Source organism: Ursus americanus, chromosome 22, assembly GCF_024610735.1.
Source record: "Ursus americanus isolate L20-20 chromosome 22, mUrsAme1.1.p, whole genome shotgun sequence".
In the NCBI taxonomy this organism is placed as follows: domain Eukaryota; kingdom Metazoa; phylum Chordata; class Mammalia; order Carnivora; family Ursidae; genus Ursus; species Ursus americanus.
Genome location: NC_142148.1, coordinates 46,760,190 through 46,831,718, shown reverse-complemented (window position 1 = coordinate 46,831,718; position 71,529 = coordinate 46,760,190). Strand labels below are relative to the sequence as shown.

Genomic DNA, 71,529 nt, shown 5'->3' with positions numbered 1-71,529 from the left:
GAGGAGCCCTGCCCTTAAACACCGTTAACTTCATGGACCATCCTCTTGTGACGATAGCAGAAACAAAGTCCACTATGTTGCAAGAGTGTGGTGGGCAGTGGTGATACAAGTGAGGATGCATATCCACCAGCCACAAAAGTGGGAAGAGGACTGAGGAAGAAGTGAGGGTAGGAGAAAACTTTGCAGGAGAGAAGTTTACAGGCATCAGACCAGGCAAGAGGCATTCAGGTGCTTGTAAAAGAAACCTTGTGTGTTTCCTGAACCAGAGCTGGGTCACATGCCCACCCCCTATATTAATCATTGTTAGGGATAACATCATAGATATGATCACCAACACTCAGTCACACCTGTGGGTCAGGACTGCAGTATCATTGTAAAATGATGTTATCACTGGGGTCTGATTAAAGAAATGAAAGTTCACACATATGATAGAATAGTACAGCCATTAGGAAGAATTAGATAGCCATATATGTGTTAAACTGTGAAGAACTGTTAAACAATTTATTGAAAGGAAGGAGTATAGAATGTGTTACTATTATGTATCTGAGCAAATGCACTGGGGGAGGGGTGGTAAACTAGCATTTCTCATTTCCTGGAAAAAAGAAAATGGAATTATCAAAAGCACATGTATTTGAAGACAGGTAGAGTGGTAGAGGAATGAGTAGTAAGATTTTCTTTTTAAAAATTTTGCCCCATTTGGTCTTGTGTGAAATTTATAGCAATGCATATGTGTTTTTAATTCATCCATTGTGTTTGGGTGATGACATTATGTGTTATTGTTCATCTTATTCTTTGTATGTCTGTGTTTTACAAACCAACAAATGCTACAGCTGTATGTTTCATGGTTGATATGTTTAATGGTGTTTTTTTTTAAATTATGTTAGTCACCATATAGTATATCATTAGTTTATGATGTAGTGTTCCATGATTCATTGTTTGCATGTAAGTTTAATGGTGTCTTAAATTAACTAGAAACTAACCTGTGAGTTGGTTTTTAACATAAGGTGTCTACATATGCTCCTTGAATTATGGCATCCACTTAGTGTTCAATGCATCTCCCCTGGTTTTTAGTGGCACTGAATGTTTTAGGATATGTCCTTTTCAGGTGATACAGTGTGCCCCTGGGGGAAAGGGAGCCTGTTCACAATCCCCACATGGCCCATCTCAGCAAGGAGCACATCACTGCTGCTGGCTAAATGGCTGGGATTAGCAGGTGGCCTCTTGTGAGACTCCACGGTGCTCAATTTCATCCTCTTATTTTTATTCCTGTTGAATGTTAAAAGGAAATCACCTGCTGCCCAGAGCATTTGAAAATAAAGGATATAGATCTCCAGATGACGGTGTGCATTTAATTTCAGGGCAATCTCAAGGTGTTACACTTACATTTCAGTACTGCTACTTAAAAGTGGTCACAGTGTTGTCACTGACCCTATCAGAAAATCTGATGAAACCTATGGGACATCCTCTCTGGAAATATGTATGTGTGTGTGCATGTGTGTACGCCTGTGCATTCATGTGCATGTGTGCACTGTGTGTGCACGTATGGATGTGCACACACACACATTCAAAATTCTCAGAGCGCAATGGTGCTTCTAGATGCACTCTACGGACTCTGATACTGAGAAACTCTGATATGGAAACACGGCCAACAAGCCCCAATTTCTTCTCCCTGCCCATCCCCCAGTGCAAAAGCTGACAGTACCAGAAAATTGATTTCTAGCCTTCCTTACCCCTGGGGACCTAGGATCCAATTCGAGCCAATGACACCTAGGAAGTCTACTGGGGATCTTCTAGGAAAGTGTCTATTCTGGATAAAAAGAGAAAGGCCTTGGGGAAAGGTTTCTTTCTTCCCTCCTTCTGCCTCCCATGATTACCTTACTTATCCTGGCCTGTGGAAGCTACAGTGTGGACAGGATACTTAAGGGCTATGGTGGCGAACTTTCAGCCATGTGCATTGTGCCAGAGAGCAGAATGGAGAAGATGGAAGGAAACAGCCTGGACCCTGCTGACCACATTGTTCCATCTGCTGAACTCTGTGGCCACCACATCCTCATGGGTTGTTGGCCAATGGCCAGCATCCTCAGTGGGGAGGTTGGTTTTTCTGGGATTTCTGGCCCTGGCAGCCAGGATGTTCCTATTAGAGATGGAGGTGACACACCCGAGGTTACTGTCCCAGTGCCAGGGACTCCACTGAAGCTCACTGTGCAGTGGGGGAGGGGTGGCTTAAGTGAAAATGATAGGCCCTGCCTCAACCTCCCTTCCACTTATTTCCTCATGTATGAAAGGGGTTCAGGTACCAGCCCAGACTTCCTCATTACATGGATCAAAGGAGATTAGGTGAGTGAAAATGTCTCCAAAGTCCAATGCAGATGAAGCTTTCATTATTATTTTACAGAGGATATGAGAGGGGAAAACATCCAGGATGAGTGAAAGATTTTTGAAAATAGGTAGCTTCCCAGATGAGGCATTTTCCCTTGTGCAAGTCTCAGGTGTGAGAACATTTGAATCAACTTAAAAGGGTTGTGGGCCATGGTTTGGGTCCTGGAGACAGACTCTGGGGTGGAGATCCATGTGCAGGAGGCTGATGGCTGAGTGTGCTCCGGTTGCAGGGACACAGGGTTGCAGCTCCACAAAGGCCACAGCTAGCCTCATGGAGAGTCTGGAACTCTGAGGGACCGATTTGTTGCATGTGTAGGCAAAGGAGTCAGGCTTTGATCCCCCACATAGGCCATTCATTGGAGATAGGTAATGACAGGGCAGGGGCATGATCCTGGCAAAGCAGCTTTCTTCAGCTCAGATCAATGCCCACAGAAGGATTTAGCTGTAAGTAATCAGCAGCTATGCTTACCCCCAGCAGCTGAGAGAATGGAGACTGGCTGGTGAGAGGGAGACAGTGCCACACAGGGTCTACTGGGCAAGGCAAGTGATAACATCTCTCTGAGACTCTGTTAACTCATCTGTATAATGGGTAAAGTTATAACTATTACCGAATATTGTTATTTAAGAAATAAATGAAAGAATGTTTTTGAAAATGGAATTGAATACCAAAAGATATTATATAATTGTTAATTAAAAATGCTCATGAGAATTAATGATTGTGGATGAGTTATTGTGTGGTATCTTACGCTATTTGTGTAAGAAAACAAACCAACTACTGAATTAAAATGAAAGACTACAAATGTGCATCTAATCTCGGTTCCTCCTGAATCCCCAATAATGGAGAAAAATGCTTCCTACATACATTTTTTAAGGAATAAATCTACTAGGATGAGTGGAAGAGAAGATAGTATCAAGGGATTTTGGAAACTGGGAAGAAAGTGGATGAAAGTAATTGACTTCTGCAGGAAACAAAATTTTGGCTAGAAGTAGAAAAAGGTTAAAAAAGAACACAATTTTACAGCATGAACTGATCATGTCAGTTGCCTTGGGTGGGTGGATGGGTGAGGTGAGTAAAATACACTTGGTTGCAAGTTGAATGAGAAGCAATGAATCCACAGATCCTTGCCCCAAACTCAAGAGGTTTATTTTCTGGGGTATATAAGTCCAGAGGTGGACTGGGTTGTACTGAGGGCATGCAGATGGATGCGGAGAGACCCCAGCCCTCTCTACCTGGCCTTGAAGCCAGGCACCCTCTACAGGCAGAAAATTAGGAGACTCTTCCCTGAGAAACTTAACAGCTAAAAGGAAATCCTGAAGATGCTGAGCTGAAGATATTAATCCCAGAGGTTCCCCAACAGAAGAGCAACAGCCAGATCACTCTACAGTGAGCTCCCAATCATCTTTTCACTTCCTCTCCTAAAATAAACACACAACCAAAGTTACCAGATGTTAATAAAACTTCTACCCCAAAGCACAACCAAAGAAAGAGGGGAAAGAAGCCACCCTGGGAAATAAAAGCAATGAAACCAACATCTACCAGAAAGGCTGTAGTTACAAAGACTGGTGGCCTCAAACATGGAGCAACTGGAATCTCACACATCGTTCATGGGAGCGCAAGATGGTGCAATCCTTTAAGAAGAGTTTACTATACAACAAAACACACATCAGCCACATTGACTTTTGGTGTGGATGCATAAACATTTCTTATACTTTTCTCTATTTTTTTAAATTAAGACCAACAAAACATCTTAAAGGAAGCAGAGACTCAGGGTGCTTCAGTATTGAGTTTTTGTATTAAGCTCAGTATCAAGATCATATAAACATGGAGTAGAAGAGCCTGGTGCTTGGACCAGGGAAGGGGGTCTGAGAGATGCAAGATACTTGGAGCCTGGATCTGCTAAATACATGTGATAGCTAAGCATTACAACTTCAATTCTGCATCTGGCTGGTGATGATATCATCAAGTGAGATAATCTGTTCATTTGTGGATGTTTTGAACTTGATTTAAGCTTCAGATAGCTGGACAGAGATGTCCAACAGAGAGCAGGGAATACAGATTTGAAGTTTAGGAGTGGTTGGGGCATATTTATGTAGTTGTACCTAAAAGATACCTACAATAGAAAGAATACTAACATGCAAAAGCACTCTGAGTTGGAGCTAACAAAGAGTGAACTTTTGGTAAATTCATCTTTGCGTACAAAGATTATTGAACTGATTTGAGACCAATATAAATTTTTAGGTTACATTACAGAAAAATACTTTGAAGGTTGGAGAAGTTAATCACGTGCCCAGGTTCACAGCAGAATCATCACTCATAACTGAAAATTGGAACAGATTCATCCACCCTAAATCCCTTACATGTGTTATGGGTTCCACTCCAAATTCATATGTTGAGTCCCAATGCCAGTATCTCAGAATGTGACTGTTTTTGGAGATAGGGTCTTCACAGGGGTAATCACATTAAAATAGAGTCATTAACGTGACCCCTAATCAAGTATGAACGATGTCCTTATAAAAAGGAATAATTGAGACACAGAAGCAGACACACATAGAAGGAACATGACATGAAGAGGCACAGAAAGAAGAAGGCCATCTGCAAGCCAGGGAGAAAGGCCAGGTCTCCTTCACGGCCCTTGGAAGGAACCAGTAGTGCAGACACCTTGATCTTGACCTCCAGGCTTCAGAACCTTTAGACAACAGTGAAATTTGTGGTACTCAGTCTGCGGTACTTTGTATAGTAAACTAAAATATTTCCTTTTTTGCTCAGCCACACCAAACACTTCTCTGAGGTCTGTCATCACAGGAACATCAGTATTCAGTTTGTCAATGCAAGGAAAGGGGTGGGATTCATTCTCAGAAAAGCATCAGACACACCTGAAGAACAAAAGGACACTTGACTTCAGGTAGGTGAGTTGGTTTGCAGTCTGAGTGCAGCCAGACATTCTTGGGGCCTAGTTACATGGGACCAAAGTCTCCTTTTTCCTTGCGGAAGACCTTGCCTACAAAGTATGTTTCTGGGAGTTTTAAAGATATTAATTCAGTGTGTGTGTCAACACTTCAGAGAAGACATAAATATCTCTTCTGATTCTGTTAATGAATGTGGAGGGTCCCATGTTGCGAGTGGGGCAAGGTGATATGTGTCCTTTATATGACCTACCCATCACCAGAGAAATGTGGTTGGTGTGTTATAAGTCATCCTGAGTTTGTAGGAGCTCTAAACCAGACAAATACAGTCATTACAACCATTATAGGAGGAGAGTTGGCTTTTCAAAATGCTATAAAAATTCTTGTTTTTATATATAACCCAAAGGATCTTTTGGAAATACCTAGCAGGTATTTCCCAGGCCATTTCATTCAAATATAATAAAATATTCATGCTCTGGAGATTATTTTATTCTAGAGCTGAACTGATCTAACAAATTATGTCTCAATATTAATTAACTTTTATAAAGGATGTCCTTTACCTAATTAGTGAGAGATCTTTTTTTACAGTGAACAACAAAAACAAAAAAAGAGAGACAATTTTCAAGAAAGAGGCTTATGAAGATCCTGTGCTGTTGTTTGATTCCTATTCTTTTCCTTTCCCCCTTACTCATCCTTTCCTTCTTCTCCGTGTTCTTCTTTCTTCTTCTCCTGGTCTCAGTTAACAAAAAAACTTTCTTTCCTCAACTTGTCTAGATCCTGATTGTCAAAAGCACAAAGCGTAGACCGTATCAGGCAACTACAGGTTTTACCCAGTGTACAATCAGGAGAGTTCCTTAGTCTTTTTGAGGTCCATTTTCCACATTTTGAAACTGCCGCAGCAGTCAGGACAGTCTGGGTTATGCTGTGGTAACAAACAGCCCTAAATCTCAGTGACAAGGCAGCCAACAGTTAGGTGTCCTTCTTGTTCCTCAGATGCTCTATATGTTTGTTGGAGGCTCCACTCCATGCTGTACTCATTCTGCGTCAGGAGGGTGAACAAAACACCCTGGGAACAACACCAGGCACCAGCCAGTAAGCACCAGCTCTTAAAAGTGCCACTGGAAATAATACACTTCACTTCCTCTTCTGTTCTATTGGCCAAAGCAAGTTACACCTGACTCAAAGGAAGGGTAAGTATGACACTATCTTGTAGTCATGAGAAGAAACAGGAATATTTAGAGGATAATCCTAGTGGCTGCCACAAATGCCCACCTAAACACACCTGGTAGATGTCTGCAGCTTCTTCAGGAAGCACAGGCTGTACAGAGGCAGCCTCAGAATTCAAAGCCACTTTGTCCCTGCCTATCAATTCCTTTTTTCTGAACACCTTTGACACAGAGGCTCCAAAACCACATAATTTGAGTATGATGCAATTTAGGTTATTAAAAACTCCTTAAAGTATATGAACAAAAACATTTCACCACTTATTAATTTTATGTATCAACTCAACACAGCACACAAATGACCACTTAAATTTTACTATTTCTTTTTTTAATGTACCTTAAATTTTATTTATTTTTTAATAATTTTTTATCATGTTATGTTAGTCACCATACAGTACATCCCAAGTTTTTGATGTAAAGTTCCATGATTCATTATTTGCATATAACACCCATTGCACCACAATGCGTGCCCTCCTTAATACCCATCACCAGCCTATCCCATTTGCCCACCCACCTCCTCTCTGAAGCCCTCAGTTTCCCAGAGTCCCTAGTCTCTCATGGTTCAATTGCCCTTCTGTTTAACCCCCCTTCATTCTTCTCTTCCTTCTCCTACCGATCTTCCTATTTCTTATGTTCCATAAATGAGTGAAACCATATGATAATTGTGTTTCTCTACCTGACTTATTTCACTTAGCATAATCTCCTCCAGTCCCATCCATGTTGCTGCAAATGTTGTGTAATCGTTCTTTCTGATGGCTGAGTAATATTCCATTGTATATATGGACCACATCTTAATCCAGTCATCTGTTGAAGGGCATCTTGCCTCCTTCTACAATTTAGCTATTGTGGACAATGCTGCTATGAACTTTGGGGTGCATATGGCCCTTCTCTTCACTATGTCTGTATCTCTGGGGTAGATACCCAGTAGTGCAATTGCTGGATCATAGGGTAGCCCAATTATTAACTTTTTGAGAGACCTCCACACTGTTTTCCAAAGTGGCTGTAATAACTTGCATTCTCACCAACAGTGCAAGAGGGTTCCCCTTTCTCCACATCCTCTCCAACATTTGTTGTTTCCTGCCTTGTCCATTTTTGCCATTCTAACTGGCATAAGGTGGTATCTCAAGGTGGTTTTGATTTGAATTTCCCTGATGGCTAATGATTTTGAACATTTTTTCATGTGTCTGTTAGCCATTTGTATGTCTTCATTGGAAAAGTGTCTGTTCATATCTTCTGCCCATCTTTTGATTTGATTATTTGTTTCTCGTGTATTGAGTTTGAGAAGTTCTTTGTAGATCTTGGATACCAGTCTTTTATCTGTAGTCTCATTTGCAAATATCTTCTCCCATTCCGTGGGCTGCCTCTTAGTTTTTTGACTATTTCCTTGGCTGTGCAGAAACTTTTTATCTTGATGAAGTCCCACAAGTTCATTTTATCTTTTGTTTCTCTTGCCTTTGGAGATGTGTCATGAAAAAGTTGCTTTGGCCGATGTCGTAGAGGTTGCTGCCTATGTTCTCCTCTATGATTTTGTTGGATTCCTGTCTCACATCGAGGTCTTTCATCCATTTGGAGTTTATCTTTGTGTATGGTGTGAGAGAGTGGTCAAGTTTCATACTCTATATGGAAAACCCAAAAGAATCCAACCCCAAACTACTAGAACTTATAGAGCAATTCAGTAATGTGGCGGGATACAAAATCAATGCTCAGAAATCAGTTGCATTTCTATACACAAACAATGAGACTGAAGAAAGAGAAATCAGGGAATCCATTCCATTTACAATAGCACCAAAAATCATACGTTATCTCAGAATTAACTTAACCAGAGACATAAGGGATCTATATTCTAGAAACTACAGATCACTCTTGAAAGGCATTGAAGAAGACACAAAAAGACGGAAAAATATTCCATGCTCATGGATCAGAAGAATTAACATAGTTAAAATGTCTATGCTACCCAGAGCAATCTACACTTTCAGTGCCATCCCGATCAAAATACCATTGACATTTTTTAAAGAACTGGAACAAACAGCTCTTAAATTTGTGTGGGACCAGAAAAGGCCCTGAATCGCCAATGAATTGTTGAAAAGGAAAAAGAAAGCTGGAGGCATCACGTTGCCGGATTTCAAGCTGTACTACAAAGCTGTGATCACAAAGACAGCATGGTACCGGCACAAAAACAGACACATAGACCAATTGAACAGAATAGAGAACCCAGAAATGGACCCTCGGCTCTTTGGGCAACTAATCTTTGACAAAGCAGGAAAAAACATCCAGTGGAAAAAAGTCTCTTCAATAAATGGTGCTGGGAAAATTGGACAGCTATAACCACTGAAATTGTTCTTCCAGTTCAGCCTCCAAGTTCACCAAGATGCCATGACAACTGTTCTCCCCTGGGATGCCAACATTTTGTTTCTGGCTGGGTTTCTTGCTTGCTTTCTTTCTACTCAGAAGAGAATGAGCTTTAACCCACCTGTGATTTATTTTCACTTTTACCTCATTTTGCTTCTGAGCCTTATGGATGCTGATTATCTTTTCTTTCTCTTCCGTTTTCTTGTTATGATTCCAATTTTTTCTGGATGATTTTCTAAATTGTACAAAGCAATTTGTTCTTTGTTTCTGCAGCTTCCATAAAATATTTTTTCTTTTAATTATTCAAGTGTATTCCTCCATAAATTAAAGTTTCTGAATCAAGAGTTAGGAGATTTTTTTCAGATTTGTCGTAATATGGGCCTAATCTTGTCAGCCCTCGTATATTTATGAGCATAAGTTTGTGCCAGACACTAGGTTGTGTGCTAGAGAAATCAAGAAGGAAGAGCCTTTGACACTAAGTGAGTGTGGTACGGGAGTCTGGTATGGAAGGTGGAGTGCTAGACAAGCAAACAGATCAAAGAAGGCATAGGGCCATGGAGAGCCCAGGGCAGGGGTGCCAGCCCACCCAGAAGGCTGGGAGAGGAGAGGACATCATGGCAGCTGTGGTAGATGCTGCCCTTACCCCCCTTGGTCCTTCTAACCCAGTGCCTACTTATTCACCTACCAACTACCAACACCAGCATCGGATTACTTCCACTGCTGGCACAGAAAAGAGCTAGAGGACTAAGGCCCCTGGCAGTATCCCCACAGACTGACCAGTGCCCATTAACCTGTTCTCCATCATCTCCCCGAAGTTCCCAGTGAGACTGAGCCCCAGTTGCCCACAGCAGCTGCCTGACAATTCATACTTCCTGTATCACCCGCCTTCCCTTGCCTGTCACATTTCCCAACTCCCCCAAAAGTATTCCCTGGAACTCCCTACCGCCCAGGTAAATACTTGCAATTGCTGGCACCAGGGTCTGCTTCTGAGTGGCCCACACTAGACAGTCGCCTTCATGGAGATGTAATAGCGGCGGAATTACAACAAATGAAGAGGAGTCATTGAGGCAACATAAGGGAAAGGGAATTCCAGACAGAAAGAGAGTCTAGGCCAAGACACATGCGTGTGAATCAGTGTCAAGATCTGTGTGAGGGGGGCAACGACCTTGGAGTTTTAAAGGGCCCCATCCACTGAGCTCCAGCTCAAAAGTGGCTTAACCATGGACCAGCAGAGAATCTGTCAAATGTCCAAAGGATGTGAAGACTGCAAAAGTGGGGGGCATTTAACCTCAGCCTTTGAACAAAAACTATATGATTTAAAATCCTGGTTCTTCCACTTCTAAGCTGTGCACTTTGAGATACTTTCCTAACATCTCTGTGCCTCAATTTCTGTAAAACGAGGATAATAATATTGCCTACCAAATAGTTATTGTGAAGCTAAAAGGAATTAGTGAGTGTTGTGTTCCTTGTTCTCGGGCATTATCATTAGCTAGTTTTTGTTCATCAGTGGGTGACTATTCCCCTCTGGTGGTCATTGTGGTCAAGTGCAGGATGCAGGCCTAAGTCTTAGATTCTCTGCAAACCCCAAAATTTAGCAGGACTTAAAGGTCAGAGTGACTAAAGACCCTGGAATTGCCCTTAGCCTTGTGGCTCATGTGCCACCTTTAAGGATTCTCTTCTTGGTGTCTTCATCCTCACATCTGACACTTCAGCATAGCAACCTCCCCTTCGTTGTGGGTGGGGATTGCCCCTCTGTGGGCCTCTTCTCTTCCTAGTTCCCCCGCAGACACCCTCTGTCTCTCAGAGTCCTACAGGCCCCCTCCCTGCCAACTCTGACACAGTCCCAAGGTCCCTCTGATGTCTCACCCTTTACACTGTAGGCGGCAGCTTGTATTCATGTAATCAGGGCTTTTTTAAATTAACATTTGGTATGTTTTGTTTTTTCAAGTAAGAGCGTCAATGAAAATAAATCTATCACTATTTCGTTAAAAAAGACATTTTGAGGGGGTGCCTGGGTGGCTCAGTCAGTTAGTTGTCCAATTCTTGATTTTGGCTCAGGTCATGATCTCAGGTCGTGAGATTGAGCCCCTCATCAGGCTCCACACTGGGCATGGAGTCTTCTTAAGATTCTCTCTCTCCCTCTTCTTCTACCCCTCCACCCCTGCTCACATGTTTTCTCTCTCTCTCTCTCTGTTAGAAAAAAAGACATTTGGATACCATCCAAAATGAGGGTCATTATCAAACATGGGGTGACCTACTCTCTAATCTAAACTAATAAGAGCTGCCCCTTAGGCTGGAATCCACAGGCTGGCATTTAAGATCTACAATCCTACAGCCATGGCTCTCCCAGTGATCTCAGAACTGTTCTCTGTTCCTCCCCCACCCCAGAGCCCTGGCCATGAGCCCATTCTCAGGTCAGTTCAGGAACTGTCACTGCCATTCCTCCCCTACATCTACACCCAAGCCTTCAGCATGTTCACTTCTCGTGTGCATCTTGAGTCTTTCTTCTACTTCTATGTCCTTGCAGCTATAGTGGCCTAGGTCACAGTCCTCTCTTCCCTGGGTGCCTGCAATGTTCCCCTGACTGTTCTCCATGCTTCTATTCTTGCTCACTTAATACCCAGCCGCTCGTCATGGCCACACTCATGTTATGTCCCCATAAAACCTTTCAAAGGCTTCTCATTACTCTTTGAATAAAATACGAGGCAACTGGGTGGCTGTCAGTTAAGTGTCAGACTCCTGGTTTCAGTTCAAGTCATGACCTTAGGGTCCTGGGATCAAGGCCCCTTGGAGAGCTCTGCACTCAGCAGGGAGTCTGCTTGAGATTCTTTGCCCCTCCCTCTCGCTCTGCTCCTATCCCTGCTCACACACTCTCTCTCTAAAATAAAATACATTTTAAAAATCTTTATTTTTTTTACATTAACAATTTTTTTATTATGATATGTTAGTCACCATACATTACAATCTTTAAAAAAATACGAACTCTAAGGAGAGTGTGTTAAGTTTGGGATGAACTGATGTCTGCTCATCTGTCAGACCCAGTCTCCTTACCCTGCCCCTTCTGTCCCTGACACTTCATCCAAGAGCTTCCAGGGTTAAGACCTTTCCTGCCTCAGGGTCAGCTCGTGTGGTTGTTTCTACAAGTACCCTTCTCCTTGGCTTCTGAAGCTCACTCTTCTTTTCCTTCAGGTTTTAGCTCAAATGTCACCTCTTCAAATAATCTGTTCTGATTGTTTCTTCTAGGTAGGATGTTATTTAAAATAAGTTCCTTGGGGCGCTTGGGTGGCTCAGTCATTAAGCATCTGCCTTGGGCTCAGGGCGTGATCCCAGCGTTCTGGGATTAAGCGCGCATCGGGCTCCCTGCTCAGCGGGAAGCCTGCTTCTTCCTCTCCCACTCCTCCTGCTTGTGTTCCTGCTCTCGCTGCCTCTCTCTCGGCCAAATAAATGAAATCTTAAAAAAATAAATGAATAAAATAAGTTCCTTGAAGGCAATACTATATTTCTCTCATTCTCTATAATGTGTCTATGCCAAGTATAGACCCTCAATCCACATATTGGATGAATATATAGTTATGGGCACATCAAAGGCGTTCCCAGTGTGGATAAGGTTTTCCGGGTGGACATCTTGCCGGCAGTACCTGGGAGGTTGCAATGACTTTAAGGTTATTTGTTAGAATGCCTATTTTCAATTGCCAGAGCCTAGGTAATCCTTGCATCTTTTTGAAAAATAGCAAAGGCTTGGGAAGAAATACCAAATTGCCAAATTGGGGAGGGATGACAATATGATCCAGGGAAGGGTGGTAGAAGCACAGGTGTTCCAGAGGTTGAGTCATTCATCATCAACATTTGGGACCCTCTCTCCAGTGCTTCCTTGTGCAATTTGTGGAAGAACAGACCCATGTCATCATTTTCTCTTCATCACCTCCAAATAGGCAGCTCTACACTCTCTGATGAGAAAATCATTCCCGACTTACAGTAGGCACAACATAAACTGCTTTGACTGACTGAATAAATGGATTCAATTTCCACCTTAAAGAGGGACCTCATTGGAGAGTGCCAACACCCCAGGCAGTGCCACTGATAAGATTACAGCTGTGGGTGTGATGGGCCTGCATACAAATTCTACACTAACACACTTTCTTGCAGGTACTGCACCCTTGTGGGAGGATTCATTCATTCAGTAAGTCACTTACTGAGCCCTGTGCGAGGGGCTGAGACTGCCAGTCAGCAAGGAGACAGTGTGCCAGATAAGGCCCAAGGGCACCACCTACAGGTGCACGGGAGACAGTGGATGAGCACCCCATCAGTGAATGAGACCCCTGGCCTGGGTCTCATGAAGAGAGGGTGTCTTGGAGTAGGATGGGCTGTCGATAGAAAGCTTATAAGAAAGTGAATGTACTTGTAAGGAAAGAGAGCATATCTCCAACGTGATGTTAACCTAAAGAAAATCTGCCATGCTGCTAAGCAGCTGATAATTCTGGAAATCCTGGTGCTAATCCAGAGATCCTGGGAAAAACAATAAGACACTCAAGGGGAACACAGGAGCTACTGCATGAGGGTGAGCCAGGCTCATTTCACAACTGATCAGAGGTATCTCTTAGAACCTTGCGGAATGATCAGTGCCTGGTCATTTGTTCAGGTGCATATATGTGTGCACACACATACACACGTACACACACTCTTACGAGGGTGTACTATGGAAGAAACCTGTTCTGTAAATATTCTTTGACATTAGATTCCCACAAAAGTACAAAAATTTTTATGTTCATGGCAAAATCTAAAAAATCACCAACCACAAGAAAATTCCTTACATAGAGAGAGATCAAAGACACTATTTTACAAATTGTTGCACGCAGCACAAATGTAGTTTGATGTGTTGATAAGTGTTCTTTTCAAACAAATTTTATTTAAATTCAATTTAGTTAACATACAGTACATTATTAGTTTCAGGGGTAGAATTTAGTGATTCATCAGTTGCCTATAACACACAGTGCTCATTACATCAAGTGCCCTCCTTAATACCCGTCACTCAATTACCCCATCCCCCCACCTACCTCCCTCCAGCAACCCTCAGTTTGTTTCCTATAGTTAAGAGTCTCTCATGGTTTGCCTCCCTCGCTGTTTTTATCTTATTTTATTTTTCCTTCCCTTCCTCCATGTTCAACTGTTTTGAATCTTACATTCCACATATAAGTGAAATCATATGGTATTTGTTTTTCTCTGACTGACCTCTTTTGCTTAGCATAATACCCTCTAGGTCCATTCACATTGTTGTAAATGGCAAGATTTCATTCTTTTTTTAAGATTTGTTTGTTTGTTTGTTTGTTTGAGAGAGAATGTGTGTTTGCACGCAGCAGGAAGGGGCAGAGACAGGGAGAAAGAGAATCCCAAGCAGACTCTGTGCTGAGCGCAGAGCCCAACGCAAGGCTCAATACCAGGACCCCAAAATCATGACCTGAGCTGAAATCAAGAGCTGCACACTCAACTGACTGAGCCACCCAGGTACCCCAAGATTTCATTCTTTTTGATGGCTGAGTAATATTCCATTGTATGTATTTACCACATCTTCTTTATCCATTCATCTGTCAGTGGACATCCGGGCTCTTTCCATAGTGTAGCTGTTGTGGACATGGGGGCAGTGTTAAAGTGGCGGAGGAGCAGGGGGACCCTGAGCTTGCCTCGTCCCTCAAACACAGCTAGATCAACATCCAACTATTTTGAACAACCAGGAATATGATCTGAGGATTAAGCTTATTAAGTATTCTTAATTAAATAATTAAGAATTACTCAAGGGGCGCCTGGGTGGCTCAGTCGTTAAGCATATGCTTTCGGCCCAGGGCGTGATTCCAGAGTCCTGGGATCGAGTCCCACATCAGGCTCCTCCGTTGGGAGCCTGCTTCTTCCTCTCCCACTCCCCCTGCCTGTGTCCCTTCTCTCACTGGCTGCCCCTCTCTCTGTCAAATAAATAAATAAAATCTTAAAAAAAAAAGAATTACTCAAACCAGCACCTTGAAAATATTTTGTATACAACAGCCTCTTCTCAGAGATACCAGTAATTCTAAGAATACTCTCTAAAGCAGAAAACATCTGCAGTAACAAATCTAGTTAATCCTCTTCAAACTTTCATAGATGATTTTGACCCCTGTGCCCTTTTCTTAGGGAGAGTATGAGGACAGCTAACGCCTTTCAGCCACCTTCAGAAATAGGGTTCTGTGAAAATAAATTGTGAAACACTGATCTAGAATACATTTTATTTTCTGTGAATTCTAGTACTTGAGAAAATAAGTAAATATGTAAAGGAAAATGGGATGGGTTGATAACTGTCAGAGAGAGGAGCCACAGCTACAGAAAGGAAGGACTAGAATGAGTCTAATGTGTTGGAATTTGTGTCAATGTGAACTCATGGTTTTTGGTAGGTAGATAAATAGATGGGTAATATAAAAATAGGTATCGATATCGTGTGTTCATGTGTGTATTTCCCAGGTCTGTCTGCTGAGGAGCCTACAACAAGGTTTCCCAACCTCAGCACTGTACACATTTTAGACCTAATAATTATTTGTTGCAGGTGCCGTGCTGTGCATCGCAGGGTTTAAGCAGCATCTCCGACCACCTAGATGCCAGTAGCAGCTCCCTCTAAGTTGGGAAACCAGAAATGTCTTCGGACATCACCAAATGTGCCCTGGGAGGCATGTTTGCCCCAGGTTAAGAACAAGTGGTCTAGACACAATGGCATCTTGGTAGCAATGAGCACAATTAGCACCAAGGTATTTGTTTCTAAATACAACTCACCATGAATTCCAGCCAAGAAACTAAAACATGAACCCACAACTTCTTGTCTTATCCAAATGTAAGGATGAGCTCAAAGCATTATGGGCCCATGTCAACAGGATGCAAGAACCAGCTTAAAGGGGCTCCTATAGCCAAGTCTGAGGCAACTTAAACATTGGAATAAATACTGATAAAAGATTATAACTTACTGAGTAAAATAAAAAACCATGAGTCAATAAATAGATAGGTGAGATAGATAGATGATACATAGATAGGTAGATAGATAGGTAGATAGATAGATGACAGATAATGGAGGAAAAGAAGAAATTCTTCCTTGTAGTAAAATGAATACCAATTAATACATATAGAAGAAAGGATGAATTTAGAAACATCACCATTTGACAACTGTCGTAATAATTGATTCTGGCAAGAATTATTATTGAATGCTAGAAAGTGAAAATTTGGTTAAAAAACAGTATTTAATCATGTTTTCAAAATATTGTTTTATGATACTTATTAAGGGGAAATAGTAAATTTCCTGATAGATATCATCCAAACCTAGAGATCAAAGTTAACCTGCAACAGCAATGAGACAAATGAGATTACGAGCCTCCTGGTATGAGGTACGGACGACACAACATCACTTTTATAATTTTCCCACCAAAAATGAATATCCTGAATCTAACCCATTGACAAACTCAGACTGAAGACATTTTGTGAAACCGTTGGCCTGTACTCTTCAAAAATGAAGGATCATAAAGACATGAAAGACTGAGAAGCTGTTCCAGAATAAAGGAGACTAAGAAGGCGTGACAGCAATTGATAAACTACATGGATGCATGATAAATACAACTGATAAACTATATGGAGTCCAAAGTAGACAACAGTACTTACTCACATTCTTTCATGATTGAGATCATTATGCCAAGTTGGTGTAGAGGATGTCCTTGTCCTTTGACACACATAGGAGTGTTTAAGGGTAAAGGCATCATGTCTGCAACTTTCTCTCATATGGTTCAGAAAAACCTATAATTATATGCATATGTGTAAAACAAGAAGGATAAAGCAAATTAGCAAAATGTGAGCAATTGGAGAACCTGGGTGAAGGGTATAAAAGAGTTCTTTGTATTATTCTTGAAGATTTTTATAAGCTTGAAATTATTTAAATTAAAAGTTACCAATAAAAAATAGAAATTAAAATTAGAGTAATGTCCTACCTGAGCACCGAGAGTTCCAATCTGGGTCCACAGTTTGGATGGGTCAGATGGCTAAGACATCATAGAAACACACTACACAAACACAAGAAACACAGAAACACACTGTGTTTTCCCCAACACAGCACAGCATGTTTGGAGGAGATAGCCAAGCCATGTGCTTTTTAATTTTCAAGCCAGCTAATTATTAAGGATAAATTTCAGTAGCTTCCACATTTGATTGTTTCTTTGGAACAGGGTGATGGGAGCTTGAGGGTGGAAGGGACTGTAGTGGTAGAAGTGGTACAGGGGCAGAGGGGCTGAGAAAGAAAGGGTTCTTTGCTTCGGCCAGACTGCATCATCTCATTCCATACTGCACCTCCCTGTGCCAGGGGATGGATTCATTGCTATTTCCCATTCTCGTTCTTCTGTTTATCCCCGGGTTTTCACAAGATACACACCCATTCTGACACCCAACACCCCACACTAGGATTTGGCTGTGATTGAGATAGCACTGTAACTACATGTCCCAAGAGTGGCTTGGGGGTAGGACAGGAAGAGGGATGAATGCTTCATCATGAAGAACTCAGTAATTAATAAATCACAAAGCTTTGGGCTAGGAAGGACTTCGCTAGATTACGCCCTTTAATCTCTCCATTTTTATAGAGTAGGAAGCTGAGACCCTGGAAAGGGAAGCTGTCATCACTTAGAGAACCCCTACTTAGGAGCCATGGCTTCCCAGACATCTGGGAGTAGTGAAGAGAAGATAAAGAAGAGGCAGTTTTGCCAATAGAAGTGTAGTCAGCTGTCAACATGAAATTCACAGCTCCATGGGAATGTGCACGCAATGACACATGCTCATTCTGAGAAGAATCTTGTTTTCTCTAAGATTTGGTAGATGTGATAAGACATGGACAACTGTCGCCCTGGCTGAAATAGAAATTACACATCTATGCCCTCTGCCATGTGGTCTTTGCAGCGTGGCATTCTAGAAAATGTGACAGAATCCCCCACCTCATTTCCTTTGAGAATGGTCATGTGACTTGCTTGAGCCAACAGAATGTTAACAAACATGAAAAACACACAGAAGTTTTACTGTGTATGTGTGATTTGGATGGTCCTCCTGCTCCGCTTTGAGCCTCCACGAGAAAAACCCGATCCAGACAGCCAACGCCCCCTAAGCATAAAGAGAGACACAAACTGTGCAGATCAGATCAGATGAACGAGAGCCCACCCGTGGATTTGAGAGCATGAGAGGGAATATTTGTTGCTATAAACCACTGAGATGTTAAGATGTTTGTTATACACCAAAAACTAATACATGATTCGGCCCATTTTCCATATTACATCTTTTTAAATCTTTTCCCAGATGAGCGGTTTCCTGCCCCTATAACAACTCACATTCCATAAGAAGTAACTAAGGTGGTAACTGAACACCAGAAACAGGAGCCTCAAATGTTTCCTTCTAACAAATCCTAGCTGGTGCCCATATCTACTTGGAGAAACAGAAAAATATAAGTAATCCTGATCACTTGTGCAAATCACAGCAAGTGTGTCTTCACTACTGGGTACCTACCCCCAAACATAGGAAGACCATTACCTCATTACAGCACATCATTCAGGGAAAAGAGGAAAAGCCCAGCCCAAACACTCAAACCATGCCCTAAACCTAAAATAAAATGCTAAGACACAGAGAGGTAAAAGGAATGCAAAGAGTCATTGAATGTTTATACTTTTAGGTAAGAAAATGCAGACTAATTTAGGAAAATTGAATCCATTTCTAGGTTTATAGACTGATGCACAAGAGAAACAAACAGGACTGGTGATTTTCCAGGTTGGCTAACCCCATTCTGTTTGATTATCCCTTTTCTAATCCAACCCAGAAGGAGGGATTTGATCAGATCATATGATGAATAAATATGGACCTGACTCCAGACCTTTGATCTTCCTCTGTACCTTGATACCTAATTAAGAAAAACAAATCTTCCCTGTCCACATATTAAGGGAAACTTAATTTTCTTCAAATAGTAGTCCTTAAAACGACAAGTCTGAAGTCATGACTCTTCTACTGAGTTCCATGTAAGTGTGGCAGTTGGATATATTAATGGCCCTTCAGTGCATCAGGCCTGGGGACACCCACATCCTATAAGCCCCTTCCACTCCAGCTTTGGGCATGTCCACGTGACCTGCTTTGGCTGAGACATTAGCGAACATGGTGTTCCTTGAGGCTGAAGCCAGGCTTACTCATTGGAGCTTGTTCTCAGAAAGCTTCCTCATGTGAAGAAGTACCATATATCCTCTTTGAGGATGAAACACTGCATGGAAAGAGATATCCAACTGTGTCTGCTAAGTCTATCCTCTGATCTACAGTCTAACTGAATGCAATCGCATAAATGAACGCAGGAGAAATCAGCAGAAGAGACCTACACACAGCTAGGGAATTGTGAGGAACAACAGCTCATATTGTTTTAAGCCAATATGTTTGGGGGGGTTTCTTGTGCAGCAAAGATAACTGATACATTCAGAACATTCTGACCACCTCTCATAGCAAAGACTGCACTCCATCTATCTTGGGATTCAGAAAAGTCCGATATCCTTGATCCATAGGCTGGGTGGTGTCTTCTGCAATCCATGATTGCTATGTTAGCTTAGACCTCAACTCTTTTCTCCTGAATCCAGGCTATATTTCGTTGTTCTCCTACCTGTCTCCTCCTCTCCAGCTTCCATCCTCTTTCCAAAATGCTGGTATATTCAGAACCCATCAAGCTGTATCAGATAGCATCAGCCTTCCAAGGGACTCAAAAGAGATCCAGGACCAGTGCATACAGGATTGCAAGAAAATGTCCACATACAGTCTGCAGTCTTACCCTAAAGACCAACCCAGGCCAGAACCCAACCACCTGCTGGATACATCAGGAAGCAAGAAGGAGCACGATCACAGACAATGTTATATGTCATGCTGTATACTAACTAGAGTTTTAATTTAAGTTAGAAGCCATTGAAGGCTTTAAGCCAAGAATCTCACATGATTCTTGCTGCAGTGGGTTGGAGGGCAAAGGAGAAGAAGTAAGAATTATAGCAGGGAACTTTAAAGATAATTCAGTCAAGGGACATCCATGAGCTTTCTTATAGCTGTGACTGTAGGAATGATATTTTTTAAACGTATTTATGAGAACTTTGCGTGTCTTCAATTTTACCTGGCTAGGGAAAGATGAAGAATACAGAGGGAACAACATATGCAGATAGGTAGGTAGAAACGTACGTAGGTAGATGGGTAGATAGATAAGGTAAGGAAGGAGAGAAAGAAGTAAGAAAAGAAAAAAGAAGGGAAGAACGAAATACCAGGCACTGTTCTAAGCATTTATCTAATTCAATTCTCCTGACAACCCTATGAGGCGGTATGGCATACTATTGTGCCACTATGGATTATTGTTAAAAAATATCCACTCCTTCCCCTACCACCACCATGCTGGAGTTTAACTTCACCACTTCAGGTGGGCTGGACCATGTGACTTGCTTTACACAATGTAATGCTAGCAAGTGAATATAACAAAAGCCTTAAAAAGTGTACATTTTAGCTCGTCCCTTTGTGCATCTGCCATTGCTGTGAGAGAATTTGGAAAATCTAGGCCTTTGGTCCATGCTGAAGGATGAAAGACATGGAGCAGAGCCAGCCCAGACAATCCCATTGCAGATGAGCTGACTCCCAGCTAGACTACAGATGGGTGAAAAATAGAAGGTAATTGTCCTTCTCCAGTGAGATCATGTCACTGCTTGTTACACAGCATATTGCAGTAAAGACTCACTTGTGCAGGGTATCATCATTATCCCTGGTTCACAAATGAAGAAACTGAGACACTGAGAGATGAAATAATGTGTCTGGTGGTGACTGCTATGTCTCCAGTCAGAATAATCATGGAGAATGGTGGTGCCATTAACTGAGATGGAGGCACTGGTCGAGGGACAGGCTGTGGGCTAAAATGATGAACTTATTAAGGCTAGACATGGGTGGTGCCTGCAAAACGAACAGTGACTATGTCAGCAGGCAGTGGAAGATGTGGCTGTCCTGTCTGGAGCCCTGAGCGTGGTTGAGGCAGCCTGGAAAGGAAAGGGTGCTGAGGGAGAAGAGAGGAGGGTCTGTACCTCGTGCCTGTGAGCCATCCTGGTCCAGGGAAGCTCAGTCTGGACTCCCCTACACACTGCAGGAATAAGAATGAAGAGCAAGACCTGACTGATTTTCAATTTTCTCCGTTATGAGAAATAATCACCAGGTTGGGAATAAACCGAGCAGCCCTTCCAGTGCACCACCAGGTTTCTCCTTCCCCATGTAACCCAGAGTCACAATATACATTTTCCACATTTATTCTTGGTATTGGTTTTCCTATCATGGAATAAATGAAACACCAGCTGGAACAACTCTTAGTTCCTTTTGCTTTCAGTTGAACCTGGTGATTGAAGAAGGCATGACCACCTTGTTTTTACAGAGGTCCCTTTTCATCTGCCATCCTTCCCTGTGTGAGGAACTGTAGCGTGCCTCATCCCTGCCCTGCTTTGTTCGTGGTGGCCTCGTATTGGGTTGTCTAGAAGCAGAGCCCATGGCGAGATGCTTGCAAAATTGCTTTCCTGAAGGAGTACTCCCAGGAGAATCTAGTGCGGGAGTGAGGAGGGAAGCAGGAAAAAGCAGAGGAAGCAGAGGTGGGTTTCAGGTGAGCTCCAGCCTCAGGGTGACCCCTGGGGTCCCTGGAGTGAGTGACACCACAGAAGTTGTGCCCCCTGGAGGAACAGGTTCCATACCCCAGTCCCTGGCCAAGGGCCTCTAGTGAGAAAGCAGGCACCCCCCAAAAATGTCTGGGTGAAGCTGCTCCCCTTAGCCAAGGAGCACCCCTTCAGAAAGGTGTAAGTGTGAGCTCCTAGCAGCCAGAATCTCAAGAATAAAGAACAGGTGTGCCAGCTGCATGAGGCAGCTGGGCAGGGCACCAGCAGCCTGTACTGTAGCAGGAATCCTCTGCTTGCTACAGAGAGGGGGCTGGCTGCAGCATTAAAGCCATGGCACTGGAATCCATGTCCTTCACTTTAACATGCACTCCCAGGCAGGGCCTGAAGGGAGTTAGTGTGGCTTCAAGAGTGAACAGCATCATAAAGGGCACGTGTTGTGATGAGCACTGGGTATAATACGTAACTAAAGAATCATTGAACACTACATCAAAAACTAATGATGTACTATACAGTGGCTAACTGAACAGAATAAAAAATAAATAACCATAAGTTGGAATTACTATAACAAGGTAAAAAAAATGCAAATGACAACCTCAAACAGAAGTAATTCCACAGTAACACACGTCCACCTACCAGCAGATGCATTACTGAAGACTTGCAGAGAAGGCACCTCGGAAACCCCTGTAGGGTTCTCCCTTGAGTTCAGACATGGGATCCACCCACTACAAAATACTTCGTTCCCTAAATACCATGCAGTACACTCATTTCACAAGAAGAATCGCTTCCCTCGGTGCTGAAGTACAAGGGCAGTGTTGACTGTTTCTTGTCCATAATCTCCGTAGCCATCAACACAGAGCTCAGGGAGCTCTGCCACAGCACACGCCCCCCAGGAAACCACAGTCGCCTGAGGGTGGGCGGCGTCTTCCCTTTTCTATGGATGACCTGAGCATTTCAGAGGGAATAAAAGCAAAAGGAAGGTGAATTCCAGAAATGAAACAAAGAAAAATAGCTTACTTTTGCTGCATGATTTCAAGAACCAGATTCAGTAACAGGGCTGTTGAAGGGAAGCCTTTTATTTTATTTTATTTTATTTTAAAGATTTTATTTATTTATTCGACAGAGATAGAGACAGCCAGCAAGAGAGAGAACACAAGTAGGGGAAGTGGGAGAGGAAGAAGCAGGCTCATAGCGGAGGAGCCTGATGTGGGACTCGATCCCATTACGCCGGGATCACGCCCTGAGCCGAAGGCAGACGCTCAACCGCTGTGCCACCCAGGTGCCCCGAAGGGAAGCCTTTTAAGTCCTCAGTTCAAACCACATTATACATAAGACAGGTCACACATAGAAACATAAAAGAAATTGCAAACAAGAGACATGCATACGCTTGGCTTCACCTACACTTTTTGCTCTAGATTCCCATTTTCCACTATTAGATTTTTTCCTCAATGATACTTTGCTGGGATGAAGAAAGATGTGGGCCAGGATCGGTCATGTCCTGGCTCATCTCCCGCCGTTTTCATGCCTGGGACACTCCCATGTCCCAGCCAAGTTCAAAGGCCTGAGTTTTTTCAACCTCCCACCTCCCACCTCCCACCTCTACCTTTGCCCCTGGTGCTGTGTTCCTAACTCACCAAGGGGCTGAGCCACACCTGGGGTTGGATTGGATGACAGGAGTGAGGTAGTTCAGGGTTCAGGTGAAGTCTCTGAGGCAGCAGGCTACAGGGACCCAGAATTACAGAGACCCTGTGAAGCCCCTGTCCACCCAGCTCTTACTAGAAACAAATCTCAAAACTTCCATCATTTCCTTAAGCCCCTACGTCATTCAGTTTCTTCATTCAGATGAACCAAGCTTGTCTGGGATGTCTGGAGCGATGCAGCAGACGGTGCTGATGAGGTTGTGGGATATTGGTGAGGTTCAGTGGGGTGGAGTCCGGAGCCAACGACCAAGAAAGAATTCTTGATACATCTTTGGTGCAAAATGGTGGTTTATTAAAGCACGGGGACAGGACCCTTGGGCAGAAAGAGCTGCTGCCCGGGGTTGTGAGGAGTGGCTGATTATATACTATGGGGTTGGGGGAGGTAAGGAAAAAGGGAGGTTTCAAGAGAGTACTTTCATATGTTAAAGAAGACTCGCAGGATACCAGAGGCCTTGCCATCGTCAAGTTGAGGTTGTTTACCCCTCTAGTAGGGCATTAACAAGAAGGTAGTTGGGAACTTCCTGGAGGCTGCCGATTAGAAGGACATTTAATTGTATCTACATTTCCTTCCGGAAGCTGGGTTACTGATAGAAATGCTTTGTTCCTGTAGATCGCTAAGACATTTGTAAACTGAGGGAGACTCAGGTCTTGCAGGACTGTGGTCTCTATAGGTTAATGATTTCTTTGTCCTTTAGGGCAGCCAGGAGTGCCTGAGGAATGTCACATACACCCCATGGCGGGGGGGGGGGGGGGGGGGGGGTGTCAGTTTCTGCTTTGCCCTCAGCTTGCCTTCTGTTCCCACATCAGTGCCATGATGGCCTAAAGCCTCAGATTCATGTTTCTATGCAGCACAGCACATGTTTCCAAGCCAGATGCCTGGAAGGCGAAGGCAGCAGGCCACATGGGAGAAGCCAGGTAAAATCCATACCTCCTGGAGGAGTGGCATACCTCCGTGTCCCATACCAAGAAGGCCCAGCCATGCCAGCCTATGAGAGTGTGTGTGTGTGTGTGTGTGTGTGTGTGTGTGCACGTGCGCATGTGTGTGCATGTGTGTAACTTCTTGTAACTTTCTCTCAGTGCCCAATCAGCATTTCCTAAGCCACTCATTAAACCAGGGGTTTGGGAAGTTTCAGAAATTCCTTCAATTATCTCATCAAGCCTGGAGGAATTCAGTGTTGGATTCTGACACTTAAAGGTGTTAGCTTCTTAATTTTTATTTTCACTCAAGTAAGTTCCAGTTAATAGTGATTAACTGTTCACATTCATCATTAGAGAAGTAACATGGCACTCGTGATCCCGTAGTTCAGATTTGAGGTGGCTTTGTCTTGGATTTCTGCCTAAAATGTCGAAAGAGAGTACATTTCTCATTGTCCTTGGAGGCACTGTAGAGTGAGCTAGGAGGGGGAAGCCTTAAAATGAAAGGTCTTCCCATTCTGGCCTCAGTCGCTGGTACAATTAATGCAACACTTGTACCAAGGTGAGGAGCTGGAAATTGAAAATGTGCAGTAAGCGTCAACATAATTTCTTCTCTCCTTTTGTCTGCTAGCCGTACAACCCAGGGGCATTTGTATGGCATCTATTTGAGAATGTCAGTGAGCAGTGAAGTTTCATCGAGAGTGATGGCTGATCACACATGAGAGAACACCATGATGATTTGATTTAATGTCATTGTGCCTGATACTGTCTGGAAATGGAATCCTGAGGAATGCCAACAGCTTACCTGGGGAGATGTGTCACCTTCAATCAGTTAGTTAGCAAGTAGTCCAGTGGAGGGAACTATCACTGTCACTGAAGATGCTGGTCTTTTCACTGCAGCTGTCTTCATTAGTGCATCTGGGTATCAAGTAGATGGAGCAATGCCCTGCTGGAAGCATGTCCTCCAGCAAATTAGCACATGGTAGTTGGACAAGATACTTATTAAATTATTTAACACACACAAATCATGCTCTAGGAATTACAACCAAATGGCTTGTAGTTGTGTTCTAATTATAGCTTACAATGGCTGTACTGTCGGGTTTGTTTTTTGTTTTTTGGTTTTTTTAATGATTTTTTATTATATTATGTTAGTCACCATACAGGGCTGTACTGTCGTTTTACTGAAAATTATCAGAAATCCCAGAAGTTCCTGAGTCAGCAGTTAATGGCACAACAAGTGAGGAAACTAATCAGTGTTTTCTTTTTACCTATAGTGGGATTTTTCTAATGGAAAGGAGCACAGAGCCCTGCAAGTAATTGAAATCAAGTCTAAATGGCTTAAGAGAAAAGGGATTTATTTGAAAGGAAATGAGGTGGTTCTGAAACTTAAGGGAAGCCTGGATAGCCAGACTCACATGAGCACAGACAGAGGGCATCAGGCAGCCAGAACACAGCCAAGGTCACACCTCATGAAGCACCTGGTTAAGGCGCAGCTCCTGCCACCTCTAGGACATGGACATACCCTTAGCACCGTGATGCAATGGGTGGCAAGTATGCCCACCAATGCTGCACAACAGCTACGGACACTGTGTCACCCCATTTCCTCTTAAACCATCCTCGTCCCTTTGTCTACCTGTTCCCAACTTAATATCCATAATCAAAATGTCTGATTGGTCTATCCAAAGGCAGGTATCTGTGTCCTACCTTCCAGGAGACAGGAAGAGGTGTCTGGCTTGCTCAGCTTGCATAGCAGGGGCTGGAACCCTGACTTCCTCCAGAATACACACAAGGGGGAACCCCAAAGCGGAAGCAGGCTCAGATGCTAGATAGCCTAGAAAAGTAAACATTAAGAATTCAAATATACAGTATAGAACCATAATAAAATTTTAAGTTTGGCTAAGATTGTTTCAGTGGTATAAATGAGCAAAAAATTCACTAGGCTACTCTGGAAGATTTTTTTATTTGTTTGTTTTCCCTCAATGCATTTCTGAGAAATAACTAGGATTGCTAGATTTACAGTAATTGGAGGCTTCTGATAATAAAGACTAATTTAAAGTCATTGCTTTTATGATATTATATAAAATGTATGCAACGCATTTTGCGTTGCACGGTGGCTGAACAAATTTCACTTGTGCTTGTTAAGGGCACTAGTGCAATGCTAGTCACGGCTCCTTGGAAGCACTGGCACTTAGCCCTAGCCAAACCTTCCTACGTACATGCACCTCTAAGTGCTGGGTTAGCCAGACAAGGAAACCAGCAAATCGTCCGACAAGAAGCACAGCAGCCCAGGATCGACTCAACATCACTAATAATGTGCTTGCTGCCCATGCCTTCTGTCTGCAGCATGCCACGTCCATAGTATGGCAGCATGGACTTCACCTGGGAACATGTCAGAAATGCGGATTCTTACGTCCACCCCAGAACTACCAAATCAGAACCTGCATTTTGACAAGCTCCGCAGGCACTTCCTGTGCACATGCAAGTTTGAGAGGCCCCCTCTACAGCACCCAATCCCTGGACAGGGATAGACTTCAAGGGCACCCACTGTCCTGTCTGGGGTGCTGCTCACCAGCTCTGTCTACCTTGTCACCAGAGTCCCATCCCCATTTGTTAGCAGGGATGGACCCAGTCCTGAGATTGCTTTCTCACTGGGTTCCCTGCCTTGGCCTCACACTGCTGTGCTATGGGCAGCCTCTGTGTTACAACATCCTGTTATCTGTCATCTTGTGATGTTCAAGCCCATTTTCCCCAGGGAGATTATATCAGGCACTCTACACGGGGCTTGCTTCGTGTCACACCATTTCCCCTCCTCCTCTCTCAGACCCCTCTCCAAAGAGGCACATGCAGGGAAGGATGGCCCAAAGGTAAGGGAAGTCCCAGCCTGGTTTCTGGACAGGTTCCAGCACCTCCTGGGGCAGGTCTTTCTGGTCAATTCCAAGTTGCAGACCCCACACTGCTGCCCTCCCTCTCCATCTGGACTGCAGGTCCACAAAGTAAACACAGGGAGAGTGGCCAGTCCACCCTCAGAGCCGTCCTCAGCGGGTGCTCAAGGCTGGAGAGTGGGAAGTGAGAGGGGAAAGAAGAAGGCTCAGACTTCCTCCTAGGGCTGGGCCAGGCTATTCCAGTCCCTAGGTGAGGAAGTGAAAGAGGAAGTGCCTGGAGCAGGAAGTACGGGAACTAAGGAAACCCCCATTCCTCAGTGAAGGCCCTGCTCACAGGTGGACTTCTCTGGGTGGCGGTCAGGACTGCCTGCTGATTGTGGGTACTGAAGGAACATGCGTGCAACATGAAGCAGAGGAAAAAGAAAACCTGTGTCTGGACACCACTTTCCTGGAGGGATGTGTATTTAGTGGATTCCACATGGATTCCCAGACCAAGAGCCCTAGTCTAACTTCTCCAGTGCAGGAAAGGCCTTTTCCTGTATGTTCCAGACACTGCTTCCTCCCCATGCAGTAGAGTCAAGTAGCCACGCCAGCAAGCCTGAGCTTTCTGCCACTCAGTCTTAAGTATAAGAGAGTTGGCTGACAATAAAATCCTTTATCCTGCTCTCTTCTGTTCCCAAGAGGAGAAATTTAAATTCTGGAAGGAACAAAGCTCTCATTTATCCAGGCCAGCTAATGACGAATGCCTGACTAAATGTTGAGAATTCAGACTGCTTAATAACTCAGCTTTAGAATCCCCAAAGGATTCCACAACAGAGCCAAGAAGAGCCTTTTTCCCTTCAGTTATTTATGTTGTTTTAAGAAACTCCTTCAGGTCAGGATCACTAAGCCCACCAATAATCATATCATTAGAAAAATGTATTATCTACACTCATTTTTTTTCTTGAAGAATCAACACTGAAACCTTGAATGTATTTTATAATTGATTTAGTCCTTCTAAATTTAGATCTTTGGGACTGGAATCACTGAATGTTACTGAGAAGCTAGTGTAAGCTGAAGGTTACAAGAACAATTGCAGGACTACCTGGGTGCTTACAGATAGTGACAAGCCCAGTGATTTTCATGCTATCTGTGCTCGGCTGGCAGAGCAAACACTGATGCCCCTTCCCAGCTCCTGCCCTGGCTGGATGGGCTCATGGCGTTTCCAGCTTCATACCCATCACTCCCTTCTTTCTCTGTTCCCTGTTGGGCCTCACCCACTGCTTTCTAGACCCTACTGCAGTCTCCACACTCAGCTCACTTTCCACTTCCACGAAAAAGGAACAGACTCGGTTTCCATACCCTGACTGAACTCAACATCTACAAAACACGGGTAATGCCTCCCAGGATTGTCTGAAAATTAAATAAGGAAGCACATATAAAAGAACCTGGTACAAAGCTTGGTAAGCAGTAGGTTAGAAACATTCACTTCCCTGTCTCATTCTCCACTCCTGCCTCCTGCCCTTTGTTCACACCCCTGCCCGTGAGGTCATCCCCATGTCCTTGTCCTGCTCCATCACCTTCTTCCCACTCATTCTCACGGCCTCAGGGTCAGAGGTGTTAAATAACAAAAATTCAACTGGGTAAATTTTAAAGATCTAATTAGCTTTATTAATCAATTCATGAATCAGGCAGCTTTCCATCTAGCAAGTAGAGGGGAGCTCCAAAGGGCTACAGACAAGGAAAGACTTTTAAAGAGAGAGACAGAGAGGAAAAAAGAATTAACAGCAAAGAATTGTTAGCAAAGATGCTTTGTTTTAGGCAAGCTTGCCCTCCTTTTTTTTTTTTAAGATTTTATTTATTTATTTGTCAGAGAGAGACAGCACAAGCAGGGGGAGCAGCAGGCAGAGGGAGAAGCAGACTCCCCACTGAGCAAGGAGCCCGATGCTGGACTCAATCCCAGGACCCTGAGATGATGACCTGATGACCTGAGCTGAAAGCAGATGCTTAACAGACTGAGCCAACCAGGTGTCCTGGAAAGCTTGCATTCCTAAGAGGAGTGGAGGGGTTCCTCAGTTACATCTGCTAGTGCTGACCTGTGGACTGGTTAAAGGCTACATTTGGGGGTGTTGAAACTGAGGTTAGGTTAGGCATTAAGTTGTGGTTTACTGACATGGGCCCTTACTTAACCAAAGTGACATGTCGGACCTGTGGTTTTTCGTTTTGGTTTTTTGCTTTTGTTTGTTTGTTTGTTTGTTTAACACTCCCTCCCTTTGATCAGACTCTCAGCTTAACTGAGATATGATCAACCTTTAAAGCATTAACACAACTCCCAGCTACTGCTCTGTGGTTCCCGAAGCTTCTGTTGTTCCTCTGTGTGGCACCGTGACATTTTTGTTTAATCTCCATGACATTCACAGGTTATGACTTGGTAATTTTTTTGTTCCTCTTTTCATGTTCCAGTCATAGAAGATTGTTTGATTGGTGGTTAGAGGCGGTAAGCACACACAGTGAAATGTTTTAAGAGAATATAACACACCAGGGGGATTATTATGATTACTATAAGCAGGATAATGCTCAATGTTTGGATTTCACTTCAGAGCCAGGGTCCCTAAGACCAAAACCAATCAAAATCAAATAAGCCAAAGAAAGACCCTGTGGAAGGAGACCCTCTCTTAAGCCAAGCGGCTTGCTCAGTAATCTATGTAACTTCCCCAGAATTGTTAATCCAGGTATAGCTGGTGGTGTTGGCTCCAGCAGACACCTGCTTGTTTAGCTAAAAGATAATCAAGGGCCATTCTATTATCAAGAACAACTTTGGCCAGAGAGTCTAAGGATTTTTATTGGGCAGCTATTGCTTTTGCGGTGGGTTTTGCAATAAGTTTAAGAATTAAGGGGCGCCTGGGTGGCACAGCGGTTAAGCGTCTGCCTTCAGCTCAGGGCGTGATCCCGGCATTCTGGGATCAAGCCCCACATAGGGCTCCTCCGCTATGAGCCTGCTTCTTCCTCTCCCACTCCCCCTGCTTGTGTTCCCTCTCTCGCTGGCTGTCTCTGTCTCTGTCGAATAAATAAATAAAATCTTTAAAAAAAAAAAAAAAGAATTAAGGAGAAGTTTCTGTATATAGCCTGGTTTACCTTACTCCTAACCAGGAAAGTAGAGACCTGCCAAAATGAGGGGATCCTGAATCATGAAATCCTCCCGATCGGTCCTTCCTAACTTGATGATGTACATTTAAGAGAGTTGGCTGAGGAGATATCTTATTTTACTTGTGTAAACTTAGGACCATGGTTAGATTTTCTCCTGGCCTGAAATAAAATGTTGCTTTAAATTCCAGAGGTTCCCCCCCTTAGTAATGGCCTGGGAGATACAGATGAGGCCATTATCTTTCCAAATGAATGGCAGAGTAGGGAAAGGAAAAGAAGGACAAAAGGTTTCATGTTTAGTTAAGTATGAAGCTTGATCCATCCTCTTGGGTGGAAGCAGTCTACCTCAATGTCAGCTACTTCTCCTCCTCCTCAATTAGACTTGGAATTCTCCAGGTCTATACAGGACCAGGTATCAGGTGGGGTCTCCCTCAGTTATGTGATGTGTGGCCAAGCCTCAGTGCCTTCTAGTTTGCAGCAGTGTCAGACATCAAAAGCACCTGGAAAGGTCCTTTCCAATGGAGATCAAGGACCATCTTCCTTTGATAACGTTTCCAGAATACCTAATCACCGGCTCTAAACTGTGACCAACAGGATTTAGAGGCTTATTTAAGCTATTGGGATTTAGGAAGGCTTATTTAAGCTATTGACAGCAGGCTTCAGCAAAAATATCAGAGACTTACAGTAGCTGGCCATACAAGCATGAGATAGCAAGGGATTGACAGAAGGTTGTACACTGATAGAGTTCAAAGAAGTCTGTAAGATTTTCATTAAGGCTCATGTGATTTGTCCAGTGAAGTGGGTGCCTCAGTCACCAGAGATTATAGAGGTATAGCCCAGGTGGGAAACACATTTATTAACTTTTTTTTTCCACTGTGAGGGCATCAGCCTTACAGCAGGGAAAGGCTTTAACCCACCTGGAAACCATACAAGCAGGATCCCTGGGTGGCTCAGTTGGTTAAGCATCTGACTTTGGCTCAGGTCATGATCCCAGGGTCCTGGGATCGAGTCCCTCCTGGGTCTCTTTGCTCAGCGGGGGCCTGCTTCTCCTTCTGTCTGCTACTCTCCCTGCTTGTGCGCACTCTCTCTCTCTCTCTCTCGCTGACAAATAAATAAATAAAATCTTTAAAAAAACCATACAAGCACAACAAGAACATATTGATAACCATACTAGCTGGCAGCTGAATGAAGTCCAGTTGCAGGTGTTCAAAGTGTCTGGAGGGAGGAGGTCTGAGGCCTCTAGAGACAAAAACAGTTTTTCTAGGATTATGGACCTGATGAGTCAGACATTGCTGGTGGACTGTTGTTGTGATATTATAGAAGTCTCTGCACCAATGTGTATTTAAAATTTGAGTCATCTTAAATGCCCTATGGTGGGTGAAGGAACATAAAACCAAAAAGTGGGTTTTGTCAGGTAGCCAGGAAAAAATAAGCCTTCATCTTGGTTTTCTCATAGCCCTGACTTTTTAAATTGAGTGCCATTGTTTGACCACCTTACTTTCTCTGAGCCAGGAGAAAACTGTTGCTATGTTGCAGGGAGATCTGGATGGCGAGCATGGCAATGAGGGGCCATTTTTTGTAGAAGCGAATGGACCTTACCCACACGTGCCACAATCTTACAACATAAAGAAAACTTAGCATTACCTCTTATTTGACAATGCGTTCCATGCAATTGAATATGTCAAATAAGCCTAATTAGTTTAGCAAAGTCTTTGGAATGTTACAGGTCAAAAAGATTTAAGCAGACCAAAAGTTTTTAAAAAAACAAAACTTTGTCCTTTTAACAGAGAGAAAACCGAATTCTAATTTTGCACTAGCTTACTTTTGATACTAATGCTTATTTATTTTAATTTTAGTCAGTCCTGACCATAAATAGATTTCTTTTCCCGAACATTGTTTTTCTAGAGACCTTCTACAACTTTTTTTTATCATTCAGATTTTGTCCTGAGTTTTCCGTCTTTAAATAACCAGTCTCACTTTAGAACAAAATTATTTTTCTTCCCCCAAAAAAAATGTGTTTCCACTTTTTATACTTTTTTTTAACCCAAAACACAGATCTTACTTTCCTAATGTAGCAAATCGTGTTCCTTATTCATATTTTTAACTTTTAGAAACCTAATTTCTAGTGGAAGCTAAGAAGTAAGCAATTGTGAACTGTGTGTTCTGTGAACTGTCTCATTTCTTGAGATTGGCAAACTGATGAATAAATTTCACAATTTTTATAAGTGTACTTTTTCATAGTGTAATCTTTTAATAAAGCACAAAAGATGTTTACTAGCAGATCGGAATTTATCTTTAGTTTCTCTGTAATAAGACAAAAGTAGATAAACCTCTGTTCCATAATTAATGTTTTAGTATTCTGTCTAATTTGGAAATGATCTAGATATTTAATGAATTTAACGTAATTTATTATTACACCTAACTCAGCAGAGTGCCTGGCTGGCTCAGTTGGAGGAGTGTGCTCTCTTGATCTCCAGGGCCATGAGTGTGAGGCCCCTGTTGGGGATAGAGTTTACTTTAAAAAAATAATAAAATGTAAATAAACCTACCTCTGAAAAACTTTAAGGTTTAGGTTACGAAAAAGATTTGGGAGACTATTTAGAATTTTACCTATTTTTTTAAAAATTTTTATTATGCCTATTTAATTTACTTGTTCTTAACAACTATGTGTAGATCACTTAAAATCTTCATGAGACATTAAAGTCAGTCATTCTCCTAAGCTGTCTTTTTTAATATTTCATAACAAAGATCACATCAACATATTCAACTTTCAGTAAACTCAGGCAGAATAAAAGGCATGCCTATTTTGATTAAATCAACAAATGGATATTTTTCTATATCACATGAACTTGGGGGAAAAAATGGGTTAGTTCTATTTTTTTGAGCATTTTAGAACACCCAGTCCTTACAGGTGCTTGCATTTAAACAATTAAATACAGCTCTTTGACAAATTAATTTTAGCAATACCATCAGAGCTGGAAAAGTATCTCAAATTTACAACATACATATATGGACACACACAGAGATAGGTGTGCAGACTCTGTAGTTACTAATACCTGTGGAGAAGATTTTTAAGATTTGTATTTGTCCCTAGAATTGATCTTAAGTTTGGAGGTGCTAGAGTTTAGGTACAAGAGCCTTTTAGAAGTTCGTGTTTTTAAAAGGCCTCTTTCTTTCTTTCTTTCTTTCTTTCTTTCTTTCTTTCTTTCTTTCTTTCTTTCTTTCTTTCTTTCTTCTGTCTGTCTGTCTGTCTTTCTTTTTCTTCTTCAGTCTCAGGTGTTTGTGGGCTATGTTCACATTTTAAAAACATGATAAGATGTATAACTTAGATGTATAAGGGACAGAGAAAAGAGGCAAGTCCTTCCAAGAAGAACTATGGTTTTTCCTCAAGCCAATAATTTACAAGCCATTTAAGATGAATAGGAGAATTGGTTAAAAGTAGGTGACCTTCAAAGTGGATTAAGAAGGGCACTTCTAATAAGAGACTATGGACTATGAGAAACAAACTGAGGGCCTCAGAGGGGAGGGGGGCTGGGTAATGGGATAGGCCGGTGATGGGTAGTAAGGAGGGCACGTATTGCATGGTGCACTGGATGTTATACGCAACTAATGAATCATCGAACTTTACATCGGAAAACGGGGATGTACTGTATGGTGACTAACATAATATAACAAAAAAACATTAAAAAAAAGAAGAAGGGCATTTCTAGTTTTATAAAGATCTGTAAGGTAAGGACAGTTGTTTTCAATTCCTCAAAGAATTGGGTTGTAACTTAAATGACATCATGATTTACCTATTCAACTATATTATTTGTTTTTTTTCTTTGTGTACATAGTTCTAATTTTAAATATTCCTTGTAGTATTGAATAACCCCCCTTTGGTATAAGAGGGGACCCCAAAGAGGAGGCAAAGAATATTACCTGTTCAAAATCCAGAGTCCCTCTCAATGAGAGCCGCAAGAAAGCCAACAGCCTGTACATCCCAGGCAGTTAGAAAGCCAAGCCCGTTACAGAAGCTAGACGAGCAAGAAGGCAGTCGGTGTCTCTGGGACAGACGATCAATAACCAATGGGTCTGGATTTGGAAAGGAAGAGACAATGAGAAATTTTATTTTCTTCTCTCAACTGGGCACCACAGGCAGAGATTCGGAAGAGCTGATTGTGGTGAGAATTTTCACCCTTTGCTGGCTTCTGCCAGTTTCCAGAACCCCTCTGCGGGCTGTGGTATCCACCAGTTTCCCCTTAGCTGTTTAAAGGAATGATGTAGCAGGTTACCAGGACACCCCTCAGTGTTGTCACCTCCGAGAGGAATCCATTTGGGGGATCTCCTTTGAAGGTAGGTAAGGGGGGAGGTAGGACCTGAACTTTGTCTGTAGTCTCTTCAGAGTGGAAAAACCATCCAGGCAGAGGGTTAGTAGAATGAGCACTCAAGGAGGGCAGAGGGGAGCAGCAGGAGTTTCCGAGGTACCTCTTCCATCTTCAATTCATTAGCCTTCTGCACTGAACCTTTCAATGGAACTATTCGGAATTTTGAAAACTTTAGGGGGTTTCTACTTGCCAATTAAAACAGGTATCCTGTTCTGTTTAACTTGGGGACCCTCGCCTTTAAATGTACTTGTGAAATGATCTTATCTAATCGGAAGATCCCCCATAATGGCCATGGCATTTCTAGGTGGGAATTTTCCTGAGGGCTGGCTGTGGTTTGGTAGGACCCTAGCTACAAATGGGATGTCACTCACATTTCTGCCTGGTCTTATTTTGGGGCCTCAGCCTGACGGCCACTAAGCCAAGGTCCTCAAGACACAAAACAAGCTTAGTAAGATGTATCCATTTTGCTAGATGCCTGTAACTTCCGGGACTGTCGTTCTTGGATATAAAATAAGCCAGTGTGCTAGAAGGTGGTGCATTTGACTCTTTAGAATTTAAGGGTGCCATTAACTAAGGTTTGGGGTCTCTCGGAGCCAAACTAATACCGAAGTGATGGGCTGAAGGGTTGGGATTGTGCATATTTTCCAGTTCCCTCACTGCACAGAAGTTTTCTTTGAAGTTGGCAAGTGACCTGGTGTCAATCTAAGCCGCTCTGAGAACCAGCTTATCCTATCATGGGAGTCTTCCTGAGGGGATGAGTGCTCTAGCAGCCTTTAAATGCCCACCAATCTGATGGACATCTGAAATCCCCATTAGCAGTGGCCTCTATTTACACAAAACAAAACAAAAACATGCACTTTATTGTATCCGTGATGATGGAGAGGTGTTACTGTATCATGGTCACAAGAAGGTCCTGTGTGCACCACCACCAAATCCCATGGAAACTTGCTGAAATTTTCGACCCGGGGACTTGTGGTCTGAAAACTTAGGGGCCTGGCTCTGGGCCAACCCTTCTGCCAGCCCAGCTGGGCTGGAGGCAAACATGCCGGCTCGTTCGGCTCCGGTCATAACCTTTTGCCAGTGCACCATGACCCGACCTGTGAAGGAAAGCCAACTAGATCAGGAGCTCTAAGGCAAACATAGAGAGCTCCGAACCAAGGGAAATTTACCCACGCCAAGGGTTTGTGGTACCAGGACTGTGTTTCTCATCGTCCCCAAATGCTGCCAGAAGTTCGCTTCTATCCTGTCACTGTCACCAAATCTGTTATATAAAGAAAATTATCCTCCTAAATTTTAAAGATGTAATTGGCTTTATTAATCAATTCATGAATCAGGCAGCATCCCACCTAGCAAGTAGAGGGGAGCTCCAAAGGGCTATAGATGAGGAAAGGTTTTTAAAGGTAGAGAGGGAGAGGGAAAAAAATGGAATGATTAGCAAAGAATAGGTTATTTTAGGCAAAGTCACCATCCTAAGAGGGGCCAAGTGGTCTATCAGTACATTCCTCACACTGACCAGGAAACTCCCATGTGGACTGGTTAAAGGCTACATTTCTTGGGGGTTGAAACTGTAGGTTTAGGTTAGGTATTAAGTCACAGTTTACTGACATGGGGACTTGAGTCATACCATTGCAGGCCTGTGTTTTTGGTTTTTTTTAACAGAGGGAATTGAATCTCCTAAGCACCGTGGTGGTAATTTTAGGAAGAAATCCACATATTCACAGGATGGCCCTTCCTGCCACAGATCCCTTGACCTCACTTCCCCATACAGCCCTCGGACACTCTCCTGCCAAGGGAATGTGGGTCAGTACAACCATGGGGCCAGAATGAGCACTTCTGACCAGTAAATTGTGGGTAATATTTGCTGAGCGTTCAGCTTATCAACGGAGAGGAGCAACACTCTGAGACAACATTTGCCTCAGGGCTAGAATTTCAGAGGCTGCTCCCCACTCCCCCCTCCAACCACCACGTGCCCTGAGAAGCTTGCACTCAGGGGCAGACTGTGATTTTCATGAGACCCACAGCCAAGACTCAGTGTATGGTGCTTTTTGTAAAAATAAAAATACGTGGCAGCATGTGGGTGTGCATTGTTCTCCAACAGGGAGAACGGTCTTATTCCAGGAACTTCAGCCAAGCTCTATGTGGCATTTGCACAAGCAGTGACCTGCAGCCACCACTTCATCCCTGCTCCAACACCTGCCTTTGCGGCTAACTTCCCATCACACCTCAAGGGCTTGGTGGCATCCCAAACAAATCTTCTGAGTCTTCCGGGCATGAGCTTAGAAGAAACTTTGCAGCCGAAGTCCCACATCCTGGATTGCAGACACCTTGTGTGATTTTCAAATCCAGGCAGTATTAACTCCCTGACTCATGTGTTTTAAACTTTAACCCATGGCCCCTGATGCTCACTGCCCTGTTCAAGAATCACCTCTGAACAATGAAAAACATGGACGCCTGACCCCCACCCCTGAGCACTGACCGGAAATCTTGGGTGGTGTCTGGCCTTGAATGGCTCCCAGAGGATCCTGCCCGGTGACCAGAGAGAGAACCTCTGGCTGGACCAAGAGCCAGACTCTCAGAGACACAGCTCTCAGAGCTGTCAGCCTCAGGAAAGCTGTGTGCCACTCCCCCTTGTTCTGACCCCAGAGGGGACAAGGGAGAGAGTCTCTGTGCCACAGAGTGGGATCGGGGGCAGTTCTATCTGCTTATGCAGGATGCAGAGATCACGGAGGGCAGAGAATGGGGTGGGGTGGGAAGGGAGGAAAGTGATGTGGGAAACAAAGGCAAAAGAAATGTAGCTTAAATTAAAATCCCCTTACAGTTTATAGCCCACTGATAGATACCTGAAACATGCACAGAGCGTGACCTTCCTCAAGGAACTCGTGGCTGCCTTAGAGCCTTAATGTTTGAAAGTAACCTCATTTTGGCAGCAGCTGGCCCCTCAAGGTCCTGAAAGCCTTGCTTCCAGATTCCTTGGAGATTTGCACCATCCCTAACCCCCACTAATTAAAAAGTACACAGTGCAGCTCTTTCTGCCCACAATTCCTGTCCCGTGAATAGGGAAGGGGTGAAGGTATAGACAGGAGAGATAGGAGGACCCTGATTCCCCTGACTGGGCTTGGAAACTGTTCCTGGCAGGTGGAGACGCTGAGACAGAATGGAACAAGAGATAAGGGAACAAACCAAGATGGCAAAAGAATCTCAAGGCCACGAGCTTCCCTGTCAGTTCTCAATAGAAGACTGCTCCCGGGGAACAGACGGGGTTTCAGAAGGGCGGGGGGGGGGGCAGTTATCAGGGTGATGGGTACTAAGGAGGGCATGTGTTGTGATGAGCACTGGGTGTTATACGCAACTAATGAATTATTGAACACTACATCAAAAACTAATGATGGCTAACTGAACATAATTTTTTAATAATCAATCAATCAATCAATAAAATAAGAAGACTGCCAGTAAAACCCTCAGTGGCAACCCATTCGGGATCTCTCTCACTCTAGAGGGTTTTTTTCTTTCTTTTCTGTTCTTACCTTCATTTAACAAACGTTCACTTGGCTTCGCCCTTTTGTGTCCGAATCCATGAGACAGGAACCAGGTAACCCTGCAACAAAAGGAAGGAGGAACAGATCTGTCCCTAAGACCAAGACCTCCTTCACCTGGTGCTGCAGAAGCAGTGACCCACGGTGTGGCTCAGAAACAGGAGGGAACAGGTGAGACCAGACTGGGCCTGGGTGGTGTGTGGGTGCCTTGGGCTGTCCCAGAGACTCAGTCATTAGGCCTCCTCCTTTGGGGCCCCCCCTGAGATTCATCCTGACTCTTTCTCAGAGCCAGCCTGCCCAGACACAACCACCAGTCCCTCTTAAATACATATTTCTGATTAATTATTCTGTCGTATTTCAGACACAGCACTGGCTTCTAAATTTAAACTACTGTCTTGGCCCACTTCCAGCCACCAGTGGGTATATTTAAGGCCTATATGCTTTGATGATTAAAGCAAAAATATGCCTTTGTAAGTAGCATTTACCAGGGGATCCTGAAGTCTTGGAAAGGGGCTTCCTAACAAAACTCACCCAAGGAGCCCCACATGTTGCCTAGAGGGAAGGGCTATTTTGGCTGACATGGACACACCACCAACTCTCTTGCATCTCACACTGGGCTCCGCACTAACCCCAGAAGGAGAGCCCCACCAGACAACCTACTGCAAGCAGGAGCCTAGATGCAATCACGTTCTCATAATACTAATAGGTTCAGAAAAGACTCACCCAAAGCTGCCAAAACCACTGGAGAAAGTGACTGGAAAACGGTACTTACAGAGTTTCAAAGAATCTCCCTACAGATGACTTATGAATTACAATGGGAGCAAGATATATGGAGAAACCTGTCAGACACCACCCTACACAAATGGTCAGAATCAATGTTGCCAGGAAGGGACAAACCCACATCACGGGTCTCCTGATACGATGCCCTGAGAAGCACAAAGCATCACCCACGTGGTGGTTCTGCCAAACATGTGTGCCTTGAATCTAATTGTCAAGAAACCATCGGGCAGACCCAGATTAATAATCCAAATATAGTGACATATATAAACTATTTTTTTAAATCTTTATTTTCTAAGTGATCTCTACACCCAATGTGTAGAGCTCACGACCCCAAGATCAAGAGTCCTATGTTCCACCAACTGAGCCAGCCAGACGCCCCCATAAACTATTATCATAAACAATAAAAATCTGTTCTGTACTCTCAAAAAATGTGAATGGCATTGAAGACAAGGGCAGAGCAGTTGCTCCAGATTAAAGGAGACTAAGGAAACATAATAGCTAAATGCAAAGTGTAATCCTGCCCCAGATCCTGGACCAGAGAGGAAAAAAAAAATGCTGTCGTGGACATTTTAGGGACAATTGGAATTTGTAAAAAGAACTGACTATTAGATAATGATAGTGGATCAGTGTTAAATTTCCTGAATTTGATCATTATGTTGTGATTATATATACATAAAAAAAAGAAAGGAAGAAAATCCTTTTCTTAGGAGTACTTCTTTCTTAGGTAGAAATATTTAGGTGTAAAGGGCCATAAAATCCACACATCTCAAAAGGGTTAGCAAGAAATTGCAATTAAAATACGTATATGTGTATATATAATTCTATATTTCAGATGTCCTTCCTGACTCTTATAATGAGCCTGCCTTTCAGAATGTGTGTTTTCTTTCAAATTATTGTTTCTAAGAGTTTTATGTACTAGAAAGCCAGAGAATAAGATTTCTTTGACTTTTGTATAAAGTAAGAGTTAATCAACTCTGAGTGAAGCCTTGAGGACTCCCTGATGAATAAAATACATTAATTAAAGCAGTGGACCTTTTGTCATCTACCTGGGCTATGTAGGGTCATTTTACACTTGCCTTTGGATTTTTGGTCGGTTGATTTCCTGGAAAAATAATTTTTGGATAAAGTGTAGCAATTTTAAAATAATTTAGTAGTGGTTAGAAAATTAATTTATTTTAAAAAATGTCTTAGAAAATTTCAGATATGTTCCTGAAAAGTTCCATACAGCACAATTTTTGTAGTCTATTTAAGGGGACCTTGCAATGGTTCTTTCTCTGAAGTATAAAAATTCGAAACCATACGCTTGTTCTTCCATAAGTTAACTTGCTCAGAGCAGGTCATGTTGGGCTTTTAGTTTCTAAGTGTGCACATCAACCAAGCCTAGGGACGTCCGAGAAGGACTTGCATTTCCAGGACTAAGGCACGGTAGGGATCAGACGAACCTCCTACTGGAAACAGTCAAAAATGTTTACTCAAAGAAATGTGGCTTCTTTTGTATTTTGTTTTGTTTTACTTTTTAAAAGCATCAAAGATCTGGAAAGAGAATAAGGAAATAAAGTCCAAATCAAAAAGAAAACAAGGTCTCTGAAAGTTATGTGGTACACTAATGTTGCTTTTTTTATTATTATGTTATGGTAGTCACCGTACAGTCCATCATTAGTTTTTGATGTAGTGTTCCATGCTTCATTGTTTGCACATCCTAATGCTGTTCTGAACTAAGGGCATTGCCCATGTGGGCAAACTTGAACTTTTGATTTTATGTGTTTTTGCCATATGTATATATGGGTGCATATATGTAGAGAGAAATAAAGAGAGAAATAAAGCAAAGGCTGGCAAGTGGTATACGGTTGTGAATCCATCCAGTTTAAACCAGAGAAACAGAACCAAAAAGAAATTTATATTCAGAGGTTTACAGTAAGGCACTGGCCTGTAGGATCGACGATTGTCTTGGCAGAAGAGAGGAAGTGCTCAGGAAAGGCAGGCTGGAACTCGCAGGTACAGGCAGAGTTTCTTCTTTCTCAGGGAAACTCAGTTCTGCTCCGAAGGCCCCTGGACAGACTGGATCAAGCCCACCGAGGATCGTCTCCCTTCCTTAAAGCAAACTGACAACGAACTTTGATCACATCTACAAAATGCCTTCATGACCACACCTGAATCAGCGTCTGATTGTATAACTGAGGACAGAGGACTACCCAAGGTAAAACTGACCATCTATATTTGCAACGTGTCTATAATTTTGAAATCTTTCCAAATAGAAGGTGTCGAACACTGTGCTACCCAATTTCTTCCTCAAACCTGGGTGAAGTAGGAGAGTCTGAGGACCCCCAACCCTCCCACCTCATGGACCCACAATTGTGCCCGTGGTGAGTACAGTGGCGATTTAAGGACCAGACCTGTTTCTTTAACACCCTGATGATATTAATTTGCAGTGTCTGTGATGGGGTGTTATGCCTCAGTCACATGAGGTAGTGCTTCTCAAACTTCGGTGTGACTCATTTGTTCCTCCAAAGAAGGAAAACATTCACATCCACAGAAAGAAAAGGAGAGCATGAGAGAATGCATAACTGAAAACAAAATAAGATATATTATTTTTCTTATTTATTTTATTTTTCTCTCGATTCCCACAAGCTAACCTGAACCGTAGGAATGCAGGAATATACATGTTAATATGATATAGGCTTCTTCCCAAAATAAAGCTTCTCTGTGCTTTACTTTTATCCTGGCCTTTGGGGGCAGGGGGACATATCCCAGCCTTCCCAAAGAGCTAACTTCTTTCTTCTCCGCCTTGCAGACTGACATGAGTGTTTTATGCACAAGCACATGAACACAATTGCTGTACTTATAAGCGTTAGTATTCTAACGAGATAAATGTAACTGTCACTCATCCCATGGTCCATCTGCACAGGTGCAAGTGGGCGGCTGAGTTCAAACTGGCCTGGGTCGGCTCGGCCGGCTGGGCAGTTGTTAGTGCTCGGGAGGTACTTTCGGTGGCTCCAGGATTAGCTGGAAAGAAGCGCTTAATGAAAAATGTGGGAGAAAGGTCGGTGAGCACAAACAGGTGGTGGTAAAGGTCAGGTCTTAGGGTCTAGCTGGTGACATAACTGATGAGGGAAACAAAGGCAAGAGAATGTAGCTTAAATTAAATCTCCTTACAGCTTACAGCCCACTGATAGATAACCTGAAACGTGCAGAGTGTGACCTTCCTCAAGGAACTCATGGCTGCCTTAGTGCCTTAATGCTTGTGTCTTATTAAAGATTAAAGTAACCTTATCTTAACAGCAGCTAGCCCCCTCGAGGTCCTGAAGGCCTTGCTTCCAAATTCCTTAGAGACTTACACTATCCCTAACCCCCGCTAATGAAAAGAATATAGTCAGTCACTCCTTACAATCCTGGTGCAGCTCTTTCTGCCCACGGGTCCTGTTCTCGTGCTATAATAAAATCACCTTTGTGCACAGAAAACTTCTCAAGAATTGTTTCTTAGCCATTCACTCACGAATTCAAAAACTTCCAAATTTCATCAATAACCTTCAACTTGGGGTATATCAAGAATAGCTCAACATGAAGCAGTTTTATTCTTGTAACGTCCCTCTGGTGAAGAAAACATGTTTCTGTGAAGGAGGGGCAAGAACCAGAGGAGAATGGAATTACCTCTTAACTGCTGATACCTTAATAACCAGCTATTGTCAAACAAGTACATTCAGACTTTGACTTCCTAAGGCACTTGTGTCAGCCCTCTTTTTACCCATTAATATAAACTTAGCTCTCCATGTAGGTTTCATTTCCTATAATTTCTGAGATGCTAAAAACAAGTGATATAATGACTGTTTTCATTTCTACTTCTTTTTTCCATGTCCCTTGGGGATTCACCCTTCCTTGTCTCACTGAAATAATTAACTCTGATTCTGTAAAACTAAAGCTATAACGGGAAGAAATGTTGACATCATTTTCTCAAAAACAAGCTTAAGAGTGTCAGGAAGCCCTCTTGCTCAACTCTAGGCCCCATAGTTAAAAAAACAGAAACAGACAAGGCTGCTTAACTCATGCTCTAATTAAAACCCATTGTGCTTCTTATAGCACCTTATTGAGGCATTGACAAAGATGTTTTGCAATGACCAGAACGTTCTAACCTCCAGAGCAGAAAATCCCTGATGGCAAGGAAATGCCTGGAAGACCACGTTCCACAGGTCCCCTTCTCTGCCCAGGATCTTGGGCTGAGCACTTATGACCCCACCTATGATCAGATGTTCTCTGCTGGCTCTCCTGCAAGTACCTCTCCGAACCTATCTCTACAAAACGCTAGGTGTCCATCTTGCTGGCAGGGTGGTCTGATGTTAAGGCTTGAGCCCGCCACCCCCGCTGGCTGACAACACCTGCAATAAATCTCTCCTTTTCTCTTTTCCAAACCCTTGTCTCTTGAGCTATTGACTTCTCTTGCAGTGAGTATATTCGAGTTTGTTGCACAACAGTGTTGGCAAACCTAGCCCGGAGCTGCACTTTCAATCTGTCCAGCTCCTTCAGGACTCCCCAGGTTGGAATAATGGCCATGGCAGTGCACCAGGGCTCACCTGTTCATTTCCTGAGTTAGTGGCTATGATAGACCAATCAGTAACAAAAGCACTATTCCAGTTCGTTCATTAATTAAGCTAACACGTACTGATCCCTCTTATGTGTCATGCATAGCGAATCACAGTGAACAAAACAGACGAAATATCAAGTTTACATTCTAGTTTGTAGAGACAGAAAAGAAGAAAAATATAAGCCAGACAATCAGAAGGTGCAATGGAAAAAAATTGATAAACCAGGAAAGGAGAATGGGAAAGTGAAGAAGGGTTGGGGTTGAGGGGAGTTCACAATTTTAAAGAGCGAGGTCAGGAAAGGTTTCAGTAAGTAACTTTAAGTAACTGCCCTTACTTGAAGTGGGGAACACCTGAGTATTGGTGGGAGGTACTCAATCCACAGTATAGTTTGGGGTGTGAGCAGCTTGGGGTGTCTTGGGCCACCCAAATGGAAAGGCCATCAGATAGATTTGGAGGTAGGTTCTGGTATCAATTAATAATTCTGGTCACCAATTCAAATGTGTGGGTTTTTTTTCTCTACACCACCAAGCCGAGTTCTGACACCAGCTGTGTGTCCTATAATTTAACTCAATTCTGACACTATCTACCTGGTGACTGTTAAGGGCTCAGTCCTATAAGACAATCACCCCTGACTTCAGATGCCTATCACACATCCTGGTTATCGCCTGTGCTTCTGACCAACCTGCTAGAAATCGAAGGTTCCAACAACCCCCTCCTTGGATTCCATTAACTTGCTAAAATGGCTCACAAAATTCAGAGAAACATTATCATTCAATGGTTTTTTTAATAAAAAGACAACTCAGGAACAACCAGATGGAAGAGGTGCACAGGGCAAGGTCTGGGGAAAGGGTATGGAGCCCCCTGCCCTCTCCAGGTACACCCTCTCCCTGAATCTTTAGGTGTCACCAATCTGGAAGCTCTCCAAACTCCATCCTTTTGGGTATTTACGGAGGCTTAATGGCATGGTCATCAATGACTGAAACATTGGCCAGGGGCAACTCATTCAGCTCCCAACATCTTTCCTCCCTGGAATTCAGGGAAGTTGGGACTGAAAATTCCAACCCTCTAATCACAGGGATGGGTTCCCTGGCCTCCTTAGTTGGGGGGTCTAAAAGCCATCTCATTAACATAACAAAAGACACCTGTGTACTCTCCTCAGGAAATTTTGAAAGTTTTGGGAGCTCTGTGCCAGAATCAAGGACTAAAACCAAATATACATCTGTTACTATAAATCACACCATCACAGGAGGTGAGGTGGCAGTTTTGAGCTGGAGTTATCTGGTGGCCCTGTGCGCCTAGAGCTGGCATTAAAGTCATGAGACTGAACCGAACTCTGAGGGAAGGGGTACACCTAGAGGTAAAAAGAAGAACAAGGCCCAAGCCTGGGTGAACCCCTTAGGACAGGCCTGGATGAGGTTCTCAAAGAGGAGGCCAGACCTAAAATTCTTCACATGTAGACCAGCAAAGATAAGCAACACTTCTGGTGTCTTGGAATTAAGAAAAGAATCAAGATCATGCTGTCCTTTCTGATCTACCTGCAGAGACCCCTACAGAGACACCCCAGGCAGAATCTGGAGCCCTGGGCTCCATCTCCCTGCAATCTGGGACAGTGTGTTGTGTTGAAGTACCTGTTTATTTGTGTTTCTCCTCATCAGACCCAGGACTTCAGGAGGGCGGGACCTGAGCTTTTATATCTCTAAGCATCAGGGATTGATGAATCATGTAGTCAGGGAATTGATACCATTTTTCATGGAGGACAAATGAGTGCACAGTGGGTCTGCCACGAGGTGACTCAGGTACAAGACTGGAGTAATAGGAGGAAGTGTCCATCAGGGGCAGCACCTGGGGGCTCAGGCCCAGCATCAAACCACGGAGGATAAACGCACTGTAGATATCCACAAGTAAAAGAAACCACAAAATGCTGCTGTTGACCAAGAGCTTTCTCTTCAGTACTTGAACCTGCTTAAGTCAGACATACCTTTCTAAGGAACTTTGACAGTCTGTAGCCAAAAGTCTTTGTAGCCTTTGTGGGGGTCAAGGGCAGTCTGCTCCAAGATGTGATTAAGATTATTTTGAGTTAAAAGCAATCAGAACCTAGCATATTGAGGAAAGCCGTTTACCTCCCCTACAACTACCTAAAAAAGAATTTAGATAGAAGATCTGCTGCAGGAAGAGAGCAACCATCATAAATGACTACATTTTGATATAAACTAGATATGACGGAGAGGTACCTAGCAGGGCCTGTTGGATTTACGTGTGCTGTGTCCCGTTGTTTCTGTGGGCCTGGCTAACATTTGTTACCAAACTTTTGTTCTTCCTCATTCTGAGGATAATATTTCTTCCTTGGAAGTCCTAGACCTTACCCCTTCTCCTTAGTTCAAGGTGACATAGATACCTCAGTTTGCCTGACCATCTTTGGAATTTCCTTATCTGTGTGGACTCCCCATACATACAAAATTAAATGTGATTTTCTCCTGCTAATCCGTCTTGTCAATTTGATGCTTAGTTCAGCTAGAAAGATCTAGAAGGGGACAGGAAATTCTTGCTCCCTGACATGGTAATTTCAATTCTAGGAAGAAAATAATCCAAAATATGCACCGAGGCTGTTTTTTTCCTATAATAGTATGTATCCCATTATTACTCATTTTAGGAAAAATTTTTTTAAAAAAGCCTTTGAACACCCTAAAGGTCTAGCTAGAAAGTTAAGCTATGGAATAACTAGTTGAATAGTTCCTAATAAATACAATTGATTGATTGATAACTTATTTTTCATAGCTAACTTTAGCATCTTAGACACTTAGTTGATAGAGCAGAGCTTTCAGAGATAATTTAACACATGAAAATGTTCATGACAATGACAATGCAGAAAAGCAGCATTGACTTACAATCATCACATGAGATCAGTATGGTCAACTGCACATTCAGTGCACACAGGTCCAGTGACATGCACGCACAGAAATCATATTCTTTATATTTTTCTTTGTTTTCTCATTTGTTTTTATACGAAATGCGTTGTACTCAATGGATTAAAAAATAAAGAACTTTTATTTTCAAATATGGGGAAGAGTTGGATAAATCTGCTCTTTGTCTTTCAAAATCAGGTTTTTCCTCTGCTCGTGGTGCTGACTTTTTTCCAAAAATTAAGAGTAGCTTGGGGTTGAGGAGGAGGAAGGAGAAGGAGACACGGAGGAAAGGGGGAAGGCAGGGGAGGGGAGAGGAGGGGAGGGGAGAGGAGGAAGCTGTTCCAAGTTAAAAAGGAAAAAGGAAGAGAAACAGAAGCAACCGGTCCAAGTAATCAAGGGCTGCCCTCCTCAGTGTGGCAGCCATGCCTCAATCCCATGCCTGAGACCCTCCTAAGACTCTTCTGGAGGGGGCTCCCTGTGGCAATCAGGCAGACCTTGTTTTATTGTGTTTCCCAGATGCTGCATTTTTCACACTGGATGTCTGTGGCAAGTCCGTTGGAGCCATTTTCCCACAGCATTTGCTCCCTTCATGACTCTGTGTTACATTTTGGTGATTCTCTCAATACAAACTTTTTCATTATTACCAGACGCATCATGGTGACTTCTGATCAGTGATCTTTGACGTTACCGTTGGAGCCTGAAGATGTGGCTGAGTTGTTGCAATCTCATGATACAACTTTCACAGATTAGGGGTTGCTTCTTACAGATGAGTCAAGAGAGTGGTTTCTTGAGATGGAATCTACTCCTGGTGAAGAGGCTGTGAAGATTGCTGAAATGACGACAGAGGAATTAGAATATGATAGCGACTGAGTTGATGAAGCAACGCAGGGCTTGAGAGAATTGACTCCACTTCTGAAAGTTCTACTGCGGGTACAATGCAATCAAACAGCATCGCCTGCTACAGAGAAATCATCGTGAAAGTAGGATTGACATTGATGCAGCAAACTCCATTGCTGTCTTACTTCATGAAATTGCCACAGCCACCCCAGCCTTCAGCAATCACCACCCTCATCAGTCGGCAGCCACCAACATGCAGGCAAGACCCTCCACCAGCAAAAAAAACAGACTCATGGAAAGCTCAGAAGACAATTAATGATTTTCACAATAAATATTTTTTTACTAAAGTACATACATAATTTCTTAGATATAATGCTGTTGCACACTTCATAGACAACAGTAGAGTGTAAACATAACTTTTACATACACTGGGAAATAAAAAAAAATCATTTGACTTACTTTATTTTGATACTTGCTTTGTTGTGATGGTCTGGAACTGAACCCGAAATATCTCAGAGGTCTGCCTGTGTACAATGTGAACAACAGAGATGAATCTCACAAATATCAAATGAGTGGGGAAAAAGCCGGAGAGGTGTAAATACATAGAATTCCATTTATATGAACTTTGAAAATAGACAAAACTAATCTACAGTGAAAAAATAAAATAAATAGTGCGGCCATTGTCTCTGGGGGTAAGGGCCCAAAATGACTGGGAAGGGGAATGAGGAAACTTTCTGGGCGATGCTCATGTTCTGTACCTGATAGGGGATGGGTTACATAGGCTACACATTTGTCAAAGTTAAGTAAGCGTACACGTAAGATTTGTGCATCTTACTATAGGTAAATTTTACAACAAATGAGAAATCTATAAATAACTGCTGACCTCTAGTTCATATTATGCATGCTTAAGTGTTTAGAGGTGAGATACACTGATGTCTTTAACTTACTTTGAAATGCATGAAAACAAGATGGGTTGATAGATGAACAGAGAATACACAGGTGGATAGACATGTGATAAATAAGTAAAATACAATATTAATGCTAGAATTCAGGTGGTGGGAATATGGGTGTTTGCTATAAAATTCTTCTTTGTTGCACATTTGAACTTGTTCACAATACGATGTCAGGGAACATGCATTCCCCTCCGGGCCTCCCCACCTCACTTTGGGCCCCTCCCTCCCCGTCTACTTTCCCCATCTGCCCCTCCCCATCTCCCCTGCCTTTCTTACTCCCCTCCAGTATCACAGGCCTCTTGGCTCCTATTCAGCAACAGTACTTTCACTACATTCCAGGCAAACCAGTGGTAGCACAGAGCACTGGCCTGGCTGGCTCTCAGTGTTAAAAATAGATTATTCTGACACTCGTTAAAATGTTAAGGAAGACTTTATTTAATACTATTGCAATAGGGGTCAAGATTATCCAAACAGGAGAGAAAGACTGAGCTCAACTCTGAAGACAGCAAGAACAAATGGGGATTTACAGCCAAGGTGGTAGGTGAGGAGGGGGTTTGTAATTCTTGCTACACCAACCTAACAAGACTCTCGCAAAAGCCTAGACATCAAAGGTGGGGGCAATGAATTTGAACAGATGTCAAGGTTGGGGGACTCTCACTAGGATAGGCTTAGCAGGCCACCTGGGCAGGGACAAGACTGGGTAAGGCCCAGGCTTAGTGGAGAGGCAGCTTGAAGGAGCATCACTAAAGCTTGATCAGTCCTTGTCACTAGGACCAGCTCTTCTGTGAGTGGCAGGAAAGGGAACCAAGGGACACCATGGAGAGGGCAGGGCTGCCCTCAGTGGCCTCAGAGGTCAAGATTCAACACCCAGTGCACCAGTTCCAACGCTATCCCAGGCAGGAACAGGAATCCTTCTGCTGCCCTGTGCAGATTGCTAAATGAACTGGACTTCATGTTTGCACAAACACTGAGAGGGAAGTCAGAGCAACAACCACACCATGGATTAGAAAAGGAAACCGACCACACCACAGAAATGCCAAGGGGATTGCTCAATCCGACTCAGATCCATCTTACTTCCTTGCCACCAGGGCGGAAGCCCAGAGAGCCCTCAGAGCACCCAGCTGCACAAGCCGCCCACCTGTGTCCCTGGATGACCTCTTCCAGCCCCCGTCCCCTTGGCTGAGGTGCTGCAGACACCAGAGCTGCTCTGGTCAGTTTGCTGTTGTGAAATTAAATGGTAACTTGTAATGTAAAGCAAAGGGGACTGTCTACATGGTGGACCCTGGGCAAAAGCTTCCAAAAGATTCTCTTATGCAAATGCAAAACAGATATTGGCCACTGTACTCTCTCTTGCCTCTTTCTACAGGGACTGCCAACAGGCTTACGTGTGAGTATCACAGTTTCATAATGACATAGCATCAATCCGTATCAGAGCCCTAAATGCTTTACACCAAGGTTTAAGTGCAAGTTTTAGAAGCACAAATGCTCAGAAGTTCAACTCTTGGTCAACTCAACATGACCACTTGCCCCTTTAGGCACTGTTCTATGCACTTGGCCACTTACTTATTACAGCATTATTGGATATTCACTTCTTATTTATTTATTACAGGGAACATCTGTCACTCTCTCACTTAGTTTCTTTCTCTACTAGTTCAGATCATGGGATCAAAAGCCACATGAGCAGCCTTGTGGAAACAGGGTTTTTCTTTTCATCTGGCAGAATGGAAACATGCTTGCCTCCTGGACACATGTGCTCTTTCCTCCGTGGCGCATGGGTGCTAGAAGCCCTGTGCCTCAGTCTTGAGTTCATTATTTCTCTCTACGCCTCTGCTAGCTTATCCTTGAAGCTGGAGGCTACAGACGAGGGCATGGGCTGCTCCATCATTTTAAACCAGGCTGAAGCATCACCACTGCAGCCTACTCATCTCCGAGGGCTCTGACCCCCGGACACTACTGTTAACAAAGAAGCCCACCTCTCCGAATTTGTTACATTTGCCCAAGGTCGTTCCAACAGCTGGGGCCGATGGGCAGCCTTCCACTTCTTGTCTGCTATACTCCAGGTTGCTCTGGGAGCTTCTGTAGGCACTCTCTGTTAGGGTTAGAGATGTGGCACATGCCAGAGTCCTAACAGAGAATTACAAATAGGCAGTGCAACAGACAAGCAGCAGCAGTGTCAGTCACAACCCTCCACCACGCTCACTTCTGCCATCATGCTCTGGCTATCTGGGTGCCCTGCACTTCCTTCCCCACGACAAAAGGTAAGAGGATTATTTACATTTCAGCCTACCCTCTGTGTGACATACCCTTCCAAGACTGCAGTTCCAGCTGTCCCACATGGGCTGGGAAACCACAGTGAGAACCAATCCCCACTCTCAGGAGATAGCCACTCCTGCTCCGAAGTACTGGCCAGGGGGCACCTGGGTGACTCAGTTGGTTAAGCCTCTGCCTTTGGCTCCGTTATGATCTCAGGGTCTTGGGATCAAGCCCCCAGTCAGCTCTCTGTGGGGTAGGGAGTCTGCTTCTCCCTCTGTGTTCTCTCTCTCTCTCTCTCTCAAATAAATAAATAAATAAAATCTTTCTAAAAATTTTTTTTAAAAAAGTACCCGGCCAGGGGCAGTCCTCTCTTGCTCTGCTCTGTGTATCTCCTCCTTTCTGTAAAACTAAGAAAGCCTTTGCCCACTCCCTTCTGTGGCCATATTGGAGCACAGACCTACACAGTCCTGAGCAAGGGGCTCTGATAGCCCACCCAGCAGTACCCAGCTACCATGTCTTCTCAGTGTCTCTCCCTGGTCTCAGCAGACCTCTTGTCCTGTAGGTTTTGGCTGAAATGCCTCTCTTCTCCAGGAGGTCTCCCTGACCATGTTCAGAAGCACCTTTCTCTGTCAAACCCCTCTATTTCACTTCCAACAGAGGACCTATCACTCCCTGATGGTAATTACTGATCACTGCTCCCCACCCTCCACACACACCCTAAACCTGGGCTGTGAAACATCACAGCCACCAGCAACACTTGGGCATGGGGTGTTTGAAAAAGGATTCCAAGTATTTAGCACACATACAAAAGACGTAAAAATATCTCATTAAACAATTGCTTGTGTATGTTGAAATAATATTTTGGATATACTGGGTTAAACAAAAAATGTTCAACTTACTCTCTCGCCTATGTCTTTTTACTTTTAATGTACTAGAAAATGCAAAGTCACACATCGTTCACATTTCATCTCTACTGGGCAGTTGCCCTGTGACAAGTCCAAGGCTCACTAGCCAATGCTTCATGTACAGCCAGAGACTTGATGGCCAGGGAGAAGTCCCTGAAAGGTTTGTTCCTTGAATAAATAAAAGACTTTTGGAAAAGAGAACCCGATGACCTTTTCCCAGATAAAGGTTAATTCATTTATGTTTTGCAAAAGAAGCCCCCAGAACAGAGTTTTCCTTAGCTTCTGAAACCGACGCCCTGCTCTGGGGATTCCTGGACTTAGACCCCATGCTCAACCTCCAGGAAGCCCAGAGCGCTATTTTCCCTTTCACAGGAGGCAGGGTTGGGGGTTACAAGCACTGCGGGCCCTGGGAGGAGTGACAGCTTCTGCAAGACCACAGTGAGCTAGACTTGGGAACCCTCCACCAGCGCCTGAGCAGGACTGGCGAGGAGGTGCCAGATTCCGTGAAAGGTCAGGGCATGTGCCGGGTGGACTTTGGTGGAGCGGAGAAACCCGAGGGGGGGCGTATCCGGGGAGGGTAAAGGACAGCACTCCGCGGAGGGGCGGGACCTAGTTGGAGCAGAGACTCATGAGAAGAGGGGCGGAGCTTGGGGGAGGGGAAAAGGGCCTGACCTGGGGAAATAGGGCCATTGAGGGGATGGGGGCCCCGACTCAGGATAGAGGGCTGGGACTGGGAGGGAGGAGCTGCGTTGGGGGAGTACGCAGAATGGAGGGAGGACCCGGGAGGAAGGGCAGGACTCCCGCGGGGAGCTCCCACCGATCCCGGGAGGGGCAGGCAGGGGCGGAAGAGGCGGAGCCGGGGTGGGCTGGGCGGCCCGAGGGCGGGGCTGTGGGAATAAAAGCGCGACGGCTCCCGCTGGATGCTGCTCGCAGTCGCAGGAATACTCTTGTTTGTGTTTCTCCGACCTCTGAGCACATCATGGCCGGGCCCCTACGCACCCCGCTGCTCCTGCTGGCCGCCGTGGCCCTGACCCTGGCCCTGGCCGTGGCCGTGAGTCCCGGAACAAGCAGGAGAAATGCCAAGTCTTCGTTGGTGGGCGGTGCGTTGGACGCCGATGTCAACGAGGAGGGTGTGCAGCAGGCGCTCAACTTCGCCCTCAGCGAGTACAACAAGGCGAGCAACGACGCGTACCACAGCCGCGCAATACGAGTGGTGCGCGCCCGCAAGCAGGTGCGTCCTCCCGGGTTGTGTCACAGCCGGGCTATGGGGGCGGGGCGGCCTTGAGCTCCGGGCGTAGCTGCCTGACGTCGCCAGCCCGGCCCCTACTGGTCAGCCCAGCATCTTGGAGGGACGAGTCTCGAGCCCCTAGAGGTTGGGTGGGGACTGCAGACGCTCCCTTCTGTGCGAGTGGTGTCCCTGGTCTCTCTGGTCGTCCACAGCCTGCCCTACGCGTGACCGTCACCCGGAGTACCTGGGACCCAGACGGCACACTGGGTCACCCCCAGGGTCTTCATTTGTATTTTCAAATGCTAGCCTGGCCAGAGGCTGCGGTGTGGAGGTCAGGGCCCCATCCAGTTCCCTTACCTCCGTGCCCCAGCCTCACCGGACACGGAGGCTCAGTGTGAGCTGTCAACTAAATGACCACGGACGAGGGAAAAACAGACCCCACACCTGACTGCCCTCCTGGCTCTGCCATTAAATGATTTTTTAAAGCACTTTTGTAACTTTTAATTTCAGACTTACAGAGCAGTAGCAAAAATAGTGCATAAATCCTTATAGATTCCACACCTAGATTCCTTAAATGTTAAAGTTTTGCCATTTTTCTTTCCACTGGGCACATACGTGTGTGTTTGGGGATATATGCATTTGTTTTTCTGAGTCTTTTGAGAGTTAACACCTCAGTGTGTATTTCCTAGAAACAAGGGTGTTTTGTGATATACCCACAATAACACTTTGGAAATCAGAACCAACACTGAGAGTTATCTAATCTACAGACCTTATTCAGATATCACTGATTGACCCACTGCTGTCCTTTATAGCCCAGGACTGCAAAGCCATGTGCTGCAGCCACTGTCCTGCAGCCTCCTTTACTCTGGAGAAGCCCCTCCATCTATGAACTTGACATTTCTGAAGGATCCAGCCAGTCCTGGTGCACACTGGGGCGCAGTTTGGGGTTTCCCCATGTTTCCTCGAGATGATTGGGGTCATGCAAAAAAGGTCCATTCTCCTCCACGTCTCCTCTCAAAAGGTGCCACTGAACTATCCCAGCCTCAATACTCTCATCCTGCAATGGAGTTTGGGGCCCACACCAAACATCCTCCCTGAGGTGGGGCCCTGGCTGCTCTCTGAACACCCAGAGGCTGTCGGCACACGCAGAATGGGGCAAACACAGAATGGGTCGATGTGCTGGCCTGTGGTATTCACTGCATCTCAGAGCAGAGGGACTAGCATATGAATTCAAACCTGTCCAGACATGCTGGTGGAAAGGCCGCCTGTCCTGGAGTTCTGGTCAGATAAGGAGCATAATCACCAGAGTCCAGAAGGGAGCTTGGAGGGAGTGTCAGGAAAGGCCACTGGGCTTTGTGCTTGTCCTCTAAGGGTGGCTAGGATTTAGGCCAGCTGACCTGGAGCCAGTTGGAGAGCAGAACAGCTTCACAGCAACAAAAACCTATAATGCATGCCAGCATTTAGGGCTCATCCGTCTTCTCGTGAAACTTCCGAAGGTGGGCCCAGAAGAGACCATTTCTCCCCCTGCAGCAGTGGCTGGCACTGTGTCCTGTGGACACACATATATGCTCCCTGCTCACTGGGTTTCCCCCAGCCTGCTCCTCTCCAGTGTGACACTGGCTTGACATCACAGCTCGTTGGGAAAGTGACAGCAGAGGCATCATGGGAGCTGCTTGTGGTTCCACCAGGTAAGATGTAGAGCCTGGTCCCAGGGTCCTCATCCCCAGTTTCTCCAAGTTCTAAGGATGCCCTGTGTGAGGACAAGGTATGCTTCTATCCTGTAATCTCAAATGTAAAAGACAGATGTGTGACACACTTCAGAAATACTCCTATCAAAAATTACACTTAATGATGCCTGGGTGGCTCAGTCAGTTAAACGTCTGCCTTTGGCTCAGGTCATGATCCCAGGGTCCTGAGCTCGAGCCCCACATCCAGCTCCCTGCATGGAGGGGAGCCTGCTTCCCCCCAGCCCTCTCCTTCTACCTGCAGCTCCCCTTGCTTGTGTGCTCACTCGCTCTTTCAAATAAATAAATCATCTTAAAAAAAAAAAATCATTCCAGGGGCAGTGTTTTATTGGCTTAAAGTGTGTGTGTGTGCGTGTGTGTGTATGTGCATGAGCAAGACAGAAGCCTCTCATTTCCCACTGTGAAGTGAGGGAATAAATAAACCTTTATTATACTGCAGAAATGTGAAGATTAGGGGGTTGACCCTATTAATTGGAATTTAGCTCAAGTGTACCCATCGCGTGACTGTCTTCCTGAACCAGACCCACTCTGTTTGCTGCAGCACAGAGCCCTCGCTGTGTCCTCAGACCCTGCCCTGGCTCCTGGCACTGGAGAAGTTTATTAGCCAACACCATGCTGGCTCCCCAGAGTGCACCTTCCTTCCTAAACCCAGTTAACAGGATTTTGGTCCGTGGCTTCCATCTTCTGTCTTCCTGCTTCTCCTCCTGCCAGGCTGCCTGAGACCTTCCAGAGCCTCTCTGTGAACGAGTCAGGAGGGTCTGGGCACAGCTGCTGGACCAGCCCTCAGGAGGTGGCTTTGGTTTTCTGGGGTACCTGCTTTGGCAGAGTGAATGCTGGTATGAGGGCCCAATAGCAGGAAGGTACCTGTGTGTGTGAACTTGGCCAGTGTTGTAAACAAATCCTGTTCTTGACATGTGCAGGTCGTGGCTGGGATGAACTACTTCTTGGAGGTGGAGATCGGACGAACCACATGTACCAAGTCCCAGCCCAACTTGGACAGCTGTCCCTTTCATGACCAGCCACACCTGATGCGGGTATGTGCCTGTGGGATGCATGATGTGTAAGGGGTGGGGGTGTGCACGTGTCAGAGTGCATGTGGGGTAAAGACGTATGTGTGTGCACTTGACTAGTTTGAGTTTATAAGTGGGTTTTAGCTGGTGAATTGGGGCACCGTGTGCTGTGTGAGTTGTTGCCTGTGGGATAAGGAGCAGCTGTGTGGTGTTTGCTGGTGAGAGAGATGACCCCTTAATCCCAGCCTCAGTCACCTGAACAGATTAGAGGGAATTAGAGGCCTGTAAGCAGCCAAAATCCTCTGGTCCTACCCTGCTCACCAAATACTAGTCTCTCTCATCGGGGAGGCCTCTGGGTGGGGGGCACATTCCCTGTGTCTTTGGGTGTTTCTCAAACTCTGATCCCAGCCCCTTGATCCTTCCCACTGCACCTGTCTTAGTGCTGGCCCAGTGGAAGTGCAGGGGACTTGGGGACAGCACCCTGTCCCTCAGTGGCTCTGTGATCTTGCACAGGCTTCTCCTTAAAGGGACGTGCAGTGGGGATGAGCTTGTGGACTCCTGCTGCTTGGAGTTAGGGGACAGGATTCCATGTCTTGGACATAAGGGGTGGGTGGGGTGACGAGAGGTCACTGCCAACCCCTGCTTAGTGTACTGGGCTTCAGCAGGGTGGGGGCTGAGAGTCCCACCACCACCTTTCTCACCCGCACTTCTGACATCTTGAGGCTGGGCACGTTCCTTTTTCACTGTAACCCTAACTATCCCTCTCTCTTCCCTTTCGCAGAAAACGCTCTGCTCTTTCCAGATATACACTGTCCCCTGGCTGGGCAAGACCTCCTTGGTGAAGTCCAGCTGCCAGGACGCATAGAGGACCCTGTGACAGGCTGGGCCACTCTACCCCCTTTCTCCCACCCCCACCCCTTTGTAGAGCTCCTAAGCTATAGAAGGTTGGCTTTGCCCAAGTGATGCCCCCTCAGCGTGCTATTCCCAAGAGACAAATAGGGAAAGGTTCTGGGGCTTTTTTGAACAGCTAAGTGACTGTAACTCCTTTCTGTTCATTGCTTTACAAGTGCACCAGTCTGTAGTACATGTGTTCTGCCCTCTCTTAATCAATAAAAAGTAACATCAGCTACCTCTTGAGTTATTTATTGTCTTGGGAATATATACAGAAGGGTTTGGGCACTGCCTTTAAGAGCTCCTAGTCCCACTGGCTTTAGAGGGCAGGCAAGGAGCAGAGAGCTGACAGCTTCCTGGAGGGGAAGTCAGGGGTGCATGCTGCCACTTTTGGGATGGTTGAGTTAGGAGCAGGCTGGGAACCCAGGCCTCCAGCTGTGGTGGCTCCTGGTAGTCACACAGGGGAGAGAAGGGGACCTAGGCTGCTGATCCTAAAGACTTTACTGCTATGTTTGAAAAGAAGTCAGATGGTGAGCGGACTGGACAGGAGGGAGGGGTCAGATGGAACCCATAGCCCAGAGCCACCCTAAGCAGGGCTCTGCCAAGTCAGATTTCAGCCATGTGTGCTGAGATCACACTCCTGGGCTGATTCTCCCTGGTCAAGTTCTTCAGAGACTAAAATAAATAATGATTTATGTTTACTTCTTTCCACAAAAGAGTGCAGGCACCTGCAGGTGACAGAGTATATGGGTGTATATGTAACTAGTAGAGAAATACCCATTGGAATCAAGGTCAATCCAATCAGAATCAGAAGTGAAATAGGACTGAAAATAACACCTTCAGATTGGTTTCCAAGAAGTGGTTTCTAAAGGGTTTTACGGGTTTGTACCCTGCCTGTTTTCTGGGGTCCCATTTAAAATCAGTCCTTGTGTAGAGCTCCACGTAAGGGATATAGAGTTGAAACCATAAACAGGATTGACATAGAGTGGGCTTGCTTCTTATTCAGAAGACTTTGGAATTAAAAAGGAATGTCACCCTTAGTTCACCATCATTCTGTAGATGAGTGGATACCTCAGAACCCCAATAGGAAAGATCCAGCCCTAAACAATAGAGAACTAAACACACACTCTGCCCCCTGTGCTGCCCTTATATTAGCCATTCACTGCAGAGGGGTGGCCCTCTCGCGGGGCTAGTAGTGCTGGGGCCATGTGCCACATGCAGAGCAGCATGGATGAAGTCTTACGACTTGCTGCCCTGAACACAGCAGGTGAAATGACAAAGGGAACGCCCCCAGATGGCCCCAAGTCCCAGCACTCCAGGAACGGTGCTGCGTTCGGCAAAGGTGGAACCCAGCCCAATGCTGGGAAGGGGTGAGCTGGGGACCCATCTTGCATGCCTCCTCCAGGTGACTAGCTGGGCCCCAATGAGATTGTGTGCCTGTCTCATCTCATGTTCACCATTATGAAAGAAGATGCACAATTGCTAAGAGAGTCATTCAAAGTAGAGTCCATAGGACACAGAGGAAGTAGGGCCTCTGCTCCACTGTCTTCTATTTCAATTCTCTGAACATTTGTCAGTTGCAACTAGACCACCCAGAACACAGCCTTCTACTTGGACCTAAATAGAGTTACTGTAACACCTGTTTGCCAAATAGCCAATCATGTATGAGACAGTAAGTGTGAACTCTGCCAGCACCAATCATTCTTTCAAAACAAGTTATGAAACCTTGTGGGTTTTGCCTCCATAAACCTAACTTGCAGCTCCAAGTTTGGGGCACACTTTGGATTTCAGTGGCCTCTGTGTCTCCTCAATGACAATCTTTAAGACCCCAAATAAACAGTGGTTACTTGACAGTCTCTTCCTGATGGACACCATATTTAGTGAAAGGGGTTGGGGTCAGAGAGGCAAATCACCACCCACAGGCCTTGAGAGGTGGAGTATGAGCCTGGGCCTTGTCCCTGCAGCGGTACACAGACTTGGGGATGTGTTGGAGGGGGCTGGCAGAGCAGACAGTACACAGGAGTGTTATCCAGGGGCTAAGTCCTCCCTGCAGGGTCTTTCCTACCTTGGTGAAAAATCTTGGGTTTACACAAACAACCCGCGTGCAGGCCCCACAACAAAATGCTGATTTCCTGTAAAGCTATCCCTTTGTGGACACACTTCCAATTCTCTTTTCCTTGTGGAAGTAGGGGGTGAAAGCTGTACATACAGCTTGGCTCATTTGAAGCTCTCCACACCTTCTGCCACCACTAGGCCTTGTGTCCCACAGCCCACACCATAGGGGTTCAGGCTGGCCTCCCTGGGTGTCCCAAGGTAATGGTGGGCCTATGGATGCCATAACACTGAGGCTCTGGGTGAAGTGGTGTGACCAAGAAGGCCCTGTGACCTGACGTCATGGAGACCATTGTGTCCAGGAGTGGAATCAGAGCCCCTGCAACTTTTATCGGTGTAATTTTATTTTTATGTTCATTTATCTTAAATATAAGCATCATTTATGTAAAATTGCATAAGTAGCTTTAGCATAGTGCTTGGCTCTGAGTAAACACTCACTAGGTTTTTGATATTTTTTCATTGATCAGATTACATATTGTGGCACTTTAAACATGGCCCCCATAATCTTTGACACTCCTTGCATTGAGAGGTAGGGTCTGTAAGCTGCATATTGACTCTGTGTTGGGGAACATCATCGAAAAGGTGTGCCAGGATTAACCTGTGAGCTGGACCTGTGCACTTGGAGGCTCCTCAACCCCCTCCCCTGCCCTGGGAATGTGGATTCTGCTGGCCTTTTCTACTCCCTGAGACTGCTCCAAAGACATAGCCTGGAGATAGCAATGTGGTGCTGAAACCATCTGGATGGTGTATGTGACTGACCCCAGTTATGGCCCCTTTTATAAACTTTTAAGATTTGGCAGATGAGTGAGGGGTCCATTCGACTTGCTGCCACCTAAGAGAAGCCTCTTATGTGAGTTCCCTTTGCTTATGAAAACTGCCATCTATCAACCTGGAGGGACCTGCTTCTTTCTCAGCATCTCCCTGCCCTGTGAGTACAGGGCAGTCTTGGATAACACCAGGGAAGCTCCCAAGGGGATTGTGAACCACCGCTCTAGGTGACTTTGTGCAGGCCTCAAGTGAAGAGGGCAGAGGAAGTGACCTTGTGACCTCCAAGGCAGGGTCACAGAAGATCCCAGAGCTTCGGCCAGCATTCCTGGACACTTGTCCTGTGGGACACCAGCATCCCGTAAGGAGCCTGACTCTCCATACCTTCGTGTTGGAGATGCCCCCTGCAGGTACCTGCTTGCATGCCCCAGCTGAGCTGCTGGCCAAGTGAATGGGCCATCATGGACATCCAGCCCAGCTGAGCTCTCAAGGTGACTGCAACCCTGCCTGTCATCTGACTGCAATCACAGGAGAGCCGCTGTGAGAGGAGAGCCCAAGCAAGAACTGCTCACCTGTTTCCTTCCCAAATCCTGGGTCCGCAAAGCCATGAGCAAGAGAAAATGGTTGTTGTGCCACACCTCCCAGTGTTAGGGTTTTTTGTCATGCAGCAGTAGTGTCTGGGAAACAACAATGTGTGCGTGTGTGTACACGTGCATGCACGTGTGTGTGTGTGTGTGTACACACATGTTAAATGGGGTGAATCCCAGGCACCGGGAGCCATATGCCCTGGGTGAGAAGAGTGCCACTAGCTGTGTGACCTGCACGAGCGCCTTACTCTCTCTGAGCCTCGCTTGTTATCAGCAAGTGGAAAGTAGGAGTCCCTTCCTCATGGGGTTATGGAAATTAATGTGTTCATATCTGTAAAGCACTTGAACAGTTCAGTTTGTCACATAAATACATATTTTTATTCTAGTCAGAATATGAATAACTTTTAATTTTATTTGGTATAAGAGTTTAACTTCATTTTTCAAATGACATTATTAGCTTTTTTTTTCCCCCTGTGAGGTTTCCAAGAACTGCTTCAAAAGTCCATCGTTTGTATAGTGAATTCCTATAACATCTTGTCAGTGTCTATATTTCTGTCTTAAATCTAGCTGGGTTTATTTTTCTGTGCCAACTACTCCATTTAAAATATAATGTTTTAATATCTCTTAGGTAAGGACCATTCTTGGAATCTTTTCTAAATTTTATTTCTGAACATGTTGTATTTATTCTCCTTGATGAAATTATTTTTTTTTCCAGCTCAAAAAGTAGAATTACTGTGTTTTGAACTAGGACTATATTGACTGTATATTCCTATTAGGGGGAAAAAAGACAACATTTAATATTTGAGCTTTTCATTTTAGAATGTCATATATTTTAGAGTGTATTTATGTTTTTATTATGTCCTCCAGTAGTATAAAGTAATTGTATCTTGGTGGCTCTTGATTTATAGATCCTTAGAGGTCTGGGTTTTTATGGTCCATCACTGCTACCAGATGCAGAAGGACTGGAGTGAACTTGGACAACGTGACCCTTTAGAAGATGCAGTCAAAGGCCAACTCTTTCCCAATCCTGTAGACCCAAGCCAGAGGGACAGGCACTGGGACACAATAGTAAAATTACCCTTTCCTTTTCATTATGCTCTATTGTGCTAACAAATACACGTAAAACTGAGCGGCATTGCCTCACCTGAGAACCAAAATAATTAGTAGATTTTTCAAACCACCTTATACCTGCTCTCACCCTGGGCACTGGGGCTCCCAGTGGGTCCCCTCAGGATCATAGTACCTGAAGTTTATTTAGCCCAGGGTCAGATACACTCAGGGGTCATTTGGATGTCAGCCAGGGTGTCCAGCACCGTGAGACCAGATAAGGTGCATACATAGTCTCAGGTGTGGCTGCACATGCAATCACCTGGGAAGCTTTAAAAAATACTGGTGCCTGGTGACACTCAGAAATTCTGACTTAATTGATACAGGCTGGGGCCGGGGCGCTGGGATTTTGTGATATTACCCAAGGAATCACTGAACTATATAACCCAATTTGATTTCCTGGCAAAGTACAGTTGCTTCTAGAACACCTGCAAATGGCAGCAGGTAGAGGGTTCTCTCTGAGTCACACCTGCATCTAAGCATGCTTTCGACGCCAAGTATCTCCCCATATGTACAGCCCAGCCCCCTCCTTGATTCCCAGTTAAATAAATAAATAAATAAATAAATAAATAAATAAATAAATAAATAAAACACAACCAAACCAAACTAAATGAAAATGCCCTTCACCCAAAGCATATGTTAGGTCAGTAAACTTTTGTGCAGATTTCAGGCAGCTTGGCAGGTTTCTTCTACTCCAGCACTGGCATCCCTGATTTGGCAATGCCTTTGGCCTCACTTCCAGAGCTGGTTGTCATTTGCCCTTCACCCCACAGAGTCACTGACCTTATTTGTCTCACTGGTTCCTCTTTCCCTTAGCATTTTCTACTTGTGCACCCGTCCCTTCCCTCCAGATCCCTCAGCAGGTTGAAACCCTACCTCTGTAGGGTAGAACAGTTCGACCCTTTCTAGGTTTTCCCATAGCCATGAAAGCGTTCAGAAAATATAGGGCTTCCTGGTGAACAGGATCCAACATTTTGGTGAGGTACTTGTAATCATGAAGAACGATACTTATTTTTCTTTTACCCAAATCCAGGCCCCTGAGGAATAGACTAAGAAAAATGTCCACCCTTCTTGAATGGCTGTTAGCTGATACATGGTGCTGAGGACTGTTTACCCCACAGGCTATGTGCATTCCTCACTGGTCACACAGTCCATGTGAAGGCAACATCATCAAACGGTCCCTGAGTTTAGTGCTGACTCACAAACCAATGGCAGCCTGGCCTTCTTATAATAATGAGAAGGCCATCCAGGTGGTGATGCATCCTCCTTCCCCCTCCCTCCACCAGTTTCCAGGGAAGCTGACGCTACCCTTTGGACCATGACTTGGAGAATGTGATCTTGGCTAAAGCAGTCTGAGCAGCCAGTCTCCCCCAGGCCTTAGTGACTGCCTTAAAGATGGCATGTGACCCAAGTCTGGCCACCTGTGGATCATGAGACTTCATGGTGGAATTTTCTTTCAACTATTTGAATAGCAGGCTCTCTCTTTTTTGCTGGGCATGAAGATGAGAAGACAGGAGGCCCAGAGCAGCTGTTTGAAAATGAAGGCAAATTACAGGGGGCATCAGAACTCAGTCAAGAGATAGCAAACATGAGTCCCCACCTCTAGCAGTGAGAGATGTCAGCCCTTCCTCTAGACATCTTAGTTATGTGAAACAGTCGTCCCCCTTCTTTGAGCCTGTCAGGTTGGGTTTTCCAGCTGCAACAACTCAAAGGCCAGAAACCTAAAAACAAAAACAAAAAACTGGGTCTCCCCTGTTGCACCCTCCTAGGGGTCCATCATCAAAGCTTTGGCCAAGAAATCAGTGTCTCATTTTCAATCAATTGTAAAATTATCTTCAAAGGAGGGCCCTCCAGATGGCCACTCCCAGGGTTGATGGGACTCTAGTAAGAGATTCTCCAGTGAAGCCTTTCGAGTTATTTCCTTAAATGGCCAAAGGGGAACTAATGTTAAAATTAAGGGAAAACCTTGGCAAATTCTGATAGATAGCAGGGCTACACTCCCTACTTTAAACCTACTTGTTCCAGAGCCTACAGATGGCCTTCTGGGAAAACTGGCAGAAGCCAGCCAAGGGTAAGAATTCCTACCAGAGTCAACTCTCCTGGATGTCTGCTTCTAGTATCTAGTCAAAAGAGGAAGGCAAAATTTCATGTTCTTTCATTTCCAAGTTCAGACTCCTGTGGATATGGTTTATGGGTGTCCATTGGTTATTAATCGTTTTCTTTCTTAGGAACAGCTATTACCTTCTTGTTTGTTTTGTGTCCTGAGAATTTGGCTTGTGCACCATCAGGTTGGAGGCCCCCCAAATATGGCCAGACAGAAATGTGGGCTGTTCTCCATTTGCAGCTAGGTTCCTACCAACTGTTGCCAACTCTCAGGGAAATTATGTAAATCTTTCCTCTTTTGGCTATACTTGGGCTCTAAATCTTGGGAGGGTGGTATCTTTTTTGCACCTGTTGGGGGACATCTCTTATAACCATGGGGTTGTTCAATACTGCCAGGAATATTTACTGTTTGTCCCAGGTAAAACCTGGCAAGATACTTGAAAGGATTTTTTTGAAGTAGTTATGTGGTCAGAAGTTGGCCAGATTGGAAGCTAATATTGGCAGGCTGATAGAAAATTTCTTTTCAGCCCTCTTCCCTAAGCTAAATGAAACTAGGTACCCAGAGGGAAAGATAAGGATTCCAAAGACAAATGGCTCAAGGAATTTTTTGATTCCCATTTTTGAAAAGCAAATTGAAGATAATACAGTGGGTGACTGGCTCAGCTGCTTGATAGCATTCAGGATGCAAACCAATTCTTTGAGGAATTAAAACAATTATCTTATTTTACAAATTGAGTTTTTACAAGAACAGAAAGGGCCCATTCACCTAAGCAATTCAAAGCCCACCTATCCTTTTTAACAATCACAAAGCTCCCCTATTCATCTCAAAAGGCTTATAGGCATTGTAAAATACCTGGACTTAGGAAACAGAAATCCTCTCCCAGGAACTTGCATTATTTTCCTGTGCCTTGGAGATGTAAATTTTCTACCCATTCTTCTCTAGGAATGTTCTACATTTTTGAAATGCTAACTTCAGGTAGGTAAGTCTTATCAGAGGGAATATAAAGGCTAGTATAGGCAAATATATTCTTAAATCTTTGGCACAAATATTAACTGAAATCTTAAGCTGTCTGAGCAGGTAGCCTTAAATTATTCCTGCCAGAAACATAGCTTGGATCCAACTGTACTTGCATAAACTAGTGAGATTTGCACTGTGGTACCTGTTCCATGGCTAAAATTTTAAAACAAAAGCCATAAGAGCTCTGTATCTGTCTATATGTTTACGTATGCATGTTATAGGTGTGTTGGGTCTTTTGTACCTCCAGATGGTATTGTCAAATTTAATTTGTAAAGAGCAGTATTTAATTGGCTTATAGGAAAGTAAGTGCTCTATAAATTAAGTATACTCTCTATATAGAAATATACTCTCAGAAATACAGAAACTAACACAAATGTTTTTCAAGTTCATGTGATCTAGGATAATCTTCAGTACATAAAAGTTAGTTTAAGTTTGTTTGTTTAATTAAAACAGCTATGTCTTCAGAGTTACCAGTGATGAGGGAGCAGAAGGCAAGCTGAGGACAAAACAAAAGTTGACACCCCACAACCGCGCCCCCCCCCATGGAATGTATGTGACATTCCTCAGGCACTCCTGGCTGGAGAAAAAAAAAAACAGTTAACTTATGGAGATCACAATCCTGCAGGACCTGAGTCTCCCTCAGTTTACAAATGTCTTAGCAATTTACAAGAAGAAAGCATTTCTATCAATAACCTAGCTTCCAGAAGGAAATGTAGGTACAATTAAATGTCCTTATAACCTGCAGCCCACTGACAGATACTTGAAGCAGGCAGAGTGAAATGTTCCTCCAGGAAGTTCCCAACTACCTTTATGTTCATGCCTTGTTAGAGGGGAAAAAAACTTGACAATGGCAAGGCCTCTGGTATCCTGTGAATCTTTAACATATGAAAATCCTTTTGAAACCTCCCTTTCCCCTAAACCTCCCCCAACCCCACAGTATATAATCAGCCACCCCTCACAACCCCAGGGCAGCAGCTCTTTCTGCCCAAGGGTCCTGTCCCTGTGCTTTAATAAACTACCATTTTGCACCAAAGACATTTTAAGAATTCTTTCTTGGTCCTCGGTTCCGGACTCCACCCTTCTGAACCTCACCTATATTCCAAAACCACATCACCAGCATTAAATATAATTTGGACATATAACTTTTGCTCTACCTAGATTTCCAGAAGTCAAGTAAGCTCATGTTATATCTGCTAACAAAATTTGTTAGCAAGAAAGATAGTTTAAGATGATGGCTAACTGTTTAGTGTCTCATGAATTTTTTTTTAATAAAAAAAAAGCTATGCATGATTTTAGAACAGGTAAATTAGATATAAGTAAGATATACGTTTAAAAATGAATTTTTCAACTATGTATATGATATGTCTTCTTAAAAATAGTTTATAAAATATTTTTGGTAACTTGAAACCTTAAAGTTATACTAAGTGAAGTTAAATGGTGGATATTCATCAAATATCTAGATATCTTCCAAGTCAGATAAAATCCTAAAAATTTAAATATTAAACACAAGTTTATCTACTTTTGGCTTTTTACTACAGGATATTCATCAAATATCTAGATATCTTCCAAGTCAGATAAAATCCTAAAAATTTAAATATTAAACACAAGTTTATCTACTTTTGGCTTTTTACTACAAAAGGAAGTAAAGATATTTGGGTCTTTCAGTAAACTTGTCTGATGTCGCACCAAAAAATTTACTATGAGTAAAAATACACTTTCAGAAATCATGAAGTGTATTTATAAATGCTGGTGTAGTGGACAGTCCACAATTGCTTACATCTTTGCTTTCATTAGGAATTAAGAACTATAAGGATCAAGAATTCTAATCAAAACTTTGTAGAAATAATAAGAGTGAAACGAAGGAACTATAGAGGCTGCTTTTAGGCAACAGGCTTGAGCAGTGGAAACCTGAGCAGACAGAAGGGCCCACAGCACCCCTGAGCTGACACCAACAGGCTCAGTAAGCCATAAGGCCCAACCAACCAATGAGCTACTTACAACCAGGCACAGTTCTTAAGATTACCTAAAGGGAATATTCCTTACATCTCCATACTCCCTCACTCTGCCCTATAACTATAGCCCCTCACCACCACCTCATGGTAGATGGTCTCTCCTTTGCTGCCATGCCCACTGCTCCCTGGCTCCCTGGCAGTATATTCAATAAACTTCCACCTCTTTTGTTCTGCCTTGGGTGAATTCTTTCACTGCCCACTCTGCCAGCCCCCACTCACTCCAGACACCCCATAATAACTGTGTGTGAAAAGTAAAGTATGACTTTTTTCTAGAATAAGAAAAAGGAGGAAAAACATAAATGGATATAAAAGGTATGGTAGAAGGTTTGTGGAAAAGAAATCTTGGAAAAAGAAATTTATGTGTGGGCCAGCTGGCAATTGGAATGGATTTACTTTTTAAGGACTGTATCATAAGTACACTGAAGTCTAATCGAATTTGATTCTCTGTTAAAAGGACAGGGTTTATTTGGTGTGTGGGGTTTTTTTGTTTTGTTTTGTTTTGTTTTGTTTTGTTTTGGGGGGGTTTGAGATTATCCGTCTGTTCTTAATAAGAAATTGTAAAAAAAAAATTTTTTTTTCTTTATCCTTCAAGTAATCGGCCTAGAAAACAAAAAACTTGTACCTTACCAAAATAATGTACTGTGATTCATTTCTTTATTAGGTCTTTGATTACTTAAAATCTAGTCTTCTCAATATTAAAAGACGTAAGCTTTTGTTGTTGTTCTTTTTATAGCTACGAAAATTTCTGTATTTCTTCAGTCTTTAATGTCACTTTGATTAAATGGATATGTTTTGTATTGTTTCATGGTGACCTATGATCCTATCTGATCAAGTGTTTTAAAACCTTTTGATATTTTTGACAAACTTCTCAAAAACAAATTCTTTTGGGGGGGTTCTTTTTTTAAATTTAAATTCAATTAATTAACACAGAGTGTATTGTTAGTTTCAGAGGTAGAGTTCAGTGATTCATCAGTGATTACATATTGTGTTCTTAATGCCCATCACCCAGTTACCCCATCCCCCATCCACCTCCCCTCCAGCAATCCTCAGTTTGTTAACTATGATTAAGAGTCTCTTATGGTTTGTCTCTGTCTCTGATTTTGTCTTGTTTTATTTTTCCTTGGTTTGTTTCTTTTAGTAACCAGAATCATGCTGTATGTATTTCTCTTTGTTGTGCTTGTTGGAGATGTTCTCAGCCTAGCACACTCCTTTAATCTATTATATATTCCACAGAATTAGTGTCACTATTTGGGTTGCTTCATTCCGCTTTAGGCACAAACTTGAGCACAGGGGATGGAATTTGAGGGGAAGAGTTTCAGTTTAAATCCTTGTCCATCTGAGGTGAAGGCATGTTGAGCTGGTACTGAGAAGTTGGCAGGCAGTGCATGTTGACTCAGGCAGGAGGGTGTCTGGACTGTGGATTTGGGACTCAAAACAAAAACTAGTTTTTTTTCTGGGAAACTCTATCTCTCCTATTCTGAATGAAAGCCTTGCTGGATAGAGTATTTATGGCTGCAGATATTTTTCCTTTTAGCACTTTGATTATATCATGCTACTCTCTTCTGGCGTGCAAAGTTTTTGCTGAAAAAAATCCTCTGATAGCCTTATGGGGTTTCCCTTGTATGTAACTGCTTTCCTATTTCTTGCTGCTTTCAAAATTCTCTACTTTGACCATCTTATATACTTTGTGTCTTAGTGTAGACTTCTCTGGTTTGGTTTTGTTGGGGGCTTTCTTTGCCTCCTGGATCCGGATTTCTCTTTCCCTCCCTAGATTCAGGAAGTTTTCAGCTATTATTTCTTCAAATAAATCTTTTGCCCCCTTTTCTCACTCTTCTTCTTCTGGGATCCCTATCATGTGACTGTTCTGCTTGACACTGTCACTGAGCACCCGGGTCTATTCTCAGTTTGCATATTTTTTTTTCCCTCTTGTCTGCTTAGCTTGATTACTTTCCATTACTATGTCTTAATCAGGTTGCTGATCCATTCTTCTATTTTTTTCTATGTTTGCTATTTATTCCAGGTGGTCTATTTTTATTTTCATTTAGTGAGTTCATTATCTCTAATTGGTTCTTTTCTAGGTCTCCTATCTCTTTGTGGAGGGTCTCATGGAGGTCCTGCCCTCCTTTCTCAATTCTAGTGAGTATCTCTATAAGCATTACTTTAAATTTGCTATCAGACATATTACTTACCTCCATTTTGTTTAAGTCTCTTGCTATGATTTTGTTCTGCTCTTTCATTTGGGACATATTCCTCTGTCTCCTCATGTTGTCTATTGCTGTGTCTGTTTCTATGTGTTAGGAAAGTCAGCACTTGAAAGTAGTGGCTTTATGAAGAAGACGTCTTGTAGTTCCCCACAGTGCAATTTCTCCTTTTCACCAGAAAATGATACTTCAGAGGTGTCTCCTATGTGTGTTGCTACAGGGGTGTCCTACTGTTGTGTCAGAGCTGTGTTTGCCTTTGGTCCAGCCTGTGATGGCTCTTTGCCTATTGTGGGCAGAGTTTGGTGCCTGTGGTGTTAGTGGGCCAGGGTGGGGCTGCCTTGGGCTTGAGTTGACTAAGACCAGGTGTTTGCCAGAGATGAAGTAGCACCTAGCTGCAGAGAACTTTCCCTGTGTTGTCCCCTGAGAAGTTTTTACTGGTGGGTAGGGCCAGCAGTCAGACCAGCTGCCTGCCCCAGCCCACTGCTGGGGTCACAGTCAGACTGGTGTGTGGTTATCTTCCCTCTCCCTGGAGCAGGACTCACTTTGGAGTGGTGTTGACCCTTGTCTGGGCTGCTTCCACACTGCCAGGCATGTGGCTCTGCTTTAATGGGATCTTACCAAGAGGGTATCAGAGTGGGTGGATCCAGTTTGCTGTGGCCTCTTGTCTATGTCGGGCTGCAGAGAGTCTGTTCTGCCAGTCTTTGGGTCATTTTCTGGGGTTATTTATGCTGATGTCGGTGTTCTCTAGGTGGTCATGTGGCAAGAGGTGAGCCCAGGGTCCTCCTACTCTACCATCTTCCCAGCAGCCTCTCAAAAAACAAATTCTAAAGGAAGACTTTTTGACCTCAAACTAACTATGGGATTTTCTAGAGGATGTTTGGGAACATTTCAAAAGAATTGTTCTCTTGCCTTATAAAAAGAAATCAAATTAATTAGACTTATTTCATATGTTAAATTACGTTGAAAGTATGGTCAAGTGAGAAGTGATGTTTAACCTTCTTAGGTTATATTTGTATATGTTTTAATATAAATGTTCCAGAAATTATATAGAATTCCTAAAAATCTGTCATGGTATAATGTTATTAGTCATAATTCCAGTTATCATCTTAAAATGTTAAATAAAATTTGTGTCAATTGCATTATAAGTAACTCTCGTGAGATCTTTAACCATGGCCATTTTAAAATATTTTACAATTTATAGACAATTATTGTTTTACTTTAAAGTGTTTGCAAAAGCAAGATTCACTGATGGTCCTACGAAGTCCTCTTGACTACTAACACTGCTGCCAAATTACAAGGTGTCAAACCTCCAGTCCATATTTCAAAACTGAAGAAGGGCCCACCTGAAATTTGGTTTTGCACAGATGCTGGAGAGCTCTAAATCAAACTGATGAGGAAGAGATGTAGCCAGTATTGAGGAAGGCTGCTTCCACCTAAGGTGTTGGATTAAGAACATTTTTTTTCCTTTCTTTTTCCCTCTCTGGCCATCCTTTCCTAACTCTTACACCATGAAGATATTTTTCCACCTTTTCTTCTGGCTCTTGCCTGGCAAGATAATGCCATTATTTACATATCTCAGGCTATTGCAAGGTTGGTGGGCGGTGGGGGGGCTTGGTAATCCAACTTCCAAATGATTGTTAGAAATACCATGATGGTAGTGGTTCTGTAGTTGTCACACACTTCTGATTCCCAATGCCTCAGCTTCACTGGGGCACTCAGCTCCCTCTCTATCATGTTAGCCTCCTTAACCCTGGGGGGCCATTTCTTACTGTAAGGGAAAGATCAAGGTCTGTGACCAAAGCTATAACTACCTGGCTCTGAATTACCTACTTGTAGAACAAGAAGGAATTTGTGCAATAATCGATAATATCTACGGTATCTGGATAAACACTTCTGGGAAAGTGGAGACAAAGTTACATGAAATACATAAAGAGGACAACTAACTTAAAGAAATATCCCCTTCTTTGGGATCATTTCTTGACTTACTTAATTCTAGCTGATTTGGTTCATGGAGACCCTGGCTCAGGAGTGATCTTCAAACTAAGGGTATCATTTTACTGGTAATAACTACTACTTTCTCCTTAATACACTGCATTCCCTCAAAAGTTTTAAATGCATGTGGGCAGCCATTGACTGGGTGATAGATGGTCTCCGACCAATGAAACAACAAAAGAAAACAGAAGAATGTAACCAGCTCCAATAATACAACTTGACATCATTTCTTGTGAATATTACACTGAGACCCCCAGAGGCAATGATACCTAAGAGTCACACTAAGGCCAATATTTTTTACAGATTTTTTCTATCATCTATCTATCTATCTATCTATCTATCTATCTATCTATCTATCTATCATCTATCTATCAAGAGAGAGAGCACCAGGAGGGGGAGGGAAAGAGGGAGAGAGAATCTCAAGCAGACTACCCACTGAGCACAGAGCCTGACATAGGGCTCTAGCTCACAACCCTGAGATCATGACCTGAGTCAAAACCAAGAGCTGGACACTTAACCAACTGAGCCACCCAGACATCCCTAAGGGCAATATTTTTTTTAATCAAAACTCTTGAATGGTCAAGAGGATGATCAAAGGTAAAGGGGAGCTGTTGAAATAAATTATTAGGTTCAAGATGGAGCCATTCCTCCTCAGGATGCCACACCAACAAACCTAACTTTCATGTTCCTGTAAAGTCTCCATTTGACAAGAAACACAAAGTGTCCAGTCCAACCTGGGCTTTATTCTTATTTTCTTGTTCCTTGATCTTTCCAAACAAGGTCAGATATGCAACCACAGCCAATCATGCCCTATCTCCATGTTGGTGCTTCTCATGCTATATAAAAGTTTCTCTTAACCAAATTTCTGCAGGAGGAGTGTACTATCACTTGGGTGGCACTGTATTCTCCCAACCCATGGATTGCTTTTCCTCCTATAAAAGACATCACACTTATTACTAAATTGGTTTAGTTTTGTCATTTGACAATCCTATGAATAAAGAAAAAAGACAACCAATGGGAAAGAACATTTGCAAATCATATAGCTAATATGGAATTTGTATCCAGAATATATAAAGAACTATTACAACTCAATAAGAAGACAATTAACCCATTTTTAAATAACTGAATAAACCTCAATTTTAAAAATTAAAAAGTTACCCAATTAAATTAAAAAAAAAAAACCAATTTTTAAAATCCCAAAGGATTTGAATGGACATTTCTCCAAAGAAGATATGCAAATGACAAAGAAGTACCTGGAAAAAATGCTCTCATTAGCTATTACAGAAATGCAAGTCAAAATGAGATATCACTTCACACCCGTTATATGGCTATAGTAAAAAGAAAAATTAAAAACAGACAATAACAAATTAGCAACTGGTATTGCTGGTAGAGATGTAAAATGGTGCAGTTGCTTTGGTAAATAGTTTGGCAGTTCTTCAAAAGGTTAGGCATGTGGTTACCATATCACCCAACAATTCTGCTCTGATACAGACACCCAATA

General features: G+C 43.7%; 1 protein-coding gene and 3 long non-coding RNA genes across 7 annotated transcripts in view; 2 read left to right on the top strand and 2 right to left on the bottom strand.

Annotated features, from left to right (window-relative positions):
- Window positions 1-16,916: 16,916 nt before the first annotated feature.
- On the bottom strand, window positions 16,917-42,780 carry LOC123791696 (uncharacterized). 2 transcript variants are annotated; one of them, XR_015720977.1, is made up of 4 exons: window positions 38,041-42,780; window positions 25,849-25,975; window positions 24,950-25,093; window positions 16,917-17,993 (listed from the first exon to the last, which is right to left on the bottom strand). It is a non-coding gene; the product is annotated as an uncharacterized LOC123791696 (long non-coding RNA). The 2 variants fall into 2 exon arrangements; XR_006779482.2 differs by having other exon boundaries at window positions 24,950-25,090.
- A 3,652-nt stretch (window positions 42,781-46,432) lies between these two features.
- On the bottom strand, window positions 46,433-50,663 carry LOC123791698 (uncharacterized). 3 transcript variants are annotated; one of them, XR_015720975.1, is made up of 3 exons: window positions 50,073-50,663; window positions 47,606-47,670; window positions 46,433-47,267 (listed from the first exon to the last, which is right to left on the bottom strand). It is a non-coding gene; the product is annotated as an uncharacterized LOC123791698 (long non-coding RNA). The 3 variants fall into 3 exon arrangements; XR_006779484.2 differs by lacking the exon at window positions 50,073-50,663 and having other exon boundaries at window positions 47,606-49,996; XR_006779485.2 differs by lacking the exon at window positions 50,073-50,663 and having other exon boundaries at window positions 46,433-47,138; window positions 47,606-49,996.
- A 1,482-nt stretch (window positions 50,664-52,145) lies between these two features.
- LOC123791697 (cystatin-C-like) lies at window positions 52,146-56,369 on the top strand. Its single transcript, XM_045796618.2, has 3 exons — window positions 52,146-52,488; window positions 55,151-55,264; window positions 56,022-56,369. Exons 1-3 carry the CDS (start codon window positions 52,237-52,239, stop codon window positions 56,103-56,105), a joined length of 450 nt encoding a protein of 149 aa, XP_045652574.2. The 5' UTR covers window positions 52,146-52,236; the 3' UTR covers window positions 56,106-56,369.
- Window positions 56,370-65,134: 8,765 nt separating this feature from the next.
- The window catches only part of LOC148108077 (uncharacterized), a 14,678-nt gene continuing 8,283 nt past the window's right edge, over window positions 65,135-71,529 (top strand). The window contains exon 1 of the long non-coding RNA XR_015720976.1: window positions 65,135-67,971. This is a non-coding gene — a long non-coding RNA (uncharacterized LOC148108077). The remainder of the gene's footprint in view (window positions 67,972-71,529) is intronic.

Excerpts from the sequence above, each read along its gene's own strand:
- LOC123791697 (XM_045796618.2), top strand. The coding sequence starts at position 52,237 with ATGGCCGGGCCCCTACGCACCCCGCTGCTCCTGCTGGCCGCCGTGGCC. Across the intron at positions 52,489-55,150 it reads TGGTGCGCGCCCGCAAGCAG|GTCGTGGCTGGGATGAACTA; the intron begins GTGCGTCCTCCC and ends TGACATGTGCAG. Across the intron at positions 55,265-56,021 it reads ACCAGCCACACCTGATGCGG|AAAACGCTCTGCTCTTTCCA; the intron begins GTATGTGCCTGT and ends TCCCTTTCGCAG.